Source organism: Neopsephotus bourkii, unplaced genomic scaffold (genome assembly GCF_033783945.1).
Source record: "Neopsephotus bourkii isolate Nb327-2 ecotype Australia unplaced genomic scaffold, CSIRO-AGI_Nbou_v1 NB_1511, whole genome shotgun sequence".
NCBI classification, from domain to species: domain Eukaryota; kingdom Metazoa; phylum Chordata; class Aves; order Psittaciformes; family Psittacidae; genus Neopsephotus; species Neopsephotus bourkii.
In genome coordinates, this window is record NW_026901987.1 from 599,325 (window position 1) to 671,413 (window position 72,089).

A 72,089-nucleotide genomic window follows, 5' to 3' on the forward strand; every position below is an offset into this window, starting at 1 on the left:
TCCTTGCAGCAAAAGTACATGTGCAATGTCTCTGCCTAGCTACATAGAGAAAGAAAGGAAGAGAGCTGACAGAGTAACTGGACACTGGAGTCCAAGGAGGTTCAGCTGAGAGAGGTTGAAGAAAGACAAGCTGGTTAGGAAAGATACCTTTTCTTCCTTTCGCACATCTTGTCAAGCAGGGTCTTTTGAGCTTTCATTTAAAGGACACATTGTGTGAGACTTTCTATTAATATATAGAAAAAAAAACACTTAGGAATTTTGGCAACAGCTCTGATTTCATCAGTCAGCACAGGGCAAACGGAAACATTTTGTCCTGCTCTCCCTGCTTCCTTTTTTTGCAGGTAGCAATGAATTGACTTCCCCAGGCTCACACAGAACACCTATGCCCAACCCAAGATCTGAATAAAGATTTCACCTGGGGCTTTATCCAGATCTTTCCTTTTTCTTGCAGATGAGCCAAATGGGGATACAAGTTCTGTGTGCACAGAAACCCAAAGGCAAACAAAATTTGACTACTGAGCTGTGTGCATCTCTCCTAGGCATAAGGAATATAGTCCAGAGCTGATTCTGCATTTCTGAACTCTCGAATTTACTAGATTAATACACACGTTTCCACTCAGACTGTGATTTTTTTCATTTCTATTTTTTCCCCATGGCTGCAAAGATTAAGCCTTTCCATTGCAAGAGAAAACCTGAGTAGCTCCTGGGCAGCATTTCAGCAGAAGGCAATGGGAGCTCACATAGAATTGCATCTCTCCCAGCAATATCAGTGTCTTTTAGAAACAAATAGCAAACACCTCTATTTACTAAGTGATAAACACACATATTAAAGTTTGGGGTTTCTTCTACCAGCCTTAGAAGCTGTGAGTTAATTTTTCTCTCTGCAGATACAGCTGTAACATACTGCTGAAGCAAAGCAGCATTTGCTTATCCATATCAATTAACATATTGATAAACTGAGCCTTCATTGTCCACATCCATACTATGCTTACCCATTCCAGCACTAGGTGCTGGCAGACAGTTGGGATATAACTTGGATTTCCTAAGCTATACTGCACAGGTGACTCCAGGAAGTTCTCAACAGATCATTGTGGGACAACTTCTATTACATGACTGACTTCAAGTATGTAAGTTATTTTTGCCTGACTGCTCTCAGACTTGTCAGCCCTGGACACTGGCGTGCTCAGCTGGTATGCTTTTGTGGTGGCAGATGACTCAGCACAATTTTAGGAAGCTCCCGTAGGTTACGAGGATGTCAACCAATCAGCCCTATCAATGAGAAACTTAACATGAGCCGGCTTCAGTGTGCGCTCGCAGCCCAGAAAGCCAACCATATCCTGGGCTGCATCAAAAGGAGAGTGACCAGCAGGTCAAAGGGGGTGATCTTGCCTCTCTCCTCTCGTGAGACCTCACTTGGAGTATTGTGTGCAGTTCTGGTGTCCTCAACATAAAAAGCACATGGAACTGTTGGAACAAGTCCAGAGGAGGGACACAAGAATGATCAGGGGACTGGAGCAGCTCCTGTATGAAGATCGGCTGAGAAAGTTGGGGCTGTTCAGCCTGGAGAAGAGAAGGCTGCGTGGAGACCTCATAGCAGCCTTCCAGTATCTGAAGGGGGCCTATAGGGATGCTGGGGAGGGACTCTTCATTAGGGACTGTAGTGATAGGACAAGGGGTAATGGGTAACTTAAACAGGGGAAGTTTAGATTGGATATAAGGAGGAAATTCTTTCCTGTTAGAGTGGTGAGGCAGTGCAGTGGGTTGCCAAGGGAGGTTGTGAATGATCCATCCCTGGCAGTGTTCAAGATCAGGCTGAACGAAGCCTTGGGTGATATGGTTTAGTGTGAGGTGTCCCTGCCCATGGCAGGGGGGTTGGAACTTGATGATCTTAAGGTCCTTTCTAAAGCTAACTATTCTGTGATTCTGTGATTCTATGATATCCTTAAGTAGGGGCTTTTCAGAACTTTATCTCCCTTCCTATATTTGGATATAGTGTTTGATATGACACCGACACTCATTGCCTTGTGTGGTAATCAGCTGAGTGAACGGGAGCAAAAGAGTGCTGGAATTTGGGTATTCCTGCTCAATAAGCACAATCCTGTGGCTTGCCATATTCATGTCATGTATCAACAATGAAGGTCATGTTCTGGCCACGTTCCTGATCTCAGGATGCTCATCTTGAGCTTGGCAGAGGAAAGCTTAGTTGGCATTATGGAGATGAAAGTGCTGCACTGGCAATTGACAGTGATTTGTAAGCACAATGAAGGGTGAATGCAAGAAATTCTGTTACGAAGTGCATCTGTTCTCTGAACAGAAGGAGGTGGTCATGAAGACACAGAAAATGGGAATGTTGTGCAAGTCCTGTAAAAGCGATAGCACTGGAAAACAGCAAATTGTAGTTGAGCAAACAAGCAGCAGCAGCAAGCACCTGGAAGCTACACAGGGTCTGCTGAAAATGTACATGGGAAATTCAGAGTGGATGGCAGAATGGTATAAAGAAGAAAGCAAAACCAGTTTGTGTAAGAGACAATTACTTCCCACCCCTCCAGACTTGTGCCTCATCTATTTTACTTGTGGGGTGAGATCTAGCAGCATGTTAATAGGAAAAATGTCTGCTTTGCGGTGACTGCTAAATGATCAACAGTACCACTGCAGCACCACATTAAGGAAAAGCAAGTGAGGAACCTGCTTATATATGAACGAATAAATAAATAAATAGCTAGATAGATAGACAGGTAAATAAATATTAATCACCTCACAAATACTAAGGATCTATTTTTCTTTCTTCTGACTATCATGTAGGCATCTGTAAAATACTAATTGGTACAGCTTTTAAAGCAAACTCTCCTGCTAGGCACCCAACTATGAATGCTATTAAGGTTGTTTATACCTCTAATTCCATGTCAGTAGTTAGGTAGGTGCATCAGTTAATACAGAAAGATTTGTGTCATTAACTGTGCTATGTAAAAGAGCTGGCTGTGGGTGGTCAATTTAAAGAAGAAAGGGAATTCTTCAGGGGATATAAAGAATACACTGCAATTTTGCTCACTCTGAACTCAAGTAGAGACTCTCTAAACACGTGTCGAAGACCCTTACATGGCCTGTCAGCATGGAAACATGATCCCAGGGGTGTTTCTCCATGAGCAGTGTGAAGTCTTGTGCAGTGTGAGGATCCGTGGCTGGGGCTCCCCCCAAGTGAGGACACCCCCTGCCCACCAGCTTCGGTGGCTCCTCTTCCTCGGTGAGTGACTGCTTTCTGCCATTCTCCCAGACACCTCATCACACAATACACCTGCCCTCCTCCGAAAGACTCTCCCCACTATCTGCCCTTTCCCATCGCTTCATCCTTGGGTGTGCATGAGGAGGAGATGGGAGATCCCTACCTGCCCCCGTGTTCAGATGCGTCAGGAGCCAGGCTCGACGGACTTGAGTGCTGCCCACAGTTTGTGGCATTCCCCACCCTTTCTGCTTCCGGAGGACTGACTTGACACTGCAAAGAGACCAATGTTCTCCCAAAATAGCATGTTGACCCACTGCTCACCAGTCCCCCAGAAATGTTGTACCTATTGTTCATGGGCAGTTACAGCTAGATACGAAACTAGTCTCTGTTGAAAAGATCCCTCTTATGTTGCCATGGATATGATGACCTGTGTCTAAATTCCTTTTCTCCCCTCACAGTAGATGATCTCTGCTATGACCTCTACATTAAATATAATTTCTAAACAAATTACTGCTCCACTTTTATCTTCTGACCACCAAACTGCCCTGCAATAGTCACTCCCAATTCACCTTCTGCCAGTCTTTCCAACCAATTATCACTGGAAAGACAAGGAGAAGGAAAAGCTGTTGGCTGAGTGGGTTTTTTGCTTGTTTCTTTTTTCTTTGAGGAATGCTTTGTGCCACAACAACAGAGCTGAAATGGATGTGGTGAAAATTATTAAATTTTAAACATGTTCTCACATACAAGCTGAAGAGATTCAGAACTTGGTTGGTGATGCTAGAGAAAACTATCCACATTGACTCTGCAGCTCTTGCTTGCTCATCAGCTGCACGTGTTTACACGGTGTATGAAATCAGTGAACTTTGTGAATAATAAAAAGCACATTCAGGTAAGAAAATGAAGCCTGAACTGCAAGTCTCTAATAAGAAGTCATTGAGTGTGGGGATTATTTCTACCTTTTTTGCTAACTGCGATGAGCAGGAACCCACAGACTTCCTTCACAGACCTCACCTTGGCCTGAAAATGTCATCCTAAGAACATTCTTCTCCCTCTGATATTTCTTCTTGAGAGTCTCCTTTTCCTGATGTCTTTTTTTTTTCACATGTCCTTTTCAGGCATGCAAAATGAAACATCTGTGGGTGGATCTGAAGACCAAGTACACAAAGTTAATGTCAGAGTGGCCAAAGTCAACTGCAAAATCACGGTCATTTCTTCCTCTGTTCTGCAACAGTGCTCCTTGAAATGTTCTGTTTTGTTTTCATCCACGGATTTACTCCATTTTAAGCTCCCCCTTTTAGATGCACCGCAGCCACAGTGGCAAACACCTTTGCCCATGACGTAAGGAGCAATATGCTCACTGCTTTTCTAGAGGAGGGTTAAGCTGGACTCCCAGGGCTGCTCCTCCCTTTTGGAGGAGGAAGAGAAGGTAAACATGGGATTTTTAATACCTCTGTCAGCAACAGAGAAGATGAGGAGAGGTGTATGTTATTTCAGAAACAATCTGTGCTTTTGTAGCCCAGCCACTGTTGTACCTTCCCTCTCTGGACTTTGACACCATGAGGCAACATCCAGTGAAGCAGCCTTGCTGCCCTCTGTGCAGGAGATGGCATCCAGAGGACACCCTTTGGGAAAGGGACTGCTGGGATGGTGGCGGTCATTTAGCTCTACACCAGCACCCAGGACGTGGGAAGTCTGGTCTGTATCCTCAGGGAATTTGAACCCCGAAGTTGGTTTTAATGGGAAATACTCTAGTGTGTGGTAGGGGCCAGTGCTGAGCTGACACCTCCTCTGGGACCGTTCTCGGAAAAGCTGTGCCCACATGCATGAATGCAGGCACTGCATGGACAGGGGGGAAGCAAATAAGCAATGCTCTATACCTCTATTTCAGCAAGGCAGCCAGTCCCACCAGTAAAAGGACACGCTCAGGGCTTTTATGCTTCTTGATTAAGTACTGTCAAACCAAAATACATAGACAATACTGGGAGCAGAGGTACTGTACCTGCTTGGATCCCAGCTAACAAATCCCTCCAAAACAGCTGGTGATATTAGAGATAAGGACTGTGAATTTGGTTTAGCTATCATGCAAAGCTAAGATAACTGTAAGTGGTGTTTCTATGATAAAAATCTGAATAATGCACAGAAACGGTAATTTTTTACTTTAAAAATGCTGCTGTAACTTAAAAGGATGTAGCTGGTTACTGTGCTTTGTGTAGTACTATTTGTGGCATCATTAGCCTTCCCTGAAACCTCTCTGCTGGAAACTGGATTTAGCCAGGGCTCATTATGAGCCCAGACAACTGTACAAAATTGCCTGCTTTATTAGTACAATGATGCCTAAAATGTTTAGACTTGGGTGCATCAAATCAGGCATTTCTCTATTTACATTCCTAAATTAGAGTCCATTTGTTATTCCTGCCTTGGTTACCTGCAACAGATGCATTGGGTTGTTCATATGACCCATTCCATCCTGCCTCAGGGGAGTTTGGTGTGATTAACTATTCCTCATTTCCTAGCAGGACATTGAACTTTCTATAATGTAACCCATTCCAGAGGTTTTGGCATTTCTGCTCAGCTACCTTAGCCATCACCTGAATGTGAGAAAGGCCCTAACAGGAGGTGAGTTTAAGAAAATCCTCTTAAATATTTATCCAAATTTAATCAATTACTCTTCATGTTTCTATAAAAGCTCAATATTGGGATCAGTATGTGGTGTTATCAGAGTCAAGTTATGATTTTGCTGAGGCATTGCCTCACTCTGCATGCAAAGAAAAGGGTAAAGGAAAAGGTAAAGTATAGAAAGTATTTAAACTATATTTCATAGAATTCTGTCACTAAATATTCCCTATTATAGTTAGTCACCACCACAAACTTGATACCTATTATCAGAATTTGACCTGCTTAGTCCCCTTCATAGATGAAGGCATTTTGTAGGTCCCCAAAGAATGAGGAAGTTTTGAGATAAAATTACATGCTTTTCTGAAGGAATACCTGCTCTATCTCCTGTAGTTCCTGTGGCTCCCCACTCTCCTGCAGGTCCCTGAGAGCTCAGCTGTGGTGGTCATTGGAACATCTTTCCTTCATGCCAACTCCCGCATTATGCACAGCTAAACAATGCATGCAGCCAGGGGGAAATGTGCCTTGATAGCATCGGAGGGAGGGAGGGAAGGAAGGAAGGGTTGCCTCAAGGGGTAGCTCTAAAGTGCTGCTTCTGAGATCCGCAAATTCCCTCCTTTCTGCCTAGCTAGAATAAAATACTACCCATGGCCCAGTATTTTCTCCCTTTCCTATGGTGTCCAGCAGTGGGACACACATATGCTGGTCATAAATCCATTGCAAGCTGCTATAGTTAGGGGCTCCCTGGCTCTCCACCAGGAACCTCTCTCCCTCTCTGGGTCGTGTCTGCATGAGCTCTGTTTTCCAGAACTGGGGAGTACTTCAACTCCTCCCAGACGGACAACCCAGCCTGAATTACATCCTCCCCATCAGTCCCAGTTTTGCAATACCCATAGTCAAATCTCGTATTTCTGATGTAGTTACTGAAGGCAAGCTCAGCTTCACATGCAATTACTGATGTGATGACTGAGGTGATGCGAGTCTTGCAAGGATGTGCTCCCAGATAGTCCCCAGCACTCCCCTTCCACATATCTGTGAACTTTGGACATTTCTCACATAACTCCATCTCAATCACCTGCAAAATCCAGCCATCCCTTGGGCACTAAGAGTGACTTTTGCCAGGTGCCTGAGGTGGCATTTGTCATGTCCAGTGATTTCTCACGTTGTGCCCAGCAGCGTCCCCTGTGCTATTCAGTCAGTCCTCCAGCCAGGACTGAGCTGGAGCCCTGTGGCACCCTTCAATCCTAGGAGAGGGGCAAAGCAGTTCTGCCACAGAGGAGAATCCATCCTTCCTGCTGGGGCAGGGCAGCAAAGCGGAGGGTGGGAAGGAAAAAAGAGGTTGCCTAGTTCCAGAAAAACACTGTTCCTCCAAAAAATTAATGACAGCTTCGCTTTCGAAAATTGCCAACAGCAGAATGCACATCAGGAGCAACTCTGCGCTGTGGCACAAAACCAAACACATGGGGCAGTCTTCCTCTTCTCGGTCAAGAAGGTGCTACTGTCCATGAGTTGCTGGCTGTCCTGCAGAGGTTTATTCCTTCCTTTTTGCAGCTGCCCACTACTGAAACAGAAAGTATGTGCCTATAAATACAGTGTAATTGAATCTAACTCTGTGTACTGTATCCTGTCAGTAGCACTGCCTTTTCTCTTAGCCACATATCTTTCAGCACTTGCTGCTGTGATTCCACATTAATACCTCTGCCTGCTGCTGGAATGTGCACTCACATCAGCAGCTCCTTCCAGCAATAGCACTATTAAAAATAATGAAATGTCAGGTTGTGCATCTAGATCCATTATGGAAATGTGCTGCAGGACCATAGCAGCCTGAGTCAGTCCTCCATTTAGCCTGCGGAGGGATAAGATGCAAATGAGGATATGTATGGTTTTAAATAGCACCTTGGTTCCTGTCCATGGCTCACCTTTGCCTGATCAGTGCTTTTCCTGAAGGATGTACGGAGCAACATTTTGTGGAAAAGGCACTGAACAAATCTTGCTTTACTGACAGCCCTTCTGCCAGTAGGCAGAACCTCTGTTACTTTTATCCACTAGAAGTGCGTGAATTAAAATGAAATGAAAGGACGTTGCAGAAGGAGTGGACCAGCACAGGATTTCAGAAGATCTGGATAAATAGATCTAATAATGTAAGAAATGAAAAACTAACAGATACTGTACAGTAAGTTTCAAATACCGTTAGCTACACTGTCAGAGGGCCTAATAATGCTTTCATTACTGATTTCTACTGGGGATAGAGGGAAGTGTTGGGGGGGACAACTAAATTATGCAGAAGATGGAAGGAACATGGAAAATCAGGTGGAAGATATTGGTGGCTGAAATTTCTCATGCAAGAAATGTACTTGAATTCTCTCAAAACAGGTTAGCCTGATCACACAGACAAGTTCATTTCCATCTGTTATTATCCCCCTCACTGGGAATTCTCCACCTGCTTCCTCTAAATAACAACAGGCCAAAAGAGATGTGCCTAAAAGAATACAGACTACATGAAGAAACACTGCTTGGTAGTGACAAGGTGTGCAACATCCCTAGAATTAGATGCAATCATGTCCAAGCCATCTCATTTGATTTAAGCCTGTGCTAGTGTTATGAAAAAAAAACAAACCTGCTTCTCCCTCTGTGATCCCATAGCATCTCTTACCACAAGAATGACTGGGTTGTATCGCTCACCTGTGTGTCATACTGAATACTTGCAAGTGCACACGGAAGTGGACAGTGTGACCCAGCAGTGGCATATAGAATCATAGAATCATGATTCTTAGAATAGTTAGGGTTGGAAAGGACCTTATGATCATCCTGCCATGGGCAGGGACACCTCGCACTAAACCATGTCACCCAAGGCTTTGTCCAACCTAGCCTTGAACACCGCCAGGGAGGGATATAAAAGCTTTTGGCATATAAATGGCATATACAGAAAAACATAAAGTTTTTTTCTGAGAAATCTGGGATTCCTGAGGGAACCCTCTTCAGATACTTTTGCAGCTCCAGGACATGGCCCCCTTTCCAAGTGAGATGGATTCGTGGCCCATTTGCTGTTTCTGCATGTGTATGAGGAGCACCAGAGTTAGAACTGCCCTGCGTATACACGCTCTGTTTACCAAGCCATAGCGATGAGTAAAATGGAGTGACGAAATGAGGGCCATGAGAAGGAAGCAAAGCTGTCAACTTGTCAGTGATGTGACTGCACAACCACCCTCAGCAGCTGGATGCACCTGGTAGCCCATGCAGATAATAGGGCAACCATCAACTGCAAGTACTGTGCAAAGCAAATGTGCCACTTGAGAAACACATGACCCATAAAAAGCACCGTTCTTAACAGTGCCATACCTAAGCTGAGCTCTGTCATGTCAGAAAGTTTACAGACAAGGAGTGTCAGCTCCGCTGGATGAGGCACTGCCATCAGGAAGAACAGCAGACTCGCAGCACTTAAGTGGCTTCTTGCCTTATCCAGTGATGGTGAGATCACTTATCTGACCAACCGTAGCTGTAAGCACATGAAGGATTTAATTGTTTACTTGCTTGCAGCCATTGTTCTAAAACATGTTTTCAAAAACTTTGGATACCTTCCTGGCCCATAATTTTTCCTGTATCATTAGATCCTAACACACCTTTGATTGTTGGTTATAAAACCCTGCTGTTTACTGAGCCCCTTAACTGGGCATTGTCATTTTTACTATGCGCCGGGTAACGCAGAATGTTACTAAAGCATTTGTGAAAGAAAGGATAGGAATAGAACAGAGGATGTCTGGGCAGAGATGCTCTCTGCACAGCTTGCTCCAAGTGTCATCCACCACCACCCATCAGACTGGGAGAGTTTTCTTATCAATTTCAGCTGGTTCGGGAGGCAACTAAAAGTCATGCTATAAAAGTGTCTGAAGAGACTTAAAATTAATCCAGTAAATGCTACTATAAAGAATGTCGGACTGAAATAAAATTCTAGCTATTGAGTGTCATCTTCATTTCATCTTTTATACACAGATATATCCCTACTGAGGGATCATGTCATCCCTTCCTCTGTTTATCACAGAGTTCAACATCACCACTTAAATATTTGACATTGGCAATGGCAGTGTTTTCAAACAACATCCCAAACCGGTGATCCATCCCCACTGCAGTCAGGCTAAGAACTATACAACATCCCCAGCTAACAGCTGAATTACAGCAGCAATACCAGAACATGCTGTGTCATAAAATTTACAATCATCACAGGCACACCCCAGTAGGTGGGATAGATATAATCAAAAAACTGTTGCAGGATGTAGCCAAGATGAGGCAAAGTTTGGGGGTGTTCTTCAAAAAAAGAATTACAAACTGCCTTTATTCTGGAGGATTTTATCAACTGCATCTATTGTCTCCAAACAACTTCAGATATGTTGCTCTCAGTGTGAAACTGATTTTATTTTTCATCACTTTAATCACATTATTCCCTTTCTGTAATTTCTATGTGTCCATCCAAGTCTTGGAAGGCAGACGCAGGGACTGTGAGAATGAAGACCTTGGGCCCACTGTAGGAGAGAATCTGGTTTGAGACCATCTTAAAAATCTGAATGTGCACAAGTCCATGGGTCCTGATGAAATCCATCCGCGGGTCCTGAAGGAGCTGGTGAATGAAGTTGCTAAGCCGCTGGCCATCATATTTGAAAAATCATGGCAGTCAGGTGAAGTTCCCAACGACTGGAAAAAGGGAAATATAACCCCCATTTTCAAGAAGGGGAAAATGGATGACCCAGGGAATTACAGACCAGTCAGTCTCACCTCTGTGCCTGGCAAAAGCTTGGGGCCGATTCTCCTGGAAGGCATGCTAAGGCACATGAAAATCAACAAGGTGCTTGGTGACAGCCAGCATGGCTTCACTAAGGGGAAATCCTGCCTGACCAATTTGATGGCCTTCTATGATGGGGCTACAGAACTGATGGACAGGGGTAGAGCGGTTGATGTCATCTACCTGGATTTGTGCAAAGTGTTCGACGCTGTTCCACACGACATCCTTGTCTCTAAATTGGAGAGACATCAATTTGATGAATGGACCACTCGGTGGATAAAGAACTGGCTGGATGGCTGCATGCAACAAGCTGTGGTCAATGGCTCAATGTTCACCTGGAGACCAGGAAAGAGGGGTGTCACACAAACATTGGTATTGGGATCAGTCTTCTTCAGCATCTTTGTCACTGACATGGACAGTGGGATTGAGTACACCCTCAGCAAGGTTGCCGATGACACCAAGCTGTGTGGTTCGGTTGATACGCTGGAGGGAAGGAATGCCATCCAGAGGGACCTTGACACGCTTGTGAGGTGGGCTGATGCCAACCTCATGAAGTTTAACCATGCCAAGTGCAAGGTCCTACACCTGGGTTGGAGCAATCCCAGGCACAGCTACAGGCTGGGCGGAGAAGAGATTCAGAGCAGCCCTGTGGAGAAGGACTTGGGGGTGTTGTTCGCTGAGAAACAACATGAGCCGGCTTCAGTGTGCGGTCGCAGCTCAGAAAGCCAACCGTATCCTGGGCTGCATCAAAAGGAGCGGGACCAGCAGGTTGAAGGAGGGGATCCTGCCCCTCTACTCTGCTCTTGTGAGACCTCACTTGGAGTATTGTGTGCAGTTCTGGTGTCCTCAACATAAAAAGGACATGGAACTGTTGGAACAAGTCCAGAGGAGGGCCACGAGGATGATCAGGGGACTGGAACACCTCCCATATGAAGATCGGCTGAGAAAGTTGGGGCTGTTCAGCCTGGAGAACAGAAGGCTGCGTGGAGACCTCATAGCAGCCTTCCAGTATCTGAAGTGGGACTATAGGGATGCTGAGGAGGCACTCTCCACTAGGGGCTGTAGTGACAGGACAAGGGGTAATGGGTTAAAACTTAAACGAGAAGTTTAGACTGGAGGAAATTCTTTCCTGTTAGGGTGGTGAGGCACTGGAATAGGTTGCCCAGGGAGGTTGTGAATGCTCCATCCCTGGCAGTGTTCAGGGCCAGGTTGGATGAAGCCTTGGGTGAGATGTGTTAGTGGGAGGTGTCCCTGCCCATGGCAGGGGGGTTGGAATTTGATGATCTTAAGGTCCTTTCCAACCCTAACTATTCTGTGATTCTATGATTCTATATTTCAGATCTTAACAGAAGACAATTATTTGCTTGATGTCTCCACAAATGTTTTTTATTAAGCTGAGAAGAGCGACTTTTGAGGTTTTACAATACTGTTTTGTCTATTCCTTATCTAGCGATATGAAAGTCATTTAGAAGCAATCCTTTGTGGTTTGTCAGAATAGCACTAAATTACAGAAACATTAAGCAGAAAAAGAATTATCCAATCACTGTACAATATGGACTAAATTGCACACTTCTGGACACTCCCGTTTTAGCAGAGAGATTCTATATCTGAGTTTGCTTGGATGTACTGATTGCTGTACTAGAACCTCCCCATACATGCAAAGTCATGGAATAATTTTGGTATGAAATTTGAATGCATTTCTAAAAACTTGGAGTTTAAACATTGACTGTTTTTAGTTTAAGAGAACTAAATATTCTCGTAACAGAGTCACCCTAAGGCAGAGAGTTTGTAAGAAGTGTGCTGTTTAATTCACTTTATTTCAACAAAAGTGTGGGCTAAGTTTCAGGCTGTATTTTCTTACACTGGTTATTTGTGGCAAAATTTGAAAATATAATGTTATAATACCAGAATTAAAGCAACTCAAGAATTAGTTTTAGGTGCCGTCTAAATAAGAACTATATAGTCCTCTGTCAAGAGTACTCTGTGTTGTGTGTTTGATTACTAGGGACTTTTATCAAGTCCAGAAAGGGTTCCACAAAAAGTCCTGCAGAAATAATGAGTATGCTTTCGAACTACAAGTGCATTTTTGTGGAGTTTTGAACCCTTTTAACTGTATTTACACATTTTTTATATCTTTGCTCCAAATATATATGCCAGGAAAACATGTATAATGTTCATCAACTTACAATCTCTTCTAGAAGACCATCGAAACCCCCAGTGGATGTCCATATTAAAGTGTGCAAAAGGAGCCTGCACTCTCCAGCACATGGGCAGTCAGCATGAAGGGGGCTCCCCAATTGCCACACAAGCCAATGCGCACACTTAATCACTGTCCCAGCGTGCCCTAAACTCAGTTTCCTAGAGGGTTAATGAATATTACAGATCTGCTCGACCCTAAAGCTCTACTGTACCTTGAACCCTGATTAAACTTTGTGAGCACAACTTCTGCATTCAACATGCAGTGTCTTCAAACAGTACCTTCATGTAGTCTGAGCCCACTGCCCTGAGAAATGACCACAGCTGTCGCCCAGCACTGCACAGTGCCTGGCAAAGATGCACTACAGTACAATTACCCCATTGAAGCTGGGGTGAGGTAGGATGTGACAGACGCCTTGTAGAAACCACATCTCAGTATGTGAAATTCAGGGGAGCTGAAGCTTGTATGCTGTAGAGCACAGTACAACCAAGTTGCCTGTAATCAAGTCAAAAGACTTACAAATATCAGCTTTGGTGGAGCATTGATAGGGATATATAAAATTAAGCCTTTGCAAAAGCATTAATCAAAGCAGATCCCATATAAGCCTTGAGAAGCAAATAAACTGCTGGCAAAAGAATGAGCTGCTGAGGTTGGGGAGATGCTATAAGATAAACAAACCTGCAAAATAACCAAGAGTAAATGATGGAGTAAGGGTGACATTTGCCAAGCATTTACCAGTGTCACTGGTAGTCATGGACAGAAAACACCCAGAGAAGGGTATACACATAAGCTAATACACGATTTTGATCACTGTAGAAATACACAAGTCACAAACAGACTTTGCCCCAGCGTAGCACAGCCAGAAGGCCCTGTGCCTGTACCGTGCCACAAGCATTAACACTGTGTCTGCTAGATGTGAGCATGTTAGGGCTGTGCCCTCCAGACAATGCTCCCTGACAGCCCTTTACTGCTGAGCTGACACTGTGGTTGCTCCATTTGAAGCAAGACAGCACTGACAGCACCGGGCAGCACAGCTTCGAGGCAGCACCGGGCAGCACTGACAGCACCGGGCAGCACAGCTTCGAGGCATCTGAGGCTGCAGGCAGTGACATGTGAATAAAGAACCACAGAACAAAAGCAAACTAATGACCAATTGCCTCCTCCTTGCTGAGGAATAAGATCCTGCCAAGTTTTGAATTTCAGCAGCTTTCATTAGAACAGCATTTTTTTAAAGGGCAGCTCTACTTTTCCCTGCAGAAGTAGCATCTGTTTATACTTCACAGTCCTAGAACAACTTAGGGCCAGGGACCACCCATGGAAAACATAAGCCTGAGAGTATTTCTGAGGAGCTCAAACATAAAAGTACACAGTATTTACACTGGTATTTTTGGTATCATCTGTCACCTCTTAACTGCAGAAGTTAATCCAAGTAAAATGAGGATGCTGTTTTGTTTAGTTGCTTATGAGAAGCAATTGCCATACAGTAGATTACTGGACACTGACAGCACAATAGATCACTTTTTCATAAAAGGCAAAATTATTATCTCCTTAGGAACACAACAGGGTGGCATCCAGAGCTCAGGAAAAGGGCAGCTTCAAGAGAAGGGAGTCTGGTGAGTACCTCCTACAGCATCTCATCACAGCCAGTACAAGGTGCTTCAGAGAGAGCTGCAAGAGCCCTTAAAATGGGCTTTGAATCATAGAATCACAGAACAGTTAGGATTGGAAAGGACCTTAAGATCATCAAATTCCGACCCCCCCTGCCATGGGCAGGGACACCTCACACTAAACCATATCACCCAAGGATCTGTCCAGCCTGACCTTGAACGCCACCAACGATGGAGCATTCACAGCTTCCTTGGACAACCCATTCCAGTGCCTCACCACCCTTACAGTAAAAAACTTCTTCCTTATATCCAATCTAAACTTCCCCTGTTTAAGTTTTAACCCGTTACCCCTTCTCCTATCACTACAGTCCCTAATGAAGAGTCCATCCCCAGCATCCTTACAGCTCCCCTTCAGATACTGGAAGGCTGCTATGAGGTCTCCATGCAGCCTTCTCCAGGCTGAACAGCCCCAACTTTCTCAGCCTATCTTCATATGGGAGGTGCTCCAGTCCCCTGATCATTCTCGTGGCCCTCCTCTGGACTTGTTCCAACAGTTCGATGTCCTTTTTATGTTGAGGACACCGGAACTGCACACAATACTCCAGGTGAGGTCTCACAAAAGCACAGCAGAGAGGCAGGATCACCTCCTTCGACCTGCTGGTCACACTCCTTTTGATGCAGCCCAGGATACGGTTGGCTTTCTGGGCTACAAGCACACATTGAAGCCGGCTCATGTTGTTTCTCATCGAACAACATCCCCAAGTCCTGCTCCACAGGGCTGCTCTGAATCTCTTCTCTGCCCAGCCTGTAGCTGTGCCTGGGATTGCTCCGACCCAGGTGTAGGACCTTGTACTTGGCATGGTTAAACTTCATGATGCTGGCATCAGCCCACCTCACAAGCGTGTCAAGGTCCCTCTGGATGGCATTCCTTCCCTCCAGCGTATCAACCGAACCACACAGCTTGGTGTCATCAGCAAACTTGCTGAAGGCGCACTCAATCCACTGTCCATGTCAGTGACAAAGATGTTGAATAAGACCAGTCCCAACACCAGTCCCTGAGGGACAACACTCGTTATTGGTCTCCAGGTGAACATTGACTCCGATGCTGAAGAACAACCCGTTTTGGTGCAAGTAAGAACAGATCTGGAGTCACCTGTTTCTGAGCACCCAGCCATGATGAAGAGATGGGTATGTGGGTGGGAGCAGGCTGTATCAAAATAGCACCTCTGGAACTTGTTTGAACCTTTCCTTGTCCCTTCCTAGACTAGCATCATCCTGCTGCACTGGGATTAACCTGACTGATCTGCACTGCTATTATCTGCCAGAAAACAGCAAAGCAGCTCAGATTTGCCCCTACTTAGGTTTTACAGGATATGCAGAAAAATCTCAAGAGACTTTCAATCTCCACTAGGTCATGATTATCAGAATTACTGAAGCAAGATTCATTTCACCCCACTGTACATATCTAAGCATTTATCAACTTCATCAAAGCAGGTCACCCTGGGCTCCTTTCAGACTCAGTAGAGAGAAATGGGCACCTCCAAAGGACAATTCATTTCATCTTCACACAGATGTCTAAGATGGATGAGATGAGTTGCCTTCTGGAGGTGTCTATTTCTCTCCATCAACTACACAGAGAGCCTTAGGTGATGAGCTTGCACTCAGATTATTAACTTATAATGTCAAAAGCTAAAGGCAGATGAATCCCACATGCAGTGCATTACCATTTGAGCAGGCAGCCCTGCAGACAGAGGGAGGGTGTTACAGAGTATGCTGTTGACAACCACTCTGGCTTCTTCTGTCTCTGCAGAGATGTACCTGGTGATATATCCAATGACTTTGTAGGAAGGAAGCAGCAAGCTGAATGCAAAGAGGGGACTGGGAAAGGAGAAGGGCAATTTGTTAAGGAGAGAGAAGAAGAAATGTGTGCAGATAACAATCAGACAACAATCCGCTGCTGCATTTTTCCTGCCCAAAACAGCATGGCTCAGAATGGCCAACATTATCTGAATGATCCAGAACCAAATTAAGGGAGGCTGTGATAAGCCCACAACCAGATCACCTCTTGCATTCGCAGTTACGCTGCAATGGAAGGGTGGCAGACCGAGAGAATGCTTGCACTCATGCCCAGACGCACATGAAATCTTGTCTGAAAGGCATGTTCCTTTTCATGGCAAGACATATGTGATTGTCTCAAAGGAAGCAACTCAACATGCATCATACATCTACAAGCATACCCAAGTCTGAGGAGCATTGCTGGGATACTGTAAGAGATGTTCCAGCTATGGGGATACCTCCCTACCATACAAGCTGAGTAATCATCCCCAGCAGCATTTTGGGAATGAAGAGTCCTTTTATCACCCCTCAGAGCTGGGCAGATAAGACACAAAATCTTAAACCCAGCTCTCTTGAGCCTGGTGCCAGAATTACTGACTAATCCTGCCTCTGTAGCCTGTCACGAGAACAGATTTTGGCGTCATTTCAGCTCCTTTCACAGTCGTGTGAAATTAATTTAATTATTAAAAAAAAAAATCTTAAGAATAATTGGATTTAAGTGACTTAACGTGAAGCTTTCTGGGCTGTCACTCCACCCAGCTTCCAATCAACGTGTACTCATTCAGCTGTGAGTGACTGATGTTTGTGCCTTTCATTAAGAGCCTATTGTCTCAGTTTAAATCCTTCCTTCCATGCTTAATATTTGCATAATACTGCTTTCCTTTTTCATATCTGTATTTCTGTTGCCAGGTGCCTGGGATGAAGGACTCTTTGTGTATATGTGATTGACACAGACCTCTTGCTCCTGGAAATTTGTTTTACCTGTAGCTGCAGCATGGTGGGGAAGGATAGGATATATATCACCAGAAGGCGTCAGGACAGATCTCTCTTTTCTCTGTTTCTTTGGTAAAGCAGGAGACTCAGTGAAGGGATTTTTCAACCAGCAACTCTCCACAAAAGCTCCAAAAGCTTTTAAATCTGTGCAAAATAACATGATTTCCGATTACAAACAACTTCCTTAAACAAAGCAGAGGTTCTTTTACTTCCATTCTTCACATTTTTCTTGCATCCCATGCACCCATCCTTCCTTAGGAAAGCAGAAACCTTTTAAGACTCTCCTGTTGCATTTCTATCCACATTGTTTGATATGTGGGGAAGCTTCCATCCTATCTATGCTGGTAGAAAATATAGCATCAAAATTCAAAATGGGCATCACTAGTACAAATCATGTCATTCTCAGGGGGAAAATCTACTTGATTTTGAGGCACTGATGGCATCTAAGCTCTCTGTATGATACTTTCATAGGGTGTATACCGCTCTGTACAGGATATACAATGCAGAACAGAGTGACTTTCACCCCTGTGTTTTCATTCAGCGTGGATGCAGCCTTACAACCACATCACATGCTTGGAGCCCCTCATGGCTCTCCCTGCAGACCCGCCTGATCGGGAGCTCCCATCCAGCACCGGCTGCTTGGGGACACGCTGCGAGGAGAGAGCACCCACCCCCGAGGGAGCCCACCCGGCTCCCAGAGTCCTGGAAGCCGAGACCAGCAGGTATGAGCCCTGAGCTACCCCAGGGGCCGGGGTGACCCAGCCCCACGCAGGGCTGCAGCTTGCTGCCGCCCCCCGCCCCGCCGGGAGGACAGCCCCTGCCGCACGGGTACAGCCCCGCGCACATCCCCGGCGCGGCAGAGGCGAGTGTCGCTCCTGAGCACCTGCAGCGGCGGGACGGAGCTCCCACCCGCTGCCTGGTGGCGGGGCAGGGCTGGTGCAACCTCCCCCCGCCCCGGGGGCGGGAAGGCAGCAGCGCTGCCCGCAGGCGCGGCGCGCCCCGAAGCGGCTCAGCGCGGTGTGTGTCTGTTCTCCCCTCCCCGCCCCGCTGCCGCCGATAAATCCCACTGCCGGGGGGCAGCGCGGCACTTGGCGGTGCCGCTCTGTGGGTAGGTGGCGGGGCTTTGTCCGGCCTCCCCCCGCCACCGGGGCAGTGACCCCCGCCCAGGAGGCAGCAGGAGACCCTGTGGCCGGAGCGCAGGTGAGTGTGCCTGGGGCGGCGGAAGGAGAGCAGGGCGGTGGGGTGTCCCCGGGGGGCGGCGGCGGCGGTGGCGGCTACCTTGGCTGGCATCCCCCGCTGCTGCCCCGAAGCGATGAGCTGTAAGGGGGAAACCCGCTCCCGGATAGGCGGGCAGGCAGCAGGTTGCCGCCGTTGTAGTTACTCATGAGTTTCCTCCGTGAGCTTGAGGCGGTTCCCGTTGGCTCCCGGAGGTGTCCTTTCGGGCTGCGGGGCTCCCGGCGCGGGTTGCGGTGATGATGGGAAGCTCGGCTGCCCGGCGGGCATTCCTCCGAGCGCGGCTTATGGGAGTCCCGGTCAGCAAGGGGCTCTTCCCGGCTGGCATCCCCGCTGCGGAGGGTCGTCTGTAAAGTACCTCACCCTTTTTTCCAGTGAGGTTTCTGCCTTCTGCTTTCCCACACCTGGATGGGGCTTTGTGGTGAAATGATGCATGGAGTGTGGAAATAGTTACTGTAGGCACCCTACAAGGTAGATTTGCCTCTCACTTCAGGACTGGACCTCTGGGGGCATGAAATACAGCTGTTGAGCTGTCCATCTGCCTTATGCTCTAACATGTGCATCTGGTGGAATGGAGAGCCTTCATTGGCCATAGTTTGGGGATTCCTTCAATATACGTGTGTGTAGACAGAAATGGTGGGCAGATAGCGGGGCTACGTTTTACTGTTACTAACCTTGCACTCAAAGTACATTACTTGGGTTGACACTGCCTCTAAATAATGAGCAAAGCATAGGGTGTTTCATTTGCATTTATGTATATCCTAGTGGCTGGCAACCTTACTGAAAAGCTCCTTGAATTTTCAGTTTCAAAAGAAAGCTGGAATTGGTGTGCTATCATGCAGTCAAAAAACTGGGCTTCTAAGTTAAACCCTCCTCACCAAATCTGCAACTCCAACGATACAAGAAGTGCTCTACTTTCCCATAGGGAAATATGGAAGTACAGCTTCAACCCAGCAAAGTGCTTGTTGGATTCAAGTAAGGGCTTATGTGCTATGAGCTTCAGTGGAATTGCTCAGCAGCTGAAGACAAGGCTGAAGGCAAATGTGCTGCTGTGCTTTCCCAAACCAGGGCTTAAGTACTGCTCTGAGAAGCATCCAGTCCTATGAATCATGTTCATTCAAAAGTTTAGGATGGACTGAACTAGGAAAATCGTGGCCTGAGCAGCATTGCCAGCCCCCCTGCACAGAAAACTAGGAAAATCACCAGTGCTGTTGGTATTTCCTGTGATTTTTATGAGGTCTGTAGGTATGGAGCGAGTGTTCTTGACTTTGTCTTGAAGTGCAGGGTCACACCCTCGTAAGAGCTAGGAGCCCTCCGTGCCCATGGGCTGGTTTCAGGCTATCTTTGCATTCTAGTCATTTCAGACTTCGGGACTCAGGAGTGCAGCTCTTGCATGATCTGTCCTATTTTAAAAGACATCCAAACACAGAACCTCTTATTTGGTAAAACTATGATCTGCAATTCATTCACAAGCACCAAAACCATAGATGGAACCAGAGCACTTTCCAGCATTAAAAAAAAAAAAAAGAGAGAGAACATGATAACATTAAGATGTCTGAAGAGTGGTGTTTATTTCTAAATAGCTTGATTTTTCTGTAAGGTACTCTTTGATTCCCATGAGATTACAGAATGTTGTACTTAACTGCTCCCTGGTTTTCCTCTGCTGGCAAAGTCCTTTGCATTCTGAAATCATCTGTATCCTCGGGTGTCTTCCCTTTCTTTTCAGGAAGCAGATGAACATGCCTGTTTTAAGACTTCCAAGAAACATCAAGATGTACTTTTGCTTGTGTTAAATAGCAGCTTCAGGAGCATTCAGGCAGAGACTGTGTTGGTTTAGCACCTCTGAGCTTTAGCCTGTTGATGATGTGCTTCGAAGCTTTGCTGTTCTTTTCCTTTAAAACCCACCAGCTTCACCAAGTGGCCACCTAAAGGTAGTGGATACCAGCTTTAAATCTCATGTTTCTCCGATTCTGGTATTCCTACCGAAATCCAGTTGCCCCTTTCTGGCAATCGCAGGAGTATGTAGAAGGGGAACCTGGCAGTAGCACCTCTCCTGATTGGGGGGGTCAGATTTAGCATAACCTCCCTATAAGAGTGATATGTTTAAGATGTGAAGATCTCTTCTGGGTCACAGAGTAGCCTTTGATATTAAAAAGGGAGAAAAATATCTCAAAGCAAAGAGTGAGAAAAGCCTTAAATCAGTTCAAATCTATTTAAAGAGTCATTGGACAAACACTGGGAAAACACCATGGTAAAGAAAGCAGTCGCTTGGGCCAAACTCATCTCCATCTAATTACATTAAGTCTGCCAAACTAAGCCCTAGCACAGCTTGACTGAAAATACCATTCTGATTCTCCCTAATAAGGTGACCAGTATATTAAAAAGGCTGGCATCTATTCTCCACACACTCAAGCATGTAAATATGGCTGTTCATGAGCAGCCCTCATAAATTCAACGTGTTTGACCTGTGTAAAGTTCACCAGCTACCCAAGGACTTACTTCTGCAAACATCTGGCAGATTACCCCTTCTGAACCTTTTTACAGAGTTAATTTGGTGCTCTTGGCTGTCCTGGCAGTAATAAATATGGGGTCTGTGGAGGGCATTGTGATGGGAATTTCAATACAACTGAGGTGAAATGGAGATGTGAACTGCACAAGTGGGTTCAGGAAGGCCAAGTGGGAAGCATCATGCTGAGCTGAGAACAATCTGCTGCACAAATACAGAATGGGAAGCAGCTTCCCTGATAGCACTTCCACAGGAAAAAAAAAAGGCAGCTCTGTGCTCACAGAGCTGCACAAGGAGGACTGCACCCTACAAAACACATGGAGGGACTTGGTTCTGCAGTTCAGCATTGGTGAGGTCCTGGCTGGAGGACTTTGCCACACAGAATGTGTCCATTCAGTGTCAGCTGCCTGGTGAGAGTGCAGGGAAGGGTTTGAAAGTATTGTCTGAAGGAGATTAATTGGGTTCTTTAACCTGAAAAGTGAAGTGAAGCAGAACATGCTAATAGGCTGAAGATCTATAAAAGTGTGCTCCAAGAGGAAGGGAGTTATCCCTGTGCAGCCAGCACGGGCTCAAGCTGCTGTGCAACCACAGTGCTGCACTGCTGAGAAACTTCCCACTAGGAAAGTTTCTAAGGCTGAGTCACATTCACAGTAGTGGCTGTACTACTGCAAGGAGATACCTACAAAAGAATCACAGGGTGTTGTAAGGCATCCTGGCCTCTGGCAGGACTTTGCACAAGTGCTTTTCTAACAAGAGGCTCCTTCTAGAAGATGGTATTTTTTCCTTAGTCCCATAGGCAGCAAAGTCAGGTTGGGCAGAACTGTTTGTGGCTGTGAATTATTTAGAAATCCAAGGACGCTGATCAGCCCCAACATGTGGCTCCCCTGCTCGCACAGATCTACCCTTTTCATCTCTGTTCCGTCAAACCGGAATAGGTACAAGGAGCCAAAATGCTGAAATTAAGGCTACCCCCTGAAAGATGAGGCTTAGGTTTACACAAGGCAGTCACCAAGGCTGTGTCTGCTGCCTGGAGCTTCTGAATGCCAGTTACTCCTCTGTTGCCTGAAAGGATCCAGCCAGCTGTCAGCTTCTTGGCTGTGCAGAGTCTGCCTGCTGTCCCTGGACCTGCAGGGGAAGCTCCTCCTCACCCCACTGCTGGGGCCAGGGCACATGTCCACTCCTGTCTCTGCTCTGGACACAGCTCCCCACTGCCAAAGTTTCCTTCTCTGTCACCCATAAGCCCACTGCTGGCACTTCCCAAAGGGACCATGGAGTGCAGCCTTTCCCTGCCCAGTCCTACTCTTGCAGGAAGGCACAAAGGGACATCTCCACCAGGAGCAGGCAAGTGAAGTTTTAGGTCTGTTTCAGCAGCTCATAGCAAAATGGCCTCTGAGGGTCACCCATATCCTTCAAGGGGTCCATCTGGGAACCTAAAAAAGGAGGTTTTGTTAGCACCTCCATCCATGGTACAGCCATCATTCAATTTCTGCAGTACTCTCAGAAAGACACGCTGGTACAATAACAGAAGCTCACCAGCTATGATTTAAAAGCTAGGAAATGGCTAGCTTTTAAATAATAGTCCCCATTATTGCCACTCGGTTGTTACCACTGGAAGCCCTTTTCCTTCACACTTCTAGGCAAACACTATGGCTTCAGCCTGGAGTGTAACAACAGGCTGCACTGAGACCTCCAGCATCACCCTTGCAGATCTGTCTTTTGGCTGCAAGACTTCCCAGGTTTTAATGTCCTGGAGGGGCATCATGCTGACAGCTCCTAATTATGCTCATAGCTGATTTACCAGTTTGTGCTCATTTAAGAGCCAGAAGTCACAGAAGGCCAGGAAGGATCTCCCTCTGAACACGCATTGCAGATGAAGTGTCATCTCTTTGGGAGAGCCTTTCAGAGGAGAGGAGCAGCACCTATCCAGTTCCCTCAGTCAAACAGCCCTAGTCCCATTGAAGCCTACATGAGCCCTTGGTTCTTTCTCATCCTTCCAGATAGCCTCTTCATGCCTCTGGGTGTTTTTGCGGCTACCTGTGCTGTGACAGCATCTCACCGTTTTCCACTTTGTCCAGGGCCCAGATGCACTCGCCAGCTCCACATCCACCCTTTTTAATCTGTTTGGAAAGTAGATTTTGTTTTACATTTAGAGCACAGGCAGCAAAAGAAACAAAGATATTTATATAGCAAACAACCTACACATTTATTTACTTGCAGATTAACATATTTCTCTCCACAGGCTAAGTTAGATAGGTTTTCCCATTAAGGTATTATTGGCTCTGATTTACCTTTTTTTTCCCAGTCAAGCAGAGCAGGCTATTTGCTACCTTGGGGAACAATTGCTACCTGTCCTGCTGTTTCTCTTTTTCCTTTTAGTTTTTATTTTGAAATACCCATTTGAATACCCATTTCAAACTAGTAGGAGCGTTTAAATGTGGGCCTACACAGCAAAACACTCTTTTGGGACTGTGCTTCGTGGGTTGGGTCCTGTGCTGCTTCTGTCTCTGTGTGTCTTTCCTGTAGGAGAAGAATTTGAAGCCAAGCACATAAATTGAAAAACACTGTTCGGGAAGGATTTATGATCTTGGTTCATCAGGGATCCTTTATGTGGAATTGTTCCATGCCTGAAAACACTGACTTAGAGATTGCATGGAAATTGCCAGGATAATTCCACTATTTTGTGTTTCGCAGGCTTGAATGTTCTGTACCTTGCTTCAAGTGTTCTGTTGATGAAAATCTTTCTGTTTTCTTCTAGAGTTTTGTAGACAATTGAGCTGTAACTATGTCTTCCTGAATTGCAAACATGCAGTGACTGCCAGTCAAATAGGTAATATCTTAGTTTTGAAATGGACAGCTTCCCATTAACATCACCATGTTCTTGCAATAATACTCTTGAGTAGTAACATTTCTTGTATGTGTGAAGTTTCACATGAGAGGAAATACTTGGAGCTTAGCAAAATTGTATCTGTGCTGTGGTTTAACTTCACGTCCCAAAATAGCCAAGGGTGCAAAACCAAAGTTGGCTGCCCACTGAGACCTGGTCATGGTAATGAGTGATGGTAACACACAGGCACGATTCACACATTCATACGGTCATAATAAAATAGCAAAAAATAACTTGATTTTGATCCATTTACCCAGTCACCTCATTAATAGCACTGAAATAACAAAGTGCTTCTCAAACTGCTGAAGTAGGTTAGGTTCAGTAGTTAGCACCCGATTTGGAAGTTGAGTGAGGTCTGAAATGGGTCACACATACTTTTTTTTGCTAGATGTTTTCCAACTCATTCTGCCAAACTTCTGAGGGTCAGAGCAGCACTTGCTTGCTCCTGCTGGAGTGAAGTTGTCCAGCTGGATGTGTCCATGCACCCAGCTTTCTGATGCTGCTCACTGTGACAGATGTTGCTGTGTGGCTGCTCAGATGATTTTCTGTGTGATTCAAGTTTCCCGGAGTTGTGAGAGTCAAGTATCCACCTCTCTTTTTGCTGAGAGTAATGACTTTGTAGCTGTTACATTTCATAGGCTAGCACAGACTAGCCAAGCAGTCTTACACAGCTGTGAATATTTGATCAAGCTGCTTTGCACAGTGTGAGTGTGAATTCCATGCTGTTAGAGACAGCTAAAAATCAAATCGGTCATTATCTTCTTGAATTAAAAGCCCAGGTCATCACTGGGTTTTGTCTCTGGACTGAAACACAGATCTGAAAATCCTGTATAATTTGACAAATTATGTATACAGGGCTGGTACAGGTAGAGCACTCACCTGTGTTACAATTGCACTTTTTGTGCTGTTCACGCATGAGCATTTCTCTGGGCTGCATTTCACGCAGTGTGTGCTTGCTGAGTCTTGGGAGAGCTTTCAGGGGTATTAAAACACACAGTGTTCCTCTGAAGAACAGTGATCATCTTGTCCATATTTGCATTCCTCCCACAGGTCCTTGAAAAAGCTAACCCATGAGACACAGGGAGGGGGAGGTCTATTTGCTATTAGCTGTTTGAGCCTTTTGCAATTAGGAAACTTGTGATCTCCTTCTGTGGATGTTTTCCAGCTGTGTCAGGTAATGCATGAACACAAAACAAGTGCCCCTCTTACAGTGGAGAACAAAACAAACCAAAGAAAAGGAATAAATAGGAAATGATTCCATGATTCTATTATTCTAGTACAAGAAGTAGTTATTGAAAATCATTGTGATTTGTGTTCGGAGCCCAGTGTCAGGTATTTCATGGTTGGACTGCACAGCTTGGCTGAGCTTCAGTGGGATCTGGGGGAGTCCAAAATGTTGTGTTCTGTCTATGGGCAGGTACTACAATCATAATTGCTCCCACTTGTGGAGAAGTTTGGAACCAGGAATTGGAGAATCTTCTACATGCAATTTTTCTTACCATTATTAAAGAGGTAAAACAAGCCCTACATTTAACCTCTTGGATTTTGACAGTCTGTCCTGAAGAGTTTGAGGCAAACACAGACTCTTTTCTCTCTAGTAGATACGGAAGTGTCTGTGAAAGAGGGAGAAGTCTTCCATTAACAGCAAAAGTGCCAAATCTGCTTTGAAATCTTCTCATACTAAGCGGCATTTGTCACTTAGTGTAGTCCAATTGTCTCTTTGAAAAGAATACAATAGTGTCAAAATATCAGTTTTCTGTAACTGTTGTTTATTGGCTCTAGCTTATGATTTAACATACTAAGCTTAAAAGGAAATGCATGCTAAAAAGAGTAAAACTTTTTTATTTTCCTGAGTATTTGATAATAGAAGAACTATTTCCAAACACTTGGATTAAGGGAGAAAAAAAAAAAGGGGGAGGAAAATATTTACCATATCTCGTACAGGTGGGAAAACTAGATCATAAAGAAAACCAGATCAGCCACATACAAGGAGTTTCGGCACAGCTTGCTTTGAGGCAAGTTGGATCTGTGGCTGGGATTTACTGCTGGTGTTATTACTAACTTTCTTAGCTTGCTGTCAGAAAGCACTTCATGGGTGTTTGGAAACCTATAATCGCACCATTTCTGTTAACTGCTCCTGTTAATAAGTGCTAGCAGAGAACCCTGCCCATTGCTGCTGAAAAGCAGCCAAAAGAAAGGTGAGAATAGGTGAGAACACCCTGGCCGAGCCCTAGGGACTGCCAGGCTCAAGCGGGGAGCTGAGCTCAAGGCTCATACTCATAACGGTTTGCATTACCGGGAAAACTTAAATCTAGAGTACGGGTAAGTCCGGATGTGAGGTTCAGGGGAGAAGTAAGGACTTGGCCCGATCACAGTAGTATATTTGAAGAAAAAACTCACGAGAGTCCCTGCTTTCTAGGCAAATTTGCTTCTTGTGCTTTGGGGTTTTGTTCACATCCCTTAGGCACTGTAGATGCCCACCACAGCCGATAGATACCTGGGAACTGTTGAGAATATACAATTAATTAATAATATATTATCAGATAGGAGAGAAAATGTTCCTGAAGTGTCTTCCACACATTATTAAGGAGTGTAGCTTTTCTTAATCCCCCCCTTTTTTCTTTTTTTTTTCATTTTCTGGTTGCTGAAGGAGTTTTCTAGGGGAAAATGCTATTACTCTGTTTCCTTCATAGTTTGGGAAATTCAGCACATGTGCCTAGAGCTAAGTGCAGGCTCTTTCCCAACCTATTCAGATGTGACAGAGCTTTTGCATACCCTGCATCTGAAATCCAGGCTGTGTCACACTGAAGATGATCCTGTAGCTTTCCCTCATGAACAGTATACTAAGGCATTCATCACATTCTTCTGCTCACACTCAGTACCACTTTGTGAGGCTTCTGACCTGGGGACAAGCATCTCATTGCTCCCATGGCTGTATCCACCTTGGCTGTTCCTTGCCAGTGCTTCTGCCTGGGCATCAGAGGAGGGCTGGAAAACCCAGGGATTCAAAGAGTGGTTTCTGAGCAGCCAGAGCCAGGTGATGGAGAGAAAACAGAGTTTCCATTGTTGGCTAAAGCAGCTTCTTGAAAGTGAGTAACAACAAGTTGTATCCTCTTCTTATGCTTTAAAAGTGCCCCCAGGTACGACCAGCTCCTGTGCCCTGAGCAATTCAGTATAGGAATGGGGAGCTCAGGGCTTTCCCTCCCATGCAGTTGTGCTCTAGGACTTCCAGTTGAAAGGGAGCATGTAATAATATAATGGGAACACCAGCAAGAAGCAAATAATAGAGCTGTTACTGTACAATCGTTGGCGCTTGAACTTTGACTGTAAAATATAAAAGTAGGTAAAAATGCAGAGGCTAGCATTTTCTCCTCTTTTGGTTCAATTTTTACAGCACAGCTTAATTTGATCTCTTCTTTGTTTGATAGTGTATAGCACATTCTAATAAAATATTTAATAAGACATTCCCCTGAGGTTAAGAGCCACAGTAAAATAGTCCTTATTTATTGATAGATTTATACCCGAGAATCTTGCAAGCAGCAGACCGTGAGCTGTGTGATGATTTTAATGTGAGGGTGGCATTTTCATCAGCAAAATGCCCATTATTTCATAACCAGACTATTGTTTTCTAACCATGCACGCAAGGGGCGTTATTCAAGAGGGAAAAAAGATACAGTTATTTAAGAAATGGTACCCTGGGTGCATGTAGTATCTCTTTTCTGTGAGTTTAATTCATGATACTATTGATACCATAGTCTATTTTGAGAAAAATGTGTTTTCTCTGGAAGTAGTTTATAAAATTATATTTTTAAAATGTTATCTTCAGCAGGCAAAGCATGGAAGTAATTTCATTTTTACTATTTTAAGCGTAATGTTTTTACATTGATGATTCAACAAATACCTTAATGGATCCCTTAATAACCTTTAAGTAATTCCACTATCTAGTACAACAGTACCAATGATGATCTAATTTTGGGTCATATTAGATAGACTACTCTAAGCTGTTCCATGAGGCAAGAAATCCTGCTTGTGTGGTTCAATCTGTGTGCAGTACAAGACTGAACAGTACTGCAGGATCTTGAAAACTGGTAAATCTGAAATTTCACTTATGCTAGAATGTTTTTTTGGCAGATAGAGGTAAAAAAGCCCCAACAAACTAGCAAAACCAAATATTGGATGTCATAGGGCCAAAAGGAGCTTGAAATGTACAACATGTGTAAAAGTAGACCTTGGACAGTGAAGCCAGATGATGGTAAGACAATCATCAACAAGCCATGCCCATTGGTAAGTGCCACAGCCTGGTAATCCACCCATGCCTAACATGATGGAGTTAAATTGCCAAAATTTCCTTGATGGTTCCATGCATTTTTGCTCTGAAGCATCAACACATGGAGATCTAGCTAGTCATTGCTTCTTGCAGAACCAACATTGTCTTCAGAGATGTATCTGGACAATTGGCTGCTAGTAGATCTCCAAGATGGTGTCTCTACCTAATTCCTTTGGTCCCTCAAAATTTGTATTCAGTTTCTATTACATGCCTGTCAGGTGTGCTAGAAAATGGTACCCCAAACTTCTGATTTTGACAGCTCATTTAGGCATAAGTTTCCCTTGAAGCCATTTCAAGGATACTTTTGATTCTTCCCTATAAATTTGGGCAGATACTTTGGCATAGTTGCCTACTTCCAGTCACCCTCCAGTGTTAAACTTGTGCCAACGTCTGTCCCCAGGTACATTATCCTTTGCACTGAATTCACAAGTGCATGTGGATGTAGCCAGCACCTTTGGAAAGAACTGGAATGCTTCTGTTCATGTAGAGATCCCTACACCTTCACCTATAGACTCTTTCCCCAAATCAGTGTTGTACAGGCAAAGATAAATGTTTCCCATGACTACAAAAAACTTGCATTTTCCTGACATTTCAGGTGCCAGATAGAACCTAGGTGAGGAGAAGGCCTTGTCTTCTGGCACTGATGGGGATCAAATGTGAGCTTTGTTCTCCTACTGGCACCTGCAAACTCTGTTAATATCCTCATAGGTAGGAAATATTTAGCATCAGCTGTTTTTTGTTTTAGTGGGTTGTTGTTTTTTTTTAGTGGCTCCTACTTCAGTTACTAGAGAACATTGCTCTTATATGTACTGCTTCTGGGGCTACACCAGGTAAAGGGTCTAAGTTTGGCTGCGAGAGGAGTCCCGCTGGTGTACTTCAGTTGGACCAGCCCTTTTGTTCTAGTCTTGAGATTTCTCAGAGCAGTGAGTCCTTCCAGGTTACCCACATATAGGGCAAAGATCTGTCAGTTCCTTTTTTCTTATCACTCTCCAGAACTGTGATTTTGCTGGGGCTTTCAACTGTCCCAGTATCCCTTGAATGGGATTTTTCTCATTTTCCCCTAGTCCTGTGGTGCCTGATCACTGTTTATAGCAGTGGGCCACTCATCCCCAGGGGAAACTGCTCCTGGAAGCCCTGGGTAAGAGGAAACACAGGCGGCACGTCCAGACTGCTCTGGCTAACTGTGCTCCATGGAGGAGCCAGGTCACAACATCTCCTGAAGCCCAGAATGGCATTTCCAATGTGATTTGCATTCTGCATTTTTACAGCATCATGTAAGTGGCACATTCATGCTCTTCAAGGAGGCTGCCGAAACTCCTATGTTATTGTGGAGAACAATAAAATGTTTGATATCCCTCCTCCCAGCTCTCAGCAATTAAACTTCTTTCCTCTTTGCAATGTCAAATAGTTTGGCAGAGTTTTGGCAGAGGAGCATGTTATCTGAAATCTGTTCATCCAGTTTTTCTCTCGTTCTTTGCAACAAAATTGGGGAAGATGCACAACACTGTCAAGAAGCACTTTAGCAGAGTTAACAGAGTAGGGAAGAGCACTGGAACACTGCAGAGCTGCAGTAGTTGTGTAGATGTGCTAATCCACTCTGTTTCTAGCTGATGCTTTCTCTTGATGTTCTCAAAAAACTGAGCACGCACTCTTCTTGGAGCTTCAGAGCTATCAGGCGAAGACTCTCAGGGGAGGTAGTTAACTGCTTTCCTTCAGTCTATGAGCCAGGACCAAATAGAAACCTCTGCAGAAGCAGTATGAAAGCTGGAGAGAGAGCACATTCTCCCTGTCATGAGCTAATGGCAGTGAGGCAGAAGGGAAATTTCCTGCTAACAAGCAGAGCCATCCTTCCTCTGAGCTCCCAGTTTTAGCCCCATGCATCTCTCCACTGCTACCATGAAGGAGTGTGGGGGTCGGATCCTTCTCTCCCTGTCCTCACAGCGTGTGGCCAAACCAGCAGCCACCATGAGACACCCTGCTCCCTGGATGCTCACTTTCTTCTAACTGGATGCTCTTTAAAAATGAGTTATAAAAGACCGTCCAGAATGCTTATGATTTAAGGACATCAAATTCAGTTATTGTAAATTCTGGCATGTCTGATTTTGCTATTTCAATCAATTCCCAGCAGAAATTAAGCAGAGGAGCTGGGATTCAGATGTTTGATGTTAATGGGATTGCTCAGGTATTGAAGCAATGAAAATATGGAAAGTTATTCCTAGGAGAAAAAGTAGTTAGTCCCTTTCACATCTTCAGTTGACACTAGCATTAGTATCAATTCTTCTCTGTTGGGAACATTAAGTCTTAACAAGGTTCACTATAATATCATCCTTTCTCAGTAGTGATCAAGAGAGAGAAGGCCTCTCCAAATCATTGGCTTGATGCCTTGAGATTTTTAACATTTAGGCCTCACACTTATCAGGGGATACTTTGCATTGACTTCAGCACCTGAACAGTTCCAGTTTCCAATACTCAAGTGTCTGCAAATCAACTTTTTTTTTTTAACTTAGTTTTAACTCTCTCCCTCCCCTTCCCCCCACTTTTTTTTGTTTGTTGGGGGGGTGGGGGGGCAAGAATCTGCAGATAAAATGAGCACTGTTTCCAAGCTATGAGGTATTATTACAAGTGAAGTTAAAATCCTCAGGGTGGAGAAACATGTCAAAATAATCTGGCAAAGCTGTGAAACTAGGGTCTCAGGGAGGAAGGGCAGCTCCACTGTGCTGCTTTCAGCTTTACAGGAAACCGTGGCAGCTCTGGGTCTCAGCTCCTGCAGGTTGCACAAATTCTTCTGTGCAGAGCACCCTTTCCGAGGCGGTTTCCAAAGGTGTAAAGCTGTCAAACTCTAAACTCTTCAGGTGCAAAATACTAGGGCTGGTGTCCTAGTGGACAGTATTACTGGGGAGTATAATAGAGCTTGGTGCAGTCTATGCCATTTGGTTTTCCCAAGCCAAGGACGTCCTTCCTCCACACCATCGTTCATGGCATAACATCACAGCCAGTTCCCCTGTGCAGAGGTCACGCCTTTGCTTAGTTTCTAACCCTGGTTCTCCATCTTCCATTTCACCATCTATAATCCAGAAATCCCATCTCAAATGTAACACCATGTGTTTGAGATTGTTGACACGTGGTTAAGGAGATTGAGATGTACAACTGTGTGACTAAATCCCCTAGATAGGTTTGATAATCAGCCTTTATGCACAGCTCCAAGTTATTTTGAATGGCTGAAAATAACCAGAAAATAAATAAATAAATAAACTGTAAGTGACCTCCTTTCCTGTGCTTCCAGATTGGGATATCGTGTGGGTAAACAACTCTGAATAAAGCTGTTCTGAATTAAATAAATGACTGGCTTTGGTGGGTATAATACAAGGCAGGCAATAAGAGCTATTTAAAATCCTATCAAGATGTTGAAGTCCTTATCCTGAATGCAGGGGGACTGGTGTGCATTGCCTCCAGCAGCACACCTGGATGTGGCAGCTGTCTCACAGACCACCGTACCCTGATGTGGCCTGTTTCATGCCTACCTGCACTTGCCATTCAGGCATCCAGGGCAGTTTGCCAGCTCCCTGCTCAAGGGACATACTGGGATGCAGTGGGCTAAAATTAAATCTCTGTTGTTACAGTGAGACAAAGCTTAGTGAGGGCATGACTGCCACAGCAGGACAACAGCTTCAGCTTCCAAGGCCTCTAGAAGGGTTATGAAGTTTGGCTTTTTTGAAGGACTCCTAAAAACTGTTGGATTCAGCAGGGAAACTGTGCTGCCTCTGCAAAAGCAAAGGGCTCCTTGTGGAGACATTTGCTACTGTCTGCTTTAGTATGCAGCCAACCTAGTTGTCATAGGGCCTTAGCTGAAAATGAAAAGGCATGTTTGAAGTCAGTGGTACTGAATACTTTAACTTCATTATTTGAAGCATTTGTGATAGTTGTATTGTAACCCTAATTTCGACTGATGAGGTTTTTGAAAATGGTTAACAATTATAGGTCAGCTTTGAGATGTAAGCATCTTAGCATTTGTTGTAAAAGCTTGTTAAAAGTAATCTGTGTCTTATTTACCCTGTCACCATATCATTTCATGTGCTAATGTACTGGGAATGTCAAGCTGTGCTGACAATGGCAGAGCTTTCCTTCTACTCATTTTTATTTCTGTGCAAATATAATTAAGGCAAGAAGTGTCATAGGGGTGCCTGATCACATGCAGGCATTAAATTAGCTCCCTTTTTGCCTCCTAAGGCAAGCAGACCCAGCACTGCAAGGTCTCTGGGAAAGACCCATGGCTTGTGTCTGTTAAGACAGCATCTTGCATGCTTGGTCTCTGAGCCCTCACCCATGCTGGCTGTATGCAGGCAATTGTTAAGGGTGATTAAGTGGGAAATAGATACGCGTTTCATCTTCAGCATGGGAACAGCCCCAGCAGCTGCCTCTGGAATTACTGTCGTATTTCACATTAGGCTTGTGCTTCCAACTTCTGAATTTAGGTTTATATTGCAGCAAGACTCCAACAAACATGGAGTCTCTGGAAAACTGGAAGTGGGGGCTTTGGGACTTATTCTTCCAGAATTTGGGGGGGAATGCAAATCTTCCACTAGCTGCCAAGAGTTCTGTATTAGACCTCTGAAACGTAGACCTCTGTATGGAGCCATATCAAGAGGATGTGCCTGCATGTCTGTGAAGTGGAGGCAGTGTGACAGCAAAGCTTCCATGTAGCACAGGAAGAGTATACAAGGGCACACTGAAGACATCCGGGATGCAGGTGAGGACAATCTTTGGACAGAATTATATCTTAAAAGCAATTTTGAAATTCTGCTGGTCATTCTTTAAAGGCCACAGGGAACTAGCAGTATTTGATGGGGCTCTACCTGGGCATGAGGCACCCAAAGGGCAACTTCATTCATCTGCTGAAGGCTTCAGTGTGGTTAGAGACCCGGACACTCTGATAAAGGGTGACTTGATCCCGATACCGAACAAGCAATCATTTGCGTTACTCTCTCCATACAGATGGAGTAATTTAGGCAGTGACCCATGCATGCCGATGACCCCTACAAACCAGATTGCTTTTCATTCAGTACCCAAGAGTGGTTTCAGATGCCTGGTATAAGACCTTTTCAGATAAGGAGCCTACAGGGACTTGGCCAAACCACTCCATCACTACATCATATAACTTGATACATATAATTTGAAGCATATAATTTGACACTGTGTAATCCATCAGAGTTCATCTATCTCAACTGAAAATGACCTTGTACATGAATAGATGAAATTCTAATTCTGTCCCATTTTCTAGTTCCACTGTTCCCATAAATTAAACGTGTTCAGTAGAAGATTGGGGGAATATATAAGTGAAATGAATCAGCTCTCTGCCCTTTTAGACTGACAGAAGATTGTATCAGACTACAACTAAGAAGTAGTCATAACTTGTGAGTTACAAAAGATCCTATGGTGAACACAATTAGAAAAAGAGATATAACAGTATATTTTCTATGTATGTTGGAGCTGCAGGCACACACTGAAGTGTCAATAACTTGAAGCAAGAGTGGCTGCTGTTGTTGCTCTTTTTTTGGTTTATTTTCAGACTACTCCAACTTCTTGTGCAAAATAGTTTGAACAGCTTCCAGCTTTGAGGAAATAAGTAGGCAAAATTTACCGCTATAAACACATATTCAAGAGGAGGACAGTGTAATTCTCTGCACTAATCACTGCCAGCCTACTGTGAATTGTCAGTATCACTGAGGGATGTACATAGTGTCTGAAAAAACATTGGGGTTCTGTTGTTTATATGGCTTTTTTCGCACTAGTTTCACGGTTTTAAGCGGAGTATCAGGTACAGTTGTCTTGCAACAGTTTGAGCAGAGAGATGGTCTGGAATAATAAGTCAACACGACAATGCTGCACAGGGGTGCAGGAGTGAAGATAAGAGAAGCCATAGTAACAACAGTAGTATAGCAGCATCATTAACCTTCTTTTTTTTTTTTTTCCTTTTCTACACTAAATTTTCCACAGACAAGAGCGCTGGTAATTTTAACTTTGATTGAGAACTGCTATTATCCACTCACAGCATGTGGGAGCAAACAGGCACTTGGATAAATCACAAAGAAGAAAACCGCTTAGCATGCTGCTTTCCTCAATAACACCTTTTTCTGAAGGTGCAGGCTGAGTGCTGTGGGGAGAGTGTGTGTGAAGAAAAAAGCAAGGCTGCAACACCCCACTGAAGCGTGCTGAGGGTCAGCCCCTCTCATAGAAGGTCACGTTTGACTTAGAAGGTATTCTGATATGTTTAAAAAATTTAAGTAATTAAATAACTCAGTGAATGAAAGCCATCAGGATTCTAATGCAGTGTTAATGAGGTCTTTCAGGAATTGTGAAGATCAGTTTCCTCAGTGACAGAGTGGCAGCCATTAGCAAGCTCATTCAAGAGTAATCATCCATCAAAGGTGAGTGCCTGCACATCCAGGATGCAGAGGAGCTTGAGGAGCAGGACATACATTCCTGCTTGCAGCGGCTGCAGTGGGACACCCCTAAATTGCCTCATTTTCCTCCTGCAGGCACTCAGCCCAGGGCTGTGTTTGCTGCCTCTCAGGAGTGGATGGAGTGGGCTGACTCCACCAGCGTGAGTACAGAGGAGGTCGTCTCCTCCACAGCCAGCGCTGCTTCAGGTGAGAGGAAACTCAAACTGATGTGAAACGTGGAGTACCTCTCACATGGTCATTGAGAAGAAGACTTGCTGGACAGCCTCTATGAAAACTCAACACTGTTTTGGATTGGAATTTCCTACTGAGCACGCCAGCAGTGCTGCCATGGCAAAAGACAAGCAAGAGTAAGGGCTACAGCTGCTCCTCTGACATTGCTGGTACAGTTTCTAGAATAAATTTCCAGCTCCTACCAACTCCTGCTTCTACGCCAAGAAAAGGACCTGAACTGGAGGAGGTTTGGCACTTCATCTGTGATGGGTAGAATCCAGCAATAAATTATTCCACTATGAAGGCCTAATACAGTTAATAGAGCATATAAAGCTGTCTACTGTGTTTCATCATATTTAATTTGCTGCAGCAACCTGCAGCCATCCAAGTTGTTTCATTCTCCCTTTTACAACCCTCCGATGCCCTGAGAGATGATCTCCCAGCTCAGGAATCCCTGTGTTACCAGCAACTCTGCATCAGCAGAGCACTGCAATGCCTTCAGAGCATTCAGCTGCTTCTTACCCTAAAGCATGGCCCCAAGACACATCATCGTGTCATGCTTTGTGGTTTATGAGAGATGTGGTTGCCTGGCCCAGCAGCCTCCTGTGCTGCCTGTACCCTGTGATAGTGCTTAGCGAGAGAGCAGTGACCTGCTGGTCTCCCCCCACCCATGGGATGGTAGAACTTTGCTTCTCACAAGGGTTGGGACATTACAGAGTCCAGCTTATGCCTCCTAGCCTTTGGTCAGATGGGGTCTCACGCCACAGCATGTCACACATGGCTGTGACAAAACATGGATGTTGGGATGAAGGTTAGCCACCTGCAAGCATGTTGTGCCATGTGAGGGATCATGTGAAATGATTATTCAGGAAATTGCAGGAGCTGTTGGGAAAGAGAGCAGCTGAGACTTTACCATTGCCACCAAGGATGCTGCAGCTGGAGACAAGGGAGAACAGGGGACTGGCAATCAGAGTCCGCCTCTAAATCTCCCATCTTCTTCCTCAGTGTGTTTGGATGATGCAGGGCTGGAATAAACTCCAGGCAGAAGGTTGCTGTACCTTGAACCTTCTGGGGCAGTCCTTAGCAAGACAGGGCAGACTATGTTCCTTGAGCTCTGGAGCAGAGGTGCTGATGGTATGGTACGTTTGAGCAAGACTCAAGAGAGAATGTGTTGGTTTCTCCCAGTTTCTACTTAGGTTGTTGATACAATCCCTTTAATAAAAAACAGTGATTCCTTGCCCAGTCCCATTGATCCCCAGCATGGCTAGAGAACTCCTGTGAAGGACAGCCAGCATTCACATGGGTCTGGAATGTGAGCAGGGAGAAGGGGGGCTGCCACCAGAAATATCTGGGCACTGCTGCCCCAAATGCTTCCTCAGCTGCCTGTATCTCTCCTGCCCTGTATGTAGCCTTTGTGGTCTCTGTCCAGCACAGCTACCCTGCCTTTGCATGGCACCAAGCAGCACCCACCACCATCTCTGATGTCCCAGCTTGGCTCCACAATAAGAAGCTGATGGGTCACAATACTGCTAAACATGTGCACAGTTTGGTCTAAGGGTGCGGATGAGGGAAATAGGAGTACATAGGGCTAGGGATATTATAGTAACATATTGCAAGTCCAGCAACGGTACTTATCAAAGGAACAAAAAATCTCACATAAAGTATTTCCAAAGAACTTTTGCAGTGTCCTAGCCCAGTGATCAGTGCAGTGGTGTGGAAAGAATCCTGTAGCACATTTATTTGCGTGGTGGCTGCTCTCACCTGGGCTAGGTTAAAAGAATCACATTCCAGCACCAGATAAATGAAAGCTCTGCTCCCCAAGACATGCCCCATAGCTACTCAGCTGGAAAGCAGGGATCCTTCTTACGCCTTTCAATCAACACTAAGCATGCTGCTGGACCTCTGGTAGCTGTTTTTTCACTTATATTTATTACCATAATTAACATATGAAACACTTTAAAACACTTACTTTGCATAAGCTGTGATTTACAGTCATTGCCATGAGAGTGTGTCCTGTAACTAGCCTTAGATGACAGGCATAATTCAAAACTATTTGTTGTTCCCTCTGTGACCTAACAATGAAAAGGGACAGAGTGAATACAGAAATGTGGAAAGAACGGATGGCAATTCATTTCAGGAGGTGCAGTAGCAAGTTCCAAGAGATTAAGAAGAAATAATTCTGACTGTAAAGGTAATGAGCTAGCAAAAAAGGGAATATGAATATCTGCGAGTGCTGGCTTGCTATGATTTCAGTGACATGTCACCCCACACAACTGAAGTGGGATGCTCGTGCTTTGCCATAGTGTGGTATTCACTAACCATTTGTCAGGCAGACCAAACCTTCTCTGGGCACACCAGGAAACTGGAATTCATCTCATCGCCCATCTGCCATCTTAAAATTAAGACTCTTGTTTGAAATGCTCATCTATGTACCTGCAAGCAATAGAGAGGAATAGGCAGCTCAGGCGGGTGGATCAGCTAATCCTGATATGCAGGAAGAGTAAATTGCCCTCCAGAGATGTTTTTGTCTTGTCTTTTGACTACAGAAGGAGTCTAGACAGCAATTTCAGACTAGAAGCTTTAAAAAGAGCTTGCTAACAGTTGGTAGGAGGATTCCCACCAAATAGTGATGGTAGGAACTATTCAATAAAACTTGCTCCATCCTGAGTCTTTTGAGTGGTTTGAATATTTAGATCAAAGTTGCACGTTGCATACTTGATGCTATAGCTCTCACTGGCCAGACTTCCTGGGTGTACATGATTGTGAAGAGCAAGTAGAGCAATGGACGAAGAAAATGTGGCCTTCAGCCCCATCTGTTCCGGGAGCTTCTTGGGTGACTGGAGAAGGCAGTTCACCTCTCTGCCCTTTAGCTTGTCCGTATATAACAAGAAACATTGATACTGGTTTACACTCAGTCAGGAGCCTCAGAGCAGTCATTCACCTCAGGGGTGTTGTGTTGAGAAGTGATTCCGCTCGTTAATAGGCACCATTTTTCTCTACCACCTCTCAAGTCTGCATATACAACTTAGTGGTGGTTTGGACATCCTAAGAAATTACATTAGAATGCTGGACCCTGCAAGACCCATCTGTTACCATGGCCTGAAGATGTTTATGCCCGGACTCAGAGACAGACATTTTCTTTATCAGCTACTAGGAAACATGCCTAGCCCAAGCCATCTTAAGCCTTCTCTTTGAAGACACCAAATGGAGACCACCTAGTTGTAAAGGTGGCAGAGGCAGATAAACAGGTAAAAGGGAAAATCACCTTTTGGCTACCAGGCCCTGTGTTCCCTGTGAAAGTTTCTCTTACTTTGCACTAACATCTGATTATTAATTTGGGAAATAAACTCACACATACATCCTGGGGATCCAGTTCTTCTTTCCCTGCAGTTAAAACTGTCAAGAAGGATTTTTTCTTGGGGACAAATGCTTCTATTTATTTCCTAAGCCATTCCTTTGTATCTGTTCTGTTTTGGTGATTTCTGTATTCCTCATCATGAGTGGCACCTAGAAATATACTCATGTAGTGGTGACACAGAATCGCAGCAGGTCCTTTTCTTACACCAAATTCTGGATGTTATGTTGCTATGATGTCCTAGAGACTCCACTACCTGGAGAAAGAGTATTTACTTTGCACAAGTTTTGACAGATCAAAAATCACTCAGTAGGTAGCTCTTCAGGACCATCCCATTCAGAAATGAACTCTGTCTAATTAATGTCACTCAGATCGGTATGTGCTTGTTCTGAAGATAGAGAAGAAGTGCTTCCTAGTAACCAAAGTCTACATTTAATGAAGCAGGAGGGGTATCAGACCTGGCAGCCCATCCAAAAAGGATTAGTATTGTTACCTGGGTGGATGCTGCCCATAATCTCTCACTGCAAGTGATGCTGGGATGGGTATCAGCTGCAAAACTGATGGGATCCAGAAAGGGAGATAGTTGGTTCGGTTGATACGCCAGAGGGAAGGAATGCCATCCAGAGGGACCTCGACACGCTTGTGAGGTGGGCTGATGCCAACCTTATGAAGTTTAACCATGCCAAGTGCAAGGTCCTGCACCTGGGTCAGAGCAATCCCAGGCACAGATACAGGCTGGGCAGAGGAGAGATTCAGAGCAGCCCTGCAGAGAAGGAATTGGGAGGGGTGCTGGTCGATGAGAAAATGAACATGAGCCGGCTTCAGTGTGCGCTTGCAGCCCAGAAAGCCAACCGTATCCTGGGCTGCATCAAAAGGAGCGTGACCAGCAGGTCGAAGGAGGTGATCCTGCCCCTCTACTCTGCTCTTGTGAGACCTCACTTGGAGTATTGTGTGCAGTTCTGGTGTCCTCAACATAAAAAGGACATGGAACTGTTGGAACAAGTCCAGAGGAGGGCCACGAGAATGATCAGGGGACTGGAGCACCTCCCATATGAAGACAGGCTGAGAAAGTTGGGGCTGTTCAGCCTGGAGAAGAGAAGGCTGCGTGGAGACCTCATAGCAGCCTTCCAGTATCTGAAGGGGGCCTATAAGGATGCTGGGGAGGGACTCTTCATTAGGGACTGTAGTGACAGGACAAGGGGTAACGGGTTAAAACTTAAACAGGGGAAGTTTAGATTGGATATAAGGAGGAAATTCTTTCCTGTTAGGGTGGTGAGGCACTGGAATGGGTTGCCCAGGGAGGTTGTGAATGCTCCATCCCTGGTGATGTTGAAGACCAGGTTGGATGAAGCCTTGGGTGAGATGGTTTAGCGTGAGGTGTCCCTGCCCATGGCAGGGGGGTTGGAACTTGATGATCTTAAGGTCCTTTCCAACCCTAACTATTCTATGATTCTAAGTTTTCCCACATTGGACAAGGAAGCCTCAAACGCCACGTAAGCACCAAGTGCTTGCGAACAGCCCTTGCTGGCGTGAACAGGGGTTATGAAATGCCAACTCCTTTCATTTTGTAATCTCAGGGGCAGGTGAGTCAGTGCACTTGTGTTGGTCATGATCAGAAATCAAACCCTCAAATTGTTGATGATCTTCAGGTCCACAGGCTTTCGGTAAGTTTTAAGGATAGCATGCTAGTTAAAGAAATTCAGGGTAATCGTGTATATGCAAAACATATCTACGCACATCTTAGTCCTTGTATGAGTTAGAGAATGTATGCTGTTTGAATTTTATAGAAATGGTGAATTTTAAAACATTTTGCTTTGCTGTATTCATCTCTGATCTCATGATAATTTCTACACAAGCCTATATCTACCCAAGCTTCTTGAAGTAGATGTCTGGAAAAGCAAGAGACAGACACTCTCCATCTTCTACCCTCTGATCATCTTCTTTAATTTCTGAGGCAGGGTAAATTAAGGTTTTGTTTGTGCTGATGATTAAAGTACTCTGATTTATTCCAGAAATTAATATTGTTCTTAATGAGAAAAATATATTTCAAATGCGCACAGTAGGTGTGAAATACAACATGACTTTAAAATCAGTCTTCTGCCACAGAGACAGGCACTTGGACGGAGCAGGGTGGTGGTGTTTAGTGACCCTTTCTTTGTCAGCACAACATTAATACCTTTTATTTGTTGTGAGTATTAGCTGCTGCAGCCAAACACAACCAAGGGAAGGACAAATGCTCACAAAAGCATTTTTCTGGTTAAAAAAAAGGATATGATATTCTACTCATCATAGCATGTTATTGGTGTGGACCATAGTCTTCTGTATCAAGTATAACCAATCTACTACAAAAAGGGAAAATAGAAATATGGTATAAACAGTATATAGCTGAAAAACATGACTTCCAGTAGCATTCTGCTGAGAATTAGAGCCAAATACTGTCCTTTCTCCTACATCCACGCCAACTCCTGTTGTATTAATATACATTACTTCCAGCAGAGTTTGATTCATCATGTTTTATTACACCAGTTAGAAGACAGCTCAATCTTTCTGATGGAAGAACTTCTGTAATTACTCTGTATTTATGTCGTATTTGTAGGTTAATTATATTGTGCTTATGGGTTTTGACAGATAATTGCCACTAATTCATATAATGACATGCCTGAAATACTTGATATTCAATTATTTTCATAATGATATATTTTGCTTATCTTGTATTTACATTGTGAGAGCTCTAGACATGTAGTTACAGTGTCAGTTATGGGAGCTTCGATGCAACTAAAAGTCTCCAAAAGCAGAGATATGGTTTGGTTATCCCAGCCAATGGACAAAATTAAACATTTTAGCTTAGGTTGTGTGTGTACAGTAAGTGTTTCAAGAAAAAGTATGTCTTCATATGAAAGCTTCAGCTAGAACTAGTTACGGCTAAGGCCCTGAAGAATGGAACTGCAGTATCACAACAGTGGCTGGGTTACACAGGTAGCCAAAACTTGTCTGCATGTGCTGGCAGCTCAGTATTTGGCACTGATCTATCAGTTCCCATTATTTCCAATACCAACAGCAAAGTTCCAGAAATAAAAGCAGGATTTCTCTTTTCCATGTGATTTTTCAGGAGCTATTGACCAAGTTTAGCTTGAGATTTTTGTTCAAGTCAGGGCCAAATACCCAAGGCCCCACAGGCACCTGCACAAACTGACACTACTATAAATGTACTGCAGCATCCTTGGACCTTCTTCCCATGTGGCAAACTCAGGGTGCATTAGGATACTGTGGAGGTCAGAGTTTAGCCAGTCTAATACCTGAATGTTTCTTCATAAGTGTAATTTTCACCCAAGACTTGTGCAAGTGTTTTCTCATTCTAAACAGGAGTCTGCCCTTGACCGTTAGCATGTCGTACACCATGTGGGCTGTCAGTAATTCATTTCTCCTGCACTTGCAGCAGGCACAGTGGCCAGATGGAAATCCCACGCTTGCAGTCCCCAGCAGCAGTCTTATGTCACCAGCCCAGTGCTTTTCACCAAAATGAGACATCTTTCAATGTGAGTAAGGACCTGCAGCACCGTCCCCTACAATGAAACAATTTGTTCAGTCATACGAAATCTTCCTTTCAAAGCAAGTCTGGAGCCATTGTGTGAGTCATCTGTTTTATCAGCAAAAAATAGGGCATATATTCACTAACGCTTAATCTGAAATCTTTTGCTCAGAGTGGAAATATTTCCACTGATTTCAAAGGATCTCCGATCAAGCTTCAAGGACTACTGAAGTCTTAGCCTGTCAAATTTGTTAATCTGGGGCCTTTATGAATCGCAGAGCAGTCATGTAAGAACCAACTCAGGTGGAGATGAAATAAACCCCATTCAACATTCGTCTCCTGGCACAGAATAGCAGCAAGAAACAAATATTGACTTGAAAAACAATGCATGTACAGTGATATTTAGCTTGTATAAAGTGATAGTCTCCATATAAATACAAATAGCACCATTTCCCCAGAGCTAAATCAGTGATATTCATCAGTAAATATCTGTGTGTCTTTGACATGTCTCTAAGCAGCGAGATGAGAAATCGAGATGGAAGATGCATTTACAGGTGAGAATTCAGTGGAGATTTTTCTCACAGCTTTTCTCAATGTATTTGGGAGACCTTGAAAAGCAGATCCTTCCCTTTCTAGTTAGTGATTTAAATGCAAAACAGCAAAACCATAACAGTGTGATAGGTTCTTGCCAGTAGTTTCCTGACCCTGGCACTCATGCTGTGTTACACTGCAGGGCTTCAAGCCTGAAAACACTCCTCAGAAAGAAAACCTAAAGTAGCTAATTTAGGAGTTTCATACTCATACTCCGAAAGGATTTATTCACCCGGGAGCTAATGTTCCGCTGTCTTTCTGTGAGAATTAGGGATTTTATGAACCAGGGTTTTGTTTTGGAGGGAGCTAAGTGACTTAAGCATCTTTAATAGTGTAGCACCTGTGTAATGAGCTTTTTCCTCTGTATGAGGAACAACAGCACTCGTCATCAGTATGAGTGCACAGGCCTAGACTCTTTGGGTAGGCAAGAGAAGATTGAGGGTCTGACTGATGACAACAAAGGTCTTTAAAACCACAGGTGACACAGGAAGGGTGTCTGGGCAATAACCATTCACCACAGGGAATGAGTATTCTCTACAAGTTCCACTCTTAAAAACATATTTAGGTTCCCTTTAGTCCATAAAACAGTAAAGTAGGATTTCAGTCATGTGCCTCGAAATAGGCCCAGTCCATTGCCAGGTTACAGTACTGATGAATTTCTAGTGCTAACTCAGCAGTAAGGCATCAGGGGTTGCAGGGCAAATCAATTCCGTTGTCTTTACACAGTCTCCCACTCACAAACTGCATTCCTTCCCCCGCCCCACCCCGGAGGTGTTAATAAGTGAGGAATTGGACCGTGCCTCCTGCAGGGCCTGTGTGCAGTATGTGGAGGGTTAGGCTTCAACTCAAAGAGTGTAAAAATAAGGATTGCCAACTGGGGAGAAAACCCAACTGTCTTCAGCAACTTTTTCTAATTCTATTAGATGTAGTCCTTTTGTTCTCCAGGGGAATCTTTAAGATGTTCCAGTGAGGTTCTTAGGAGTTGGCAAATGAAACGGATTTCTTTATAATGAAGGATTAAAAAAAAAAAAATCTTCTCCCACATTGGATTCTTCCTCCAGCAAAACAGTCTTTATTATTTACACCAAATTTACAAGTTCTGCGTGATTTCTGTTCCAAAGGACTATGGGAGGAGTTACAATGAGGCAGTTCTGTTTCTAGTAACAGAAACACACGGAACTTTGTGTTAAAGAATACTAGCCTTCAAAATAGCTCATATTATTTTAAATTTCCTATTCCTGAGGCTCTATGGACAGTTCTTCCATTCTCCACATAACTGCAACCTCTGGGGAAGTCCAGAATTAAAGAAAAAATAAATTAAACAAAGAATGCACCCTAATCAAAATGAGTTTTGAATAATGGATTTTCTTTTCATAATTCCATTCAGAAATGGAAACAAAGGGTTTTCACTTAGAGAGATTAAACTGTTCAGTGACCAAGGGGGCACTGAAACATTTGTCCTTGGATCTATTTTTTGAAGCAAGAGAATTTTTTTCACAAGATAATAGAGCAAACTCCTCTCTTTCCAAGTCCTCCAGCACCTTGTTGTGTCATTCTCTATTTTCTTCAAACACCAAGATGCTGTCTATGCCATTTCCAGCTAAGAAATGTGCATCTCTTCAGTGCTGGTCTTCCAGTCTTATGATAGGATGGTCTCTACAGTTAGAATTGCCTGCTACTTTTTTGGAAGGCATATGTAGCTGTAGTTTAATTTGCTTTGGGAAAATGCTGCTGGGACTTGTTACAGATAGATCTGCATCTTAGCTGCTGCGTGGCTGAGCGATGTGGCTGCACCAGGTATGGGCTTGCCTGCTCAGGACCATTCACATGCCACTGCAAGAGCAAACATTGAGGGACTTCACGTTACAGTTAAACCTTACTAACCAGCTTCATTAATATCTGCCCCTGAGCCACCCGTCAGTCAAGCATCATCCCAAGCATTGTTCCTCTAAGGAGGGCTTTAAGTGCTGAAAATGGCACACTCTGCTGCCCTCCCCCTTACGAATTACATGGAGCGATTGGGATCACAGAGCTTAGCTGCCTGTGTCTGATACCGTATCTCATTATCCACGCTGTCCTCCCACCTGTATTTTGTCTTATTGCAGGTCTTAGTCATACAGTCAATGAATAAATAGTCTGAATGGAAGTTTGTGCAGTGGGAAGAAAGATTACAGAGCGCCCCACAGATCCACCAGTACTCAGCATCTGCGCTCTTTTGTCTTGTGCCCGTGAGTGCACCTTACTAAACCATTCAGTAAAACAAAAGGGAAGCACAGAGCAAAACCAGCAGCACAAAGCCTGCAGGAAAATGTCTTCCCTTGGGACAGCCACCTGTTCCACAAGAGATTTGGGTCTGCCACCAGATCTTTGAAGCTTAAATGTTTTCCCTGAAGCAGGTTTTGTGTTTGTCATCTTTAAAAATCCGTAGCAGGGATCAGTGGCATAGTCAACCTTAAGAAATGACACAGGTTGAAAAAATAAAAAGCTTTTAAAAAGTAGTTAAAAACATAGGAGAGGGAATGTGCATCTTCTAAAGATGCATGTACAAAGGCTGATAAAACAGATAAAAACAGGGGAAAGGTTTTCCTTAGTGGTGAAAAACATTTAGAAATATGAGGTTGAAGTAAGGCAGTCTTAATCGCAAGTTTTCTAACAGAAAATTAACCAGAGAACCTCTCTATGTGAAGGTAACTGTTAAACATGAAGCTTGCAAGGGTCAGCAACGTGTACAGACCATATTTTTCTTCCCAGATGAGAGATTAAGTGTGTAGGTTCCGTGTCTCCTGGGCCTTCCTGTCTACTAAATTAGGAAACCACCAGGGATCAAGAGCCCCTTCTTAGCACTAAGACAAGGTCCACTGATAAACACAGCTCTGGAGCAGTCATAGCTGCTGTGGGGCAATCCAACGAGCTTGGCTGCCTCCGTTAACATAGATGTCACACAGATGAGGGAAGAGCATGTCAGCTAAATTTAATCAGGTTAACTCACATAACAAAGCTGTCCAGCTGCAGGGACTGGAGCTCTGTGGCTGAGAATTTACTGTTTCCTGGCTGGGCAAATTAACCCGCTCAGCACCACTACATGCTAACACAGCATGTTTCTGGTACCCAAGCTAGCTCATTTTGGCACTTAAACAAATGCAGTCTGCAAAATAAATGAGCATCTTTTTCTTTTCTACGCTGTCAGGTACAATTTATAGTGGAAGAAGGTTTCCATCTCCATAACTCATCTCTGGAGAAAGAGGAGGCAGAGGGAGAAGGTCTTCCTGCCACAGCTTGGAAAGGCAGCATATACATGTTTTGACAGTGTGAGGTTGTACATCTGGGTACTATAAATACTACCCCTCAAAATGTTGCAAGATCCAGCTACCCATGTCTCTTAGCTCCATGGTAGGGGCAAATACAGCCTCTGGTGTTCATAGGCTAAACATCTCAAGATTTAATGTAGGCATGAAAAGGGGAAACTGAAGTGAACTACAAGGAATGATCAGAACATTTCCTGGGTATTCTGTGAAGTATAAAACAAAAAGGACTTTTTAAATGTACAGTGCTAGGAGTCTAAAGTGTTACAAGAAGTGATGATGTGGTTTTAGTTGTTTTTTCATTTGATAGTCTCTTTAAAGCAAATTATTAGAAATTTAAAGGCTTATTTATTACAAATTATTACAACTAGAGTAGGCAGCTACTCTGCTTGTTTATGAGAAATCTGGGTATTTTACCAACACAGAGAATTTTATTTATTCTGACTAAAGATGGAATAAAACCTGCATTGAGTCCTAGTTTGCATCATATCACGGCTCAGCAGCATCTTATGAGCTTTCACTGCCTAAGATTTACTAATTTTTGTATTGAAAGTAGATCAAAATGAGTAATCATCTGTGACTGATAATTGTACCACTGCTTGTGGGAGGAAGCATGGTTTGAAGAGCGTCACTAATTATTGTTTCTCGTTTGGATGTGCCAAGATCTACACCAGAAAAGCTTACCTCTGAAGTGTGGTCCTGGATGGATTTGTTTAAAAATAGCTTTGCAAAACTGCCAGCTTGTGGTCTTCTATTGACTCCATGTCAGATTGATTCAGGCCCCAGTTTGCAGTAGTTAGGCAGAAGGGTGCACTTTCAAATGAGTTAGTTACACCACAGCAAAATACATCCTGGAGATTCTTAAATCTGTTTAAAATGGGTGTACATCAATTTGGCTTAAAAAGGTGCCTTACCAGTTGAAACTAAGTAAGTCCACCCTAAAGTGTTCAGCTAACAGTGTACAATTTCTTATAACTTGAATTTCAGGTTAGAGTATAATTGTTTTCAAATATAATTATATTTAGTATTGCCAACATGACAGAAGTGGCTGGGAAGAATCCATAGGAAGCTGCATACCTGTAGCAAACTGCATTTCTCCATAAATTTTGTTAGAGAACAGTGCAGCCAGGAATTTCAGCAATGAATAAACAAATTTCACTCATTTTGAGGATGTAAAGGCTGGGAGCTGGGGCATACTCAGGGAGACGAGTCTTAGCCCTGACCTCACCTTGAGCCAGAGCCTCTCTAGCCCCTCCAGAGGGAAGGTATTGGTGAAAGCACCATGGCTTTTTGGGGAAGCAGCACTTCCCCTTTCCCATCAGTTTTATCCTAGGCTTCTAATTGTGAAGGAAATCCTTCAGCCTGGCAGAGTCCACAGGGAAAAGAATTAAGCCACGCTGACAAGTGGGGAGATAAGCTTTCTAGTGATGAGAGTTAAAACATTATGGTCATGCTGGCAGTCATCCTAAGCTCTTCAGCAAAAAAGCAACAAAACAGCAGATCCAGGGGCAGTAGTAACAGTGCTAAAGCACCTCTTTGCAGCTTGCTGTTTTGGAAACCCCACAGACAGCATTTAGTTTTCAGTGGATAGTATGCAGAGCCACTGGAGTAAGTGCACACACACAAAGCTGGCCTACATGAGCACTTGTTTGTGCTCTGGCATAGGCAAGAGGACACGGTCACACCTCTGACCTGAGGAGGTGATGGGTAGCTACCAAAGCCATCAGGTCTGGTGCAGGCACTGACACAACAGCAGCAGGGTGCTAAAGCCCTCTGTTCCCTATACCAGGTCTACCATGGGGAGAATCACCTGTCTGAGACAAAGGGTCCCTCCACACCTCCCAACCATGGTGGTAGGTTTGACTCATGTGCTTTGGTCTGAGCAAGAGGTTGGGTTATTACCCTGATTTCAGCTGTGGGTGAGCAATGCATACCCATTTTATACTTGTTATCCCTTCTTCCACTTCTCATCCCTTCTTTTCACCAGCCTCGACCCACCCTTTCTCCATTCCAGTCTACTCCCAGATGGACAACCCTGCCCAAATTACCTCCTCCCAGTCAGTCCCAGTTTTGCAACATCCATATCCAAATCTGCTGTTCCCGATACGGTTATGTTGGCAAGCTCAGCTTTACATGCGATTATTGATGTGGTGACCAAGGTGCTGTGCGTCTTGCAAGGCTGTCCTCCCAAAAAGTCTCCCTTCTGCTTACTGTGAACTTTGGCCATTTCTCACGTAACTCCATCTCAATCATCTGCAAAATCCAGCCATCCCCTGGGACACCATCTGTGACTTGTCAGGTGCCTGAGCTGGTATCTGTCACATCCAGTGATTTCTCACATCATGCCCAGCAGTGTCCCCTGTGCTATTCCCTCAGCCCATCCTCCAGCCAGAACCAAGCAAGGGTTTCCCTGCAGCCCTAGTAGTCTTCATTAGACAAATACAATGGTACAGGCCATTATATCCTTGATTACAACGTACTGTGCTCTGGCTGTTTATGTCAGGGTGAGTACATGTATTAGTATTAGTTGGATGTCCACAGATACACAAACAAATACATAAACAGCTATGCTTCCACACACCTTGCTTAGTGCTGAGTTCCTCTGTCTCTTCATCATGCTACTCGGTTCAGTGATGTGCACAAGGAAAATCTAACTTGAAGATCAAATTCATAGCTCAGTTCATACAAACTTCATAGTAAAATTGATTTTTGGCCTCATTCAGTCTGTGTAGAAAAAGGTCACATCCCTAAATCTGAGCCCCATCACGCAGCTAGGAATTTCTCAGACAGGTTCTTGTGAAATTTCAGAGCTAACACAAAAATAGCCATTTCATTTATTGCTCTATTCCAGTTTATGCTGTTGTAAGGCAACCTCGACCCACCTTCTGATAGTTAGCCTTCATTTTGCCTACAGCATAGCTGGCATCAAAATCTCATTCTGTGATTGTGAATATGAGCTGCCTAGTGACAGCAAGATTTTATTTTGCTGACAATCCTGCCACATATTAGTGTGATTCTGACCATCTCCACTTTCTCAGCTTCTGGGTACCACTTTTCCCAATATGACATGTTCCAGACAGCATCATTGCCTCTATAAATTGCAGCCAATTAAAACTGCTGCCATAACACGGCCCCTGCAGCACTGAGATGCTCAAAAGTGTTGCCAGAAGCAACACCAGCATACCAGAATACAGTACCAAGTATCTGGAAACCTGTACTCTTCAGTTAAACTCAGCTCTACAAGTTGGCTGTCAAGAAGCCATTAAGTCCAAGCAGATAGGCCAACTTTACAAGAGCAGGATGGTCTAGAAAGTTGCAAGATCTTGCAAACTAAATTTAAAGTGAAAGACTTGCATTTCAGTGCTTTGTATATGAACTTGGAAGAAACAACCTCTTTGAGATAACAAGGAAATTGTTGCAAGTTTAGTGTCTTTCCATAGTTTTAAATATTAACATAAATGTGCTAAGTCATATTTTCCATAAGCTAACCATCCATCTCACATAGCATCACACAGATTCTTGCCCTTCACAGCTATGGTCATGGAGATACTGAAAGTGAAAAGCACTCAGATCAATTCAGGGTTTAACAAAGTCAAATCGTTTTATTGCTGTCAAGGGTACAAAGTTATATCATTTGCACAGTGCCATAATTGCTTAGAGGAAATGTAAAACCGCGGATATAAGGGAACTAACCTGCTCTTCTCAAAGAGATGTGCAGTGCTAGTTCCCCTTGTTCTCTGCAAGTCATGTTATTCCATTCTTATGAAATGGTGAAAAGTTCAGTGGCCAAGGAGTGGAAGTCAGTCTATCAATTCAGAATATTCTGCTACACAGTGGTCTTCTGCTAAGAAGGTGGAGCTATTTTCTGGCAGGAGCAGACATGAACATTGCCATCTCACAGCTTAAAGCTGTCCAGTTGCTTTTAAGGAATAATTAATCATCCTCTCCCCTCTTTCCTCTTCCCAGACAGCACTCAATGCCATTACTGATCGTCTGCTAATATGAAATGTGATTGATTCCCATTTGGAGGAACCCACATGAGTTTTTCCCACCAAGTGTGTGTAAAATTCAGTCTGTATGAAATGACTGACAGCCAAAAGGGGTACAGCTGCAAAACATAAACATGAAAGTGCTTTTAGTCAGAATACTTTAAATGAGATAACGATGTTATTAATGTCCCTTTCAAGAAGTCATTTATAAAACCACAATCAATTACTATAGTGATTGTAGTACTACATATAGCAATATACTTAAGTGACAGAGATACTGGAAACCAGCTATTATTGTCTGGAGATAGTAAAATTCTCCTTGTTAACATACATGGCTTTTTTCCTGGCTCCTTTATAGCTAGTCTCTCTACATATGTTTATCATAAATGACCTAACACTTAGACTATAAATTTTCCAATACCATGTTTTCACGAGACCAAATCTCAAAGTCCCTATGCCCCTTCCCCAGTGTCCCAGGATGGGTACCTGTCCCAGTCACACTAACCCTACCTTTCATGCAGCCACAGATGAGAAGCAGATCATGGAGGTGCCCTGGACAGACCAGAAAATGAGTGCAAATTGTACAAAGCAACATCAATTTCCCAAGTTTAAGTAAGTGATGGAAAACCCTTACACTGGGATTATCGCAGCAGGCTTTGCCTTCCTGAATCACAGTGTGGCTTCTTTTGTGAAGTCTTGGCTCTGCTCTGGGTCTGCCAGCTACTACCAAAGATAGTAAACAAACAATTAAGATATAAGGTCTACAAAATACATGATCACAAACACAACTGCATTTTTTAAGATTAATGATAATGATTAAATCCTTGCCCTGTATTAATAAGCAAGGTCAATCAATCACTGTCATCTTCTAATAAATCACGTCCCCTTTTAAAACCCCATCTATTTTCCAGACTAAAACATTCCATATGGGTGCCTTCTAATTCAAAAGCAGAGACAAAAGCTGAACAACCAAGGACAGCGAGGGACAGGCTAAGGTACAGGCTAGGGTGGCTAGGCAAGAGTCCTGGCCAAGCCACTGGAGGTAACTTCTGAGATGACGGCAGCAGCAAGTCAGGGGAGCCTCAGGCTGCTCCAGCTCAGGAGGTGAGCTGGGAGGCAAAAAAAGCGAGGGCTAAGGAACTGTGTGTGCTCTGGGAGGCAGGACTTGGGGTTAGATCATATAGAAACAAGGGTGGCTTGGAAAAGGGAGCAGCAAGGGGAAATAGCAGGAGAAAAGAAAGACAATGTCTACAGTCAACATTACTAATTAATGTTATAATACCAATGTGTGTCCTCATAATGTCAGTAAGGATGACAAGAGGCACAGACTTAACCCACAGAGGAAGCCTTTAGCCCAGTATCTCCAAACTTGTCATCATTTAAATATACTTCCTTAATAATGTTTGTTTAATACAGTTCTTGTATGTGGTATTTATATTGTCTGAATTGCTAAGGGCTCATTTCCTACAGAGGACATGGGAATTAGCTCCCCAGTGATGAGTTTCAACATGAAGCAATGGATTTGCCTGGTCTGAGGTACCCGCAGGCTGGTGTTCTGCAGGGATGATGCTTTGTTTTTATTTTTCCCATCTTCAATTATTGCAGTGATTTTTCCAATGAAATACATGTTGGCCCTGCTGAGCAGTGAGCAGACTCCCCTCTGGGTGATAGCAGCATCCTTTGTCCTAATGGAAACCTGGTGCTTGGGGGTGATAAAGTGTGATGGGGTTTATTTAAAGACAAGTTCATTAAGAAAAGGGAGAGTTTATTTTTAAGAACAATCTTGTGGTGCGAAGAGTGAGTAGAGCTCAGAAAGGATTTCCCTGAGGCTGCATTGGTGTGAAAGGCTACTTGGGGAGAGAACCACAATGATTCAGTTCCTGTGGATTAAAGATGCAGTGCTCAGCAGAGGATATGGTGGGGTAAAAATACCTGGGCTGTAAAACTTCAGGGCTCCCAGAGAAGTGAAGGACAGGCAGAAAAAAATGCTGCTTACATCAAGAAGCAGCAAGAGCTGTCCTGTGTATGGACCAGATGAATCAGTGGTTGTGGAGGACATGTGAATCCCATGGTATCTTCTGATACCTTTGAGTGTGCTTGTGGACCAGGTGGCACTTGCTAAGGAAAGCATATGGATTGCAATTGCTTCTGGACGGTGTTCCAGATTATAGAGAAAGCCTCTTTGCTTTATCCTCTGGTCAAAGAATCAGACATAATAAGGGTGCAAACTAGTAAAGCCAAGATGTGGCTTGGCAGAGGGGACTCCCATGAACAATTTGTGAAGAAGATTTGAACTGAAGTTTTGGCTTTAGGCTTAAGCAACCAAATTGGCATTTCCAATGCAGTAACAACCTGAAGATTGATGGATGATTTCCATCTGGCTTGTCCAGCCCATTCTTAATAAACAGTCCTGATATTTTCTCCAAGGCTATTCATACTTTAAAGCAGTGTCTGAGGATTGGAGTCAGCTTTGGGGGAGGCTTCTGCTGTGCCTCAGGTAGAATTTAAAACTCATTTTGCTAACCCAGAGTCTACGACGATACAGATCTGTTTTCCTTGGGTCTATTCACAAAACGCAGGTTTTTTCCAAAGTTTCTATTTTGGTTGTTTCCTATTCATCTCATTCAGGAGACAGCACTCCAGTTGCTCAATAAGAGCATATGTACCCAGAGCTAAGCAGCTGACTAGCTTTGAGATCATAACTCCTCATTCAAATTTTAAATTCTTCACTAGCTTGCATGTGCAAACTCTGACCAGAGCCTAATCCACTGGTGTCAATGAGAATGGGTTTTACCTCTCAGATTTAGCCATCTAAAAATCAGGCATGTATTCTAAATTCTACTGTAGAGGAGCCACTTGTAGTCAAAATAGAAAGATCAGCATTTCCAGGATGTTATTTACACCATCTGCCTGAAAGACTTGTCTTGAGAGGTGACAAGGGTGTTTCTGGCAGCTGCTCATTCCCCTGCCTGTTGAGGGAGCCTGTACAACTAGAGTTACAACTCCGTACAAGAGTACAACTCCTTAAAAGAGTACAACAAGCCTGTACAACTCCTTACTCTTCAAAAAGTGAAGCCAGGGGAAGGAATTGTTCTGTTTATTTTAATGGAAAAGGATTCAGGCTTTCTGCTTTCTACATCCTTTGTGCCAAAATAAATTACAAATGAGTAAATGAGATCCCAGACGGTATCCCAAGTGGCATCTTACAGACCTCTATCTCTGGCTTAAGTCAGCATTTGGGATGTATGGAAAAGGCAGATGAATTCCTGACACAAAATTAAACCTTTTATTTTTTTTTCTTTTTGTACCTTGCATTGTACTGGACTGCCTGACAGGGAGCACAGTTTGATGGAAATCTCAAAGCAAAGGCGAAAGCTTTTTGTCTGCCTCCTCTACAGACACACGCAGTGGGAAATGTGAAATGTCAGGAATAATTAGACAAAGCTATATAAGCTCCTAGCAACACTGATGTGCTGTGTAAAACTAAACGTTTGCCATAAAGCTTTAAGCATTGTTTGAAAGCTGTATGTTAAAGGTAACCTGAGTAATTTTTAAGTACTGTTTCCAAAATGTTAATCTAGACAGGGATATGAAAAAGCAGAATAGAAAACTATGAAATGCTGGCATGCCTTCACTGAGATTACTGCTGTTTCTTTTTTCCAAAGATGATATATAGAAGTAATTGAGCCCTCTCGCATAGCAATTAAAATGAAAAGGCAGATTTCCTCAGCTCTTCATCTGCTGGAGCCTATTCAACAAGACGGAAAAGGAGTAGCTCCTAGCATCAGTAATTCACAGATATCATAGAAATGATTGTTGGAAGAGATCTCTGAAGGTCACTTAGTCCAACCTCCCACTTCAAGGGAGATCTCCAAAACCAAAGGAGAAATAACCACACCAGTAGGAAATCTGGCCTAAAGTGCCCTTTGGGGAAGAAAAAGAAACGGACTATGAATTGCAGATAAAAAAAAGAGGAGAAAAGGCAGCAGAGAAGAAAACAGACCAGAATTTTTATTTGAAGTGCTAATATTAAAAGCTTATGACTTTTTGACAAAAGGCGGGGGTTTTCTAGGTTCACTAACAGATGTGGTTTTGTCTTCTTAGGAAAATGATGAACAGGAGAAAACCTGGAAGCTTTTTGCTGCTCTGTTGAATATGGGATTATAAAATAATAATTTAAAAAACTGCATCTGAAGCATCTCTGTCCCTCTTCCAAATGGGTCACTTCTGAACCTGAAACTCTTCATTACCTGAAGCAGCAACTTCTTTCACTGTGCATCCTGGAGGGGAAAATGAATTTCACAAATTGCACCACTGAAGCCAATGTGGCTTCGAAGCCAAAAACAGTAACTGAAAAGATGCTCGTTACCCTGACCTTGGCCACAATCACAACCTTGACTATGCTGCTGAATTCTGCTGTAATTGCGGCAATCTCCACAACCAAGAAGCTTCACCAGCCGGCAAATTATTTAATATGTTCACTAGCTGTGACTGATCTCCTTGTTGCTGTTCTTGTCATGCCCTTGAGCATCACTTACATAATGATAGATAAATGGACTTTGGGATACTTCATCTGTGAGATCTGGCTTAGCGTCGACATGACCTGTTGCACATGTTCAATCCTTCATCTCTGCGTCATTGCTCTGGACAGGTATTGGGCAATCACAGATGCTATCGAATATGCCAGGAAAAGAACAGCAAAAAGGGCTGGGCTGATGATAGTCACCGTGTGGGCTATCTCCATTTTCATATCAATGCCCCCTTTGTTTTGGAGAAATCACCACAGTGTCAGTATCCCCAGCGAGTGTCGCATTAAGCACGATCATGTCATCTACACTATTTATTCCACATTTGGGGCATTTTACATCCCCTTGACTTTGATCCTGATCCTGTACTACAGAATTTATCACGCTGCAAAGAGCCTTTACCAAAAGCGGGGTTCAAGCCGCCACCTCAGCAACAGGAGCACCGACAGCCAAAACTCCTTTGCCAGCTGCAAGCTCACACAGACATTCTGCGTCTCGGACTTCTCCACATCTGACCCAACCACGGAATTTGATAAAATCAATGCATCTGTGAGGATCCCTCCTTTTGAGAATGACTTGGACCTGGCTGGTGACCGGCAGCAGATCTCCACAACACGGGAACGAAAGGCTGCTCGCATTCTGGGGCTGATTTTAGGTGCTTTCATTTTGTCCTGGTTGCCCTTTTTCATCAAGGAGCTGCTTGTTGGCCTCCACATTTGCACTGTCTCTCCAGAAGTAGCAGACTTCTTGACCTGGCTTGGATATGTCAACTCCCTTATCAACCCTTTGCTGTACACTAGCTTTAATGAAGACTTCAAGCTGGCCTTTAGAAAGCTCATCAGGTGTCGAGAACATACTTAAAAGTACTGGGAGATGATGATGCTGACAGGACTCCTGGCCTTAAGAATGGGCAAAATGATTTAATTCTGTCACCATTTCCCTCATTAAAGGGAATTTTTGTTTTTGCCTATTTGCTTGACTTGTCTTTAGCCTGTAATTCATTCTGCCATTTTTTACCTCCAGTGTTATTCATGGTAAAAACTTTGAAATAAATTTATTCTACAAAGGAAAAGATTTTTTAGCAATGAAACAACAAAAAAAGGAAACTGTTAGATACTCGTGTTCAGGACATTTTGTGTACTCAGTGATTTGAGAAGCAAACAACAATATTCACTTTTATACTTTTTCCATTTAAGAATCAAATGTCTGAATTACCATGCACTGTAAAAATATAAAGGCATATAAACTGAACCCCATACATGCGTATTCAAAAATTAATAAACACTTCATGGGCATGACAGCCAAACAACAAATCTCAGCCATGAGAAAACTGTAACAGCCATTTAGAAGGAAAATAACCATTTCCAGGAATTCTTCAGGAATAAACTCCCAAAACACAAAGCAAAGTTCAATTCGTTCCAGCTAAAATCGGATCCCATTTTGTATTCCAGAGGAATTACTCAAGTGGCTCTTTTTGTGTAAGGTTCTGGATTTATGGTCAAAGTATTGGGCAGACACCTGTGCAGTTTGTTTGGCAACTGAGAGGATGCAGCTAGCAAGTGTCACCCAAGAGACCAGCTGCACATCTGACTGGTCACATTTTTGATACCACTAACAGTACTTCCTCAGGGCTCAGGCCTTGTGCCTTCATTAGTTCTGGGATAGTATTATTCACTTGTGCCACAATTCTCCTGGACCTTGCAATGCAGAACCCCATGGGTTGATGGATCTTACCCCACTGACTTAAACACTGGATATCTTCTCAGCAGGCCACCAATATATAGAAATTCAGAAATATCATCTAAACCCAAATTATTTTCTGTTTGAACAGCAGAAAAAAAATAGAGTAAATAATTTTTACATAGCAGGCTGCACATCTGCCTCTTCTTATTTGCAATGATATTCTTGTCAGCCTGACCCCTGATGAGGTCCTTTAGCAGGATCTCTTGTTCTGGTTGTCCTTCACAGAGTTACTTCCTTTGTCTTGAGAGGCAGACATGACAGAGAGTTCCTTCTATCCTGTCTTCTGTGCTTATGGAAGTTACAATCTCCTGGTTCACAAATTGTGGAAATCAGGCTGGGAAAGGCAATATCAAAGTTGAGAATCTGTTATTGGCCATTAGCAACTTCTAAACTCCATTTAAATACCTATTACTTACCTTCACCATAATTTTCTTCCTTCTCCATTTTTCTGTACAAACTCTTTTTGAATATACCAATATACCAAATAGAAAGTACCACATACATCAACCTGACATCCAGTAACAGCGAACTGTAGCATGGCAGCTCCAAATCCATCAAAACAAATATTAGAGGTAGAAAAAGTGTTGTAACAGCATTGGAAGGCATCTCTGGAAAATGTTTTGAAAATTTACAAGATGACAGTCATTTTTCTTAGCAAGAGTCAAGGAAGTGTAAGTAACATGTGAGTAATAAACTGCAGATGGAGCTGAGAAATGACATCCTTATTGGTGGGAGAAAGCATTCAGATGGAAAGATGCAGAGCTGCAAGCTGAGTGTAAATCAAGTCCGAAGGTGACCAAAATGGGACCTACTACTTACCCACATGCAGTGGGAATCTGCTTTAAGGACTCCAAGTTTTCCATGCCTGAGTTTAGACGGCTGATCTCCAGCTGCCCTTCTGGAGCTATTGTCACAGCTGCCTCCTCCAGCTGCCTTTGGCTTCCATACTAGCTTATATTAACACCTAAAAAAACAGGGGGGGGGGGGGGAATCTCAGTCACTGAAAATGTCTTCTAGTGAGGAAGCACAAAGATCCATTATGATTTTTCCTTTTTGCAACTTGCTGGAGTTGCAAACTGTTGATTGAAGCTGGGAAAGAGTGGCCTGACCCTGCCTATCTATAAAACTTCCAAAGCAGTTCCCCGGAGTACATATGCTATTGAGAAAAATTTGGCTGGGAATTAAAATAAAGAGTAGTATTTGTGAGAACTGCTGCAGAATAATTCTATTTTTCCTTTCAACAAGCTCAGTGGAAATGATAAGTAAAGAACAAAGACTGTGCACAATTTCCCCAAACAAGGTGACTACGTAAGGGAAGACAGGACACACAGGCAGTTGTTGCTGGAAGAAGGTAGGTTTGGCAAAGTCCATGCTACAAGGGTGCCCAGCTACAGTAATGATCAGAAAGGAAAAAGTAAATGTGCTCTGCTGTCATGCAGTGTGCAGTCATGTTTCTCATGGAAAAGTAACAGCTCAGTTAATTCTGTCATCTATATTGATGCTCATTTAAATCCAGAAGCATGTCTGAAGGACCAGAAATGGTAAACATGACCTCCACAGCAGCTGTTGTAGGTAGTTAGAAATGTTTCAGTCAGGTATGAAAGTTGTAAAATACAGGAGCTGCATCATAATTTCTACTAATGTCTTTTTTTAGTATCTGATCTCCACTATTACCATTCAGACTACCAATCAGGTTGAAGACTGTATTCAGTTTTAATATTTAGAGGTAATTAACAGGAAAAAACAGATGGATGGCTAATTTTCATGCTTCCCTGTTAAATAAAGACTCACCATTCACTGCCAGCTGACTACTGCTTTTTTAATTAAGTCGTTAGCTAAACACAGAGCTATGTTTTCCAACAAATGCCACTAGACTAATAAAGATGTCCTTTACATTTTCTTCATGCTCAAAGTCAGGAACAATTTAAAGGATTTGTTACTTAAAAGAATTTAACTTGATCAGAAATTACCTGTCTTCTCATGGAAATAAAAACTTTTGCTACTCTGGCACCACTGCTTGGTAACTTCGGGTTTTTTCTGTGCTGAGTATTTGCTGAATTTACAAAGGGTTTGGAGGCATTTCCTGAACTTTAACTTCTTATCAATGGTAACTTGCCATTCATACCTATCCTGGATCAGGCCCAGACACACCACACACTGCAGTGCTCTTTCCAGCAGGCTCTTAATGATGTATGCAAGACCTTCAACCTACATCCATCTTCCTTGGCCTCTCTAAAACATCTTTCATCCTCAAAGTCTTATTTTCCCCAATGCTCCCCTTGTACAGTTGTCTTCCTGCCTTTCTTCCTGTATTTCTCCAAAGGCTTTTCCTCCACAGTCCTCCACTTTCTACAGCAGGATTCATACAGACGTGCCTATTCAGCCCCTCGTCACTTGTACGCATTTTCTCTGAGTGCTATTTCCTTCTATTTTTACATCCCAAACTCACCATCCTGCCTTTGGGTTTGTGGCTCTCTCTAATCCCTAAATTTACTGTGGTCCTACTTCCGTGACCTCCACTCTCTCCCCCTGTCTCAGTGCTCTTATCAGGATTCCCATGGCTGTGGGTGTTCAGGTCTGTCAGGTGTTACTCTGTCATGTGTGTCCAGGCCATATCCAGAAGTTTCTCACTCTGTGTAAGCAGCCAGTGCTTTGGACTGACTTTATATATCCCTAACCCTAAAGACTGCACCCTTCAGCCAGCTGGCCTCCCCAAAAGACACTAAACTCCTGCTCTTCTGTGCCAACCTCTTCTCCTGTGACAACCTCAGGTCTCTTCTCTGCAGCTTTGTCTTCACTACCTCCATGCAGTGAAACATCTCTCCTGTTCCTTACAGCTGACGGGGGGTTTGCCTTCTCAAACCCACTTCTGACATTCCTCCTGAAAGGCAACATGGGCAGTGAAGGAATTATTGTGCATGTATTGTCTATCCTTTTTCTCTGTCTTTCCCACATGGACAAGATCCTCGTCCGAGGTGAGCTGTCTCTCACATAGCACATCCTAGACACAGCAAAAACACGTTAAGAGCCGCATATGTCCTGCCACTTTGATTTAAAGCTGGGGGTTCCCCACCACAATAATATACTGAGCTGTTTGCAGCACATTAAATTAGTTTTATTCATCTTCCTGAATGGAGGTATATGAGGAGATTGAGCTTTCCAAAAGGGTTTCTAACAAAGTCCCCGTTTCACCAAGTTTTCGTAAAAGGCTGTCACTATTCAGACTTCACTGCCATGTACCTGAGCTGTCCAGTTTTCCATAGCTGTCGCTTCTTATTTCTCTGTGCGGCCCACAGACTCTGTCCTTTGCATGTACCAGGAGGGAACGGGGGAAAAGAAAAACCCCAAAAACACCCTACACACACACAACCCCCCAAAAAAGCAATCAAACAAAACAATGCAACAAAAACACACACACCCCAAAATGAAAAGTAGCTTTATTTTGGAGAAGGTATTAAAAGAATAAGGGAATCTTTCCTAAGGACTCTATTACCACTACTGTTTTCAACCCCATTTATCAAAAGGTAAAGAGCATTGCAGTGTTGAAGGGAAATACAGGCTTCCAGCACAAGTGCAGAGGTTGTCCTTGTGCATGCGTATTTTTTAACCATCGCAAGTATCAGTAACAGGCTGGTTTATGTTCATCTTTGACACATCCAAATGATTTGTATGATGATTGTCTTAAATTGTTTAAGGGGACACAGTAAATATTGTGATATCTTTTATTGGTCTAGTCAATACATTACAAGTTGTATTTCATAAGAGTCCCATACAACACATACTGCCTTTGTATATTTGTATATTCTCCCTCATTGCTGTTTTGAGGCCAAAAGAATGGATTTTTTTAAAGTTATCTGACTTCGGATAAATGTTCATCAGCTGTAAAACTACTCTTTAACATTCTCTACTTCATACTATGTACATAATATTGCCAACGTTGCTCCCCTCCTCCTTGCCACTCCCAGGGGACTTTTTTCCTCAATTCCACATAGGTGATTGCATGTAGATGATTTTATATGATTAAATTACTCCTTCCCACTCAGCCTAAACTAGCCATTTACTATAATCACATTAATGTAAGTTGGAAATGATCTTCTGCCATGACTATCAGCCCTGGAGAGCAATTTACAAAATTTCTCATGGTTTAATGTGTCGCCTCCCCCGAGTACACAATAACTCCACTGCCAATGACTGATCAGTGAGTGTGTCCAGGAAGAATTCTGTCCAGGAAGAATTCTTCCTATTTCTATGAGCACTGAATCAGCTCTTAAAGGTAAACTTTTAGGTAGAAGATGTAACCATGACCGAGCTATGGACAAAAAACCCCCGTATATTAGCAAATCTTATGAACCTCTGCTCAAAGACCTAAGGGAGAATGATTTGTTTCAACTTTTTCCCTTCTTAATCATCGAATCATAGAATCATAGACTGGTTTGGGTTGGAAAGGACCTTAAGATCATCTGGTTCCAACCCCCCTGCCCTGGGCAGGAATGCCTCACACTAGACCATGTCACCCAAGGCTCTGTCCAGCCTTTCTTTGAATCACTTTTATTTCCTCCTCATCTCACTATTTCCTGGTCTGTGGCTATTCATTATTTTACCCTTCTGTTTCTTTTCTCTCTCTCCTTCCTTTCGTTTGCAGCCTTCCTCAGCACCACTATGGCATCTAGTAGCCTGTAACAAGAAGCAAGGCTACTTCATGCCATGTTGATACACACCACCTAAGCCTCATTCTGCTCTTGATTTTAGGAAATCGGGTTGCAGGCTCTGTTCCATGGCACTGCTCTGCACAGCCTCTGATATTGGTTTATTGCAGTTTTACCCCAAGTCAGATTTCTAATGTGCATCAAGATTCTTCCAAAAGAAAGCTGCTGAATGATACACCACAGTGTCTTCCCATGTGTCACAATTTTTTAAGACCTCTCTTTGATAACATTCTCACTTCTCCTTTCCCATGGGGCTTCTAACAGTAGAAACTACAGTTCCCAGATGCAGTAGGTGATGTTGGAAATGCCCCCTTACACCACTCCATTCCTTCCACTCTGCCCATACTTCATCCTCTTCCAGTTGCTTGCACTGCATTCTTAAACTACATTAGCATATAGATAAGCTCACTGAAGTTTTTGTGGATTAATTTGCTGCATGACAAATTCTGACCCTCATTTCTACCTGGTGCAAGATCCCATGTCATTGGGGTACTCAGATCTTCTAAAGCACTATGTATGTCCCCCATGCTCATTTCATACACCACATGACTGCAAATGGGAGACGTTTCTATGAGCTGAGGCATTAAGCACTGTCTCCTTGCAACTACACTTTATAAAAGATGCGTATTTTGTCAATTAAGGCACAAAATGTAACTTCTGGGAAGAGAGAGGACAGAATTCCTATTCCTTTGTAAATTGTTGCTTTGCACATCATTTGAAATGACTCAGCTTCTGGCTAGTGATTTAAAGGAGCACTAAGAAGCAAAACACAGAATCACACGTGCATGCCTCAAATACCTGCAAAAAGTAGAGTGACTTTCCGGTGGATTTTACAATAAAATCTTGTTTCTCTCCAAAGGTTTCTACAGCGACCTTTTCAGGGGAATGGAAAGTTCCACACAAATGACTTCCACTTCTGTGATGCCACTAAAAATAATATCTGAGTCCTGTATGGGAGGAACAGCCTGCCAAGCTGCTAGGGTGCTGGGATAAGCCTCGACAAGCCTATTTCTGCAATAAATAGAAAATCAGGCTAACATCTCCAGCCTTAGGGGTTTTATATTGCAGAATTTGACCCCTGAAATCAGATATATCAGCTATAGAGTTTTACTCAGACACATTCCATATTTTTTTAACTTTAGTAATAAGAAAACACTTATTTTTGCAATTTCAGGAGAGTATTTTTTGTGTTATGATTGAACAGTCATTCTGAAGCAGGCAGAAAAAAATAATCCAATTAGTTACAGAAGTTAATCTAGGACTGCAAAATTAAGCATGGTTGTCTTGATCTGATTCTTGCATATACACACAAGTTACAGATCATCATCCTTTGATCTTTCACTACAGCAGTTTTGCTCCTTACGAAGGAGCAGGTTATCTGTGGTTTCAATTAAGATTGGTAGGAGGCTGTACCCCTTCTCACCATAGATGCAGAGCCCATGGGCAAGAAGGGGATTGAGACCTGCAACTGCATAGCTGGCAGAGGCTGCAGCTTGTCTTCCCCTGTGCACTGGGGACATGGTGTCACCACTATCACCTGCCTTTCTCAGAGCCGAGACTGCCCCCAGCCAAACTGCTGCTTCCACCTGGCCCAGAGGACTCAGGACACCTCTGAACAAAATAAAAGTGGGGGTATGAAGGACAGGACCACTCTTCCTCAGCTGTACACTAAGTTGTGTCCTCCAGCCCTCTTGCAGGCAGGTGGCAGAGCAGGACAGGCATCCAAACCTGCCGCAGTGAACAAGCTGTCTGCATCAGCTTCATGCCCCAGGGCACCTCTCAGCAACGCACAGCCCCCAAGGCAGCCACTGTCCCTCTCCCTGCAGCGTGGCCCAGCACATGAAACCTGCTCCACACCAGTGGCTCCACTCAGACCTGCAGCAGATACCCCCAGGAGAGCGGACCTGCCCACACTGAGCATGTGCCACCATTTCCCTGCTACTTTAATCCAGGCTGTATGGCACCTTACCTCAAGGCAGGCAACAGCAAGGGCTGAGCATTGTCCTTCATTGGTTGTACTCATCTCAGCCTATGCAAAAGTTCAGGCCACAGCACCTTCACAACCAGTACCCCAGCTAATACATCAAAGATTAATTGGCCCATGTTACAGGGGTGCTTTTGATTTGCTCGGCTGACCTGCTTTCTGCCTCCAAACTACAGTTTGTACTGCGGGGAGGCACCCATACCCATGGCAATAACAGACCAACTCAGGGGTAGAACAGCCACACTAGGGACAGTTTCTAAACCTCCCATTCCCTAACGCAGACTAACCAGTCCTGATATCCCAGTGCAAAACGTTACCAACAGTGCACCCTCACTGCTGAGACCAAACCTAGGTCGCACACAACGAAAGCCAAGGCACAGGCCAGCCAGTACTCAGCACTGAGAGAATGAAAAGGCTGTGTTGACAAAACCAAAGGAAGGGCTGATAACATCCATGACACAGTGATCCTATTAACCCTGGAAGACCACGGTTGAGCTTCCTAACATCTTGCAGAGTGGACACCAGTGTTCCCCAGAGCAACCACTCCAAGGCCTTGCCAGCCTTTAATGACTTATGGTGACAGCAAATTCAGCCCAGTGCCCAGCTTAAACAACCGAGGAAATGCAACACAAGAGACCAAAGGCCCTTTCTCCTGCTAGGCCATCAAACTGCAAGCTGGTGCCACTGTAGCCTCAAAGCAACCACAAGATGGTGACCTTGCTGCTCTCCAGCCTCTGGGTGGGCACAATAAGGGACTTTTCATCAAAGCTGATAGTTTATGTCATCCTTAAACGTGCCATGTGGCAAACACCAAGAGCAGTCATGGCACTCAGCAGCAGTCAGGCATGTAAAAGTACATGAGATAGCTCATGGGTGCCCAGCCCTGCACTTGGGTTACAGCAACCCCATGCAGCAATGCTACAGGTCTGGGGAAGAGTGGCTGGGAAGCCGTCAGGTAGGAAAGGACCTGGAAGTGCTGGTTGATGGCCACTGACCATGATCCAGCTTGTGCTCAGGCAGCCAAGAAGGCCAACAGCATCCTGGCCTGTATCAGAAATAGTGTGGCCAGCAGGGCTAGGGGGTGGATTGTACCCGCGTGCTCAGCACTGGTGAGGCTGCACCTCGAACACTGTGTTCAGCTCTGGGCCCTTGCTACAAGAAAGATATTTAGGTTCTGGAGCATGTCCAGAAAAGGGCAACAAAGCTGGTGAAGGGTCTGGAGCACAAGTCTGATGAGGAACAGCTGAAGGAACTGGGATTGCTTAACCTGGAGAAAAACAGCCTCAGGGAAGCCCTTACTGCTCTCTACAACTACCTGAAAGGAGGTGGTAGTAAGGTGGACGTCAGTTTCTTCTCATGAGTGACAAGGGTTAGGACAAGGGGAAATGGCCTTAAGTTGCATTAGGGGAGGTTTAAATTGGATAGTAAGAAAAATGTCTTCACCAAAATGGTTGCCAAGCACTGGGACAGGCTGCCCAGGGAAGTGGTGGAGCCACCACCCCTGGAGGTATTTAGGAGGTATGTAGATGTGGTACTTGGAGAAATAGTTTAGCAGATGGCTTGACAGTGCTGAGTTAATGGTTGGACTCGATGATCTCAAAGGTCTTTTCCAACCTAAGAATGATCCTATGGAGCACAGAGAGCACTGAGCAGTTCCCACTGGCTCTCCTGGTTTATTGACATCCTCTTGTCTCCTCCCACATTCCTGATTGCTCCTTTTCCTCTCCCTCTTTGGAAAATCAGTCAATAGTGATGATTAGCTGGATTCTGATGGAGCAGCACAGCCATCATAAGTCAATGGTGATGACTAGCAGCATACAAAAGCTGGAGGTCCTCTGGGCCAATTGCACTCTGAAGATTTACAGTCATTTCTATATTGAAGGGTATCTTCTGGAGGAGATTTGTTTTGAGAAGTTCTGGAGCACAGTGATCTGCTCATCACGTTATTTTTTTTTGTGTATTGTATACCCATAAAATTTTGGGAACTGGATCCAAAGTCACACAAGATAGTGGTAGACACGCTACTGTCTTCAACTACCTCTGAATCAGCCTCTGATGCACAAAATTTGAAGCTATTTTTTGAAGGTTGCTTGAAAACTTGACTTATAATCTGCCTTTCAGAGTTACAATAACCAACGATGTGTGAATGCTGATTATTTTAGATGAGAAACCTTTTCTTGATTCCATCTATTTCCTCCCACTTCCACACATTGCCCCTTTATCCTATTGGACTAATATTTTACTGTGAACCACTACCTTCAATCCAATGGGTCAGTTTGACTTCAGCAACAGCACATAGGTTAGAATGTGCATTCCCCAATCAGTTAACCAAAAGCCACAGCAATCATGAACAGCAGGATGTGAAGCACCAGCAGAGGTAGATCATACCCAGGATGAAGGTTGATTTGCCCTCCAGACTTTTCTCCCTATATCCTCACTGTATTTCTCAGTAATTCTGTATCTCTGCAAGTGCACTCTGCACTTAGTGGTACTCTGAGATCAACACTTCTGTCATTGGAATGACAGGGGAAAACCTAAGGAAGCTGAAGAATTGCCAGGTGAAATATATTATGCTTTTACATATATATGTGCACCATTAGGGAAAGAACTACTATCAGCAGGATGAAAACTACGGGCTGCTGTCATCTCAGCTAAAAGGCATACTTTTCCAATACCAAGTCTTGCCTCCTTGGCAGGCAAGCAGCTGGAGGCAGACATCATTTCACACCCTGACACAGACCCCTGGCACAGGAGGCAGGGAAGGGCTGCCCAGCCCCAGGCCCCATATTAGGCTGTCACAGAGCAGAGACATGCTGCACTGCCACCCTAATGGCACTTGTCAGGGACACTCTGCTCACCTTCAACATTGACACAGCTCAAGTCTGGGATTAATTCACAGTTGTCAGGTATTGTCTTCCTCTGCACAGGAGTGTGATTAAAGAGGGGAGATTATTTGTTGCAAGGAAAATAGAGGTATGGAAGTGAACCTCCTCATTCATCCAGCTGCAATGGACTTTGCCATGGGGCTGGGGCCAGGGGAAGCTGGATGCAGGGTTATACATACTGCTTTCTCACATGATACAAGCTAGGGAAACAACTCTTTCGCCTATACAGAGTTTGGCTTTCTTTTCCCACTTGCAACTGACTTTTTATAACATTGCTGAAGAGTTTGATTGGAAGAGGCAGCCAGCAACTGACCCTACCAGGCACAGCCTGCTGGGTTCAGAAGTATGTCTGCCAGCCCCAGGAGCATCTTGGTGTCATTCATATCACTTACCTGTGCCAATCAGACAGAGGGAAGACAGAAGTACATGCCCAGCACTGAAAACTTCCATTTCTCAGGATGGTCATAAGACAGTCACCTTCAGAAACAGTCATAAACAGCTTGCTTTGTAGTGTGAATAAGTGCCTGTGTTACAGCTACAGCACCCTGAGGGCAGGTTGGGCTGAAAAACGAAAGCTACTATTTATTAAGTTAACTAGTAAGCTCTGTTTATTAGGAAGGTTTATTTCACAAACAGACTTCGAACACCATTTGTGAGACACACACTCTGCCAAAACAGTTTCAAAAATTAACATGCACAAACCTAAAAATCAAGCAAATCCCATTTAAGATGTTCACAAAAAGCAGCAGAAAACCTGTATTTTTTAAGGGCATTTTGAGGTAAGTCAAAGGAAACAGCTGGAGGTGCTCCAGAGATGAATCTATTTCTATAAGCCTTCACTTATGTTGAGGAACTTCCTCAGTACTCTAACACATTAGTCTTTTCATTTTTCCTGATAACCCACAATTTCATGATCTTTATAACCTATTTATGTAAGGTGATTGACAAGTATCTTGAGAAGCCACATTAATAAAACAGCTAAAGTCAAAAGTTTCCATAGCTATAAGACCTCTCATTGGCTCTAAGGCAGCTTTGCCACCTATTTTTCTAATTCCTGCCACTGTAATTGCTACATTATACCTTACATGAAGCTCATTTTCTTGCTAGAAATGTAGTATTTGGCTTTCTGGTGTATAGAAATTTCAGCAATCCAAAGCTTTTTCATGCCCGTTTCATGAACATTTCATTTTCTAAGAACAAAAATGGAAGCTATGATTATTTCGCAGAGCATTTTGCTTAAAAACGAGAGAATGTAGAGCTCAGTTGCTCTTTGCCAGCAGATGCAAAACGAATTCACAAATAATAAAGGCTGCATCATATCCCCAGTCTAGTGAGGCTGAGACTGGGAGCTCAAAAGAGTTATCAGGGAGTGCCTGGAATGGACACAGATCGGATGGGATCTAGCTGCATGTGAAGACACCCAAATTTATATTTATACTGAGTAACGAGTGGTGTCCTTCAGGGATCGGTGTTGGGACCGGTCTTGTTCAACATCTTCGTCGCTGACATGGACAATGGGATTGAGTGCGCCCTCAGCAAGTTTGCCGATGACACCAAGCTGTGTGGTTCGGTTGATACGCTGGAGGGAAGGAATGCCATCCAGAGGGACCTTGACACGCTTGTGAGGTGGGCTGGTGCCAACCTCATGAAGTTTAACCATGCCAAGTGCAAGGTCCTACACCTGGGTCAGAGCAATCCCAGGCACAGCTACAGGTGGGACAGAGAAGAGATTCAGAGCAGCCCTGTGGAGAAGGACTTGGGGGTGCTGGTCGATGACAAAATGAACATGAGCGGGCTTCAGTGTGCGCTTGTAACTGAAAAAGCCAACCGTATCCTGGGCTGCATCAAAAGGAGTGTGACCAGCAGGTCTAAGGGGGTGATCCTGCCCCTCTACTCTGCTCTTGTGAGACCTTACCTGGAGTATTGTGTGCAGTTCTGGTGTCCTCAACATAAAAAGGACATGGATCTGTTGGAACAAGTCCAGAGGAGGGCCACGAGGATGATCAGGGACTGGAGCACCTCCCATATGAAGATAGGCAGAGAAAGTTGGGGCTGTTCAGCCTGGAGAAGAAAAGGCTGTGTGGAGACCTCATAGCATCCTTCCAGTATCTGAAGGAGGCCTATAAGGATGCTGGGGAGGGACTCTTCATTAGGGACTGTAGTGATAGGACAAGGGGTAATGGGTTAAAACTTAAACAGGGGAAGTTTAGATTGGATATAAGGAGGAAATTCTTTCCTGTTAGGGTGGTGAGGCACTGGAATGGGTTGCCCAGGGAGGTTGTGAATGCTCCATCCCTGGCAGTGTTCAAGTCCAGGTTGAACAGAGCCTTGGGTGATGTGGTTTATTGCAGGGTGTCCCTGCCCATGGCGGGGGAGTTGGAACTTGATGATCTTAAGGTCCTTTCCAACCCTAACTATTCTATGATTCTATGAAATACCTACATGTGTGCTGCCTTTGTCTACTCCCATTACAACTAAGAGAGATCTGTCTGATGCAGCCTTTGAAGTCAGGGATTGTGATTAATTTCATCCTGGAAGAGAAACCTGCACCCAGGCATGACACAGGCAAAGCAACAGCAGAATTCCTTAGTGCACCTAAGGTATCACTAGATGCCTACCTGTGGTCACCTCAGTTAAGCCCAAGATTGTCACTGGCTCCAAATGGTACTTCAGACTCCTGCCTTGACCTACATACAGACAACTGCATGTACACTCCTGAATGCTGAAGCATGGTCAGCCAAGAAAGTTTTCTAGCTTGACCTTTTTAAGATGATCTTTAAAAAACATGGTCTGTGTGAATGGCCTGTCTTCTAGGGAGATATCCCTGTCTTCCTTTTCCCAATAAGCACTTGCTTCGGTCTTCCTTTGAATCACATAAAGGTATTTTCTACTTCACTTCTTCAAGATAGTCATGTACATCAACAGGGTGCTGGAAACAGCATGGCTACCAAAGGAAATAAAGGTGAGGATGTATGTTCAGATGAAGGAAATAGCCACCTTTTTGCAGTGACTACATGAGCACACAGGGGAAAAGGAACACAAACAAAGGCAGTCTTATGGTCACTTAACTCAAAGTAAACAACATGAAAACCTGGAGATAAGGATAAGCTTCTGCACCAAAGGAAAAAAAAACAAAGATTAAAAATACTAGTTGTAGCAAAGGCAGCACATTTTTCCTGCTCATAAGCTCATGTGCTACATGTGGCTGTTGTTAGCAGAATTTTCCCTGCGGGAAACATTTATCTTATAATGTACCTGTGGTGTTGAAATATTTGTTAATGTCTGCATAAAAACATCCTTTGGTCTACAGGCAGAGAAAGGAAATGCAAATGTGGTGGCAGCTCCTTGCTTTGGCAATAACCATGAATGCATATGTGAGCTGCAGCTTTGTGCATCTGCTCTCCAGAACGCCCTGGTTTGTATAGTTGTACAAGAGAGAAACACTTTGAGAACACAAAGAACCACTTTGAGGAGCAGCATGATTAGGGGTTGATTCTCCAGGACCACAGCTTCCCTGCTCTTTCAGGTTATCATGACATTGACCCTGCCAGACAGACAGGGTAATATCAGTCACAGAAACTACCCCAGAGGCAGTTTTAACACTCCAGATAGGTTCCCATCCTCATCTCATGTCCAATTGGAGGCTTCTTCCCACCCACAGAGTCCTGATCTTGCTATGTCAGCCTTCCCCACACTCTGAAGAAGGGAGAGAAAAGCAGCAGATCCTTGCACACACCAGGCACATGGGGTCATACCACAGTGCTCTCTGTCATCTTTACTGCAGATATCCCAATGGCATCTGAGGAGCTGGAGCCCCAGCACCAACATGAGCAACAAACAGCTTTTCATGCACCACAAGTATGGCCTATTGCCAGGAGCTGCTGCCATGAGCTGTAGACCTACTATGTCTTGACCATTATAGACACATCACAAGCACCCTGCTGGGATTACCCTATACTTCTAATATGTGAAAATGCTAGGCCACTAGTTTGAGGAAGTGGATCTTCATGGTCCTGGGCCTAGAGCAGCCACCAGTTTTGTAGTGGCAGCTCACCAATATCCAGCCATAGCCCCTGTACAGATACGGGTAGCTGTCCTCCTCTGAAAGATGGTCACATCAACTTCCTATTCCTCATGTTCTGAATTAGGAGCTAACCATTAACCGTTATGGTGGCCATCCTTATCATGGAAGCCTTCAAGTCATACTGTCATCAGCTGCCTCTCCACTTGTCCCAGACCAGGCCTCACCCTCCCCTCCCATGCAATCAGTACGCCAGACTATTTTGGAGCCACACACTGGACATCTATATCACACTTACAATCCCACAAGGAGAAGTAGCTGTTATCACAGTCACAGAAGCAGCAATTTCTTCATACAGTGGGGCCCCACCAGTCACTGCCATAATTCACACATATCAACGTCATTTGCAAATATAATGCTGGCATACTCTGAAGCCCTGTTTTTTCTTCTCAGTCGTACCTATACTGACACCTAGGGTGTAATGATGATGACATTTGTTGATTTTACCATCATTCTGCCATCCCAGCAAGCACAGTGTTCACTGGGAGACAGACCATTTCCTCCTAATTCTGTTAAGCACAGATTTTTCTGGCCAAAAACCAGCTGGTATTAGCTACAAAACCAGTCAGAGCCAAGGAAGCTGCCTAGATCACCATGACCAAACCATTCATCTCACACACTATGGAGAAATGGTGAGAAGCAGATGCTGAGCAGGTGGAAGCAGCTTTGGTCCATGTGGCTCTTGTAGGGGGCATATATCATGTGTCACCTGAGGCTGCTCAAAAGCCCAGCAAGAGAATGAGAGCCAGGACTGGAAGCACAGAGAGCACATGGGAAAGATGCACTGCGCCCAGGGAGGTGTCAGGAAGATGCTGTAATTCACACAGGTCTGTCTTGTAACACTCTGGTCCTACCTGAATGAAGACTAACTCACACTTTAAAAATAACAAAGAACCCTCCAAACCCCAGTTCTTCAGAAGGTGTGGTGCTGTATGACACAGTCTGCAATATTAGAAGCAGCAAGGGTTACACTTGGAGCTTTTAAAATAGGCTTCCTAAACATATTTCCCTCACTTCATTTTAGGAAATTAACCCCAATTAAACATGAAGTGTTAAACTCATGGCTTACTGTTTGTACTTGCAGTGGTCTAAGAGTCTGACAAAAACATTGTGGTGGTGTTGATGCCAACAGACTTGTCTGTAGTAAGTAATCCATCTCAGACAGACAGCAGATCATAAGGCTGGAAGGGTCTCATCCATTCGCTAGCCTTAATGCAAGGTCACCTACAGGCATGCCACTTCTGACAAATGTTCGTTCAATCTGTTCTTAAAGTCCTCCAGTGATGGAGAAGCCTCATCTTCCTCAGACAGCCTATTTCCCTGCTTCATTTCCTTCAGCAACAGAAAGCTTTATTCACTATGTAACCTGAATCTCCCTTGCTGCAACTGAAGCATGATGCTTTTCATCTCTTCTACTGTTCTTTGCAGCAGCCTCTGAACACTTATCACCTGACAAATCTTCTTTCCTATTCTGCTTATGTCTTGGCCATTAATAGATTGCAACTACTCAGGCATTATGGTGGGAAAAGCTTCTCTCAAAATTTCATGTATTCTTAAGGCTTAATCTGAAGACTGCTGTTCTGCTGCAATTGCTTCACAGACCCCCTGAGACCTCTTCTGCTCAGTTCAGCCATGGAAAAAGATACTAATACTTACACACCAGCTTCTGCTGCGAGTTTTGCCAACAGCAAATTTCAAATTTGCTTAATATTAATATTGGCTGAGTAAACTTTGGCTGCACAAAAATATAGAGGAAGCAAGCCAAAGCATTTGGCTGCAGACATTCAGTGTTCCAATGCATGAGTGCACACACTTCTAAGAGGGTATTGAACACCAGTCTTTACCGTTACCTCCTACCTGCACCCTCTCCCAGGCTCTGCCTCCTGGGCTACTCAGTGCTGTGCATCTCCTGACTCATCAGCCTTCTCCTTGAGGCACCATTAACCACCTCCTCTTCCCCAATGTCCTCCTCTCTGTCTCAGCCCCCCATTGCAAAGCCCAAACCAGCCAGCTGAGCACAGCTCAACAAGGTGGATGCTGCTTTGCTATCACGATGTATAATGGTGGCAGCATTTCAAGGTTCATCTCAACAGTTAGCAATTAGTTCTTCAGGGAACACTCAGGTGGGACTTGCTTCACATTGTTTTGGACACAAAAAATGAGGCAACTGAGCTACTCATGTAGTATTTTTCACTACACCACCAAGGACACAAATGACCCCTCTACAGGGATGTGTCTCTCTCCACTGGTTATAGAGGTAGTCCTATGCCTTGTGTGATCTAATAAATTCCACTCCCAGTGAAGAGAAATAGTTTCCATCATCAGTGCAAAGCCATTGTATTTCAGATGGTCTCCCACAAAACTCAGACAAGGAGGAGAGTTTGAACAAAACTGGACTGTCTCAGACCTAATAATGAAGAGGTCAAGGTTAGTATCAAAGTGTCACTGCAGAGACACATATCTTTTCTTAAGATGCTTGTTTTCCTTCAGATCTCAGTGCACAGTGCTCAATGGAGCCTGAGATCCACTTAACACAA

General features: G+C 44.0%; 1 protein-coding gene and 2 long non-coding RNA genes across 3 annotated transcripts; 2 read left to right on the plus strand and 1 right to left on the minus strand.

The window, feature by feature from the left end:
- The first annotated feature begins 18,272 nt into the window (after positions 1 to 18,272).
- On the plus strand, positions 18,273 to 35,193 carry LOC133221109 (uncharacterized). The gene is made up of 4 exons (XR_009727898.1): positions 18,273 to 18,440; positions 34,185 to 34,444; positions 34,538 to 34,615; positions 34,727 to 35,193. It is a non-coding gene; the product is annotated as an uncharacterized LOC133221109 (long non-coding RNA).
- Positions 35,194 to 53,735: 18,542 nt separating this feature from the next.
- On the minus strand, positions 53,736 to 62,656 carry LOC133221110 (uncharacterized). The gene is made up of 3 exons (XR_009727899.1): positions 62,572 to 62,656; positions 56,716 to 56,860; positions 53,736 to 53,907 (listed from the first exon to the last, which is right to left on the minus strand). It is a non-coding gene; the product is annotated as an uncharacterized LOC133221110 (long non-coding RNA).
- Positions 53,871 to 57,105, plus strand: HTR1E (5-hydroxytryptamine receptor 1E). Its single transcript, XM_061369733.1, has one exon. It carries the CDS (start codon positions 53,920 to 53,922, stop codon positions 55,012 to 55,014), a length of 1,095 nt encoding a protein of 364 aa, XP_061225717.1. The 5' UTR covers positions 53,871 to 53,919; the 3' UTR covers positions 55,015 to 57,105.
- Positions 62,657 to 72,089: the final 9,433 nt, after the last annotated feature.

Bases quoted from the DNA above. Each gene is read 5' to 3' on its own strand.
- HTR1E (XM_061369733.1), top strand. From the start codon at position 53,920: ATGAATTTCACAAATTGCACCACTGAAGCCAATGTGGCTTCGAAGCCA.